The sequence below is a fragment of the Trematomus bernacchii genome, unplaced genomic scaffold (genome assembly GCF_902827165.1).
Source record: "Trematomus bernacchii unplaced genomic scaffold, fTreBer1.1, whole genome shotgun sequence".
NCBI classification, from domain to species: domain Eukaryota; kingdom Metazoa; phylum Chordata; class Actinopteri; order Perciformes; family Nototheniidae; genus Trematomus; species Trematomus bernacchii.
In genome coordinates this window covers 1,932,691-2,004,779 of record NW_022987869.1, presented here as the reverse complement: position 1 = coordinate 2,004,779, position 72,089 = coordinate 1,932,691, and the positions used below count along the sequence as shown (strand labels likewise).

General features: G+C 41.1%; 2 protein-coding genes and 1 long non-coding RNA gene across 3 annotated transcripts; 1 reads left to right on the top strand and 2 right to left on the bottom strand.

Annotated features, from left to right (window-relative positions):
- Positions 1–42,212: 42,212 nt before the first annotated feature.
- On the bottom strand, positions 42,213–60,487 carry lin7b (lin-7 homolog B (C. elegans)). The gene is made up of 6 exons (XM_034113574.1): positions 60,215–60,487; positions 52,862–52,980; positions 51,496–51,567; positions 47,156–47,365; positions 45,973–46,136; positions 42,213–42,758 (listed from the first exon to the last, which is right to left on the bottom strand). Exons 1-6 carry the CDS (start codon positions 60,288–60,290, stop codon positions 42,737–42,739), a joined length of 663 nt encoding a protein of 220 aa, XP_033969465.1. The 5' UTR covers positions 60,291–60,487; the 3' UTR covers positions 42,213–42,736.
- Positions 58,100–58,817, top strand: LOC117469193. Its single transcript, XR_004554569.1, has 2 exons — positions 58,100–58,147; positions 58,534–58,817. It is a non-coding gene; the product is annotated as an uncharacterized LOC117469193 (long non-coding RNA).
- Positions 60,488–60,718: 231 nt separating the features above from the next.
- snrnp70 (small nuclear ribonucleoprotein 70 (U1)) lies at positions 60,719–70,603 on the bottom strand. Its single transcript, XM_034113573.1, has 10 exons — positions 70,388–70,603; positions 69,884–70,037; positions 69,711–69,773; positions 67,733–67,787; positions 67,574–67,638; positions 67,400–67,462; positions 66,009–66,090; positions 62,720–62,821; positions 62,106–62,205; positions 60,719–62,021 (listed from the first exon to the last, which is right to left on the bottom strand). Exons 2-10 carry the CDS (start codon positions 70,028–70,030, stop codon positions 61,289–61,291), a joined length of 1,410 nt encoding a protein of 469 aa, XP_033969464.1. The 5' UTR covers positions 70,031–70,037; positions 70,388–70,603; the 3' UTR covers positions 60,719–61,288.
- Positions 70,604–72,089: the final 1,486 nt, after the last annotated feature.

Sequence of the window (72,089 nt, the reverse complement as noted above, 5' to 3'; positions counted from 1 at the left end):
AAATGATTAGCCAGGAGTCTTTGAAGAACAAGATGAACATGGTTAACATGAGTATTCTCATCTGGAGAAAAGATGAGAATATCATCGAGGTACACAAAACAGAAAACATTCAGGAAATCTCTTAACACATCGTTAATGAGAGCTTGGAAAACAGCAGGTGCATTACAAAGTCCAAAAGGCATCACCAAATATTCGTAATGTCCCGTAGGTGTATTGAAACCTGTTTTCCACTCATCCCCCTCCCGGATGCGCACAAGGTGATAAGCATTCCTTAGGTCAAGCTTGGTAAATATCTTAGCTCCCTGTAATAGTTCAAATGCCGTAGAGATGAGTGGAAGGGGATATCTGTTCTTGACCGTGATCTGATTTAGCGGACTATAATCAATACAGGGCCTCAATGTCCCGTCCTTTTTTCCCACAAAAAAGAAACCTGCCGCTGCTGGGGATGAAGATGTCCGAATCAACCCAGTCTTGAGTGAAGAATCGATATATGCCTTCATGGCCTCCCTTTCTGGCCCAGAAAGAGAGTACAGCCGTCCCTTGGGAATAGTAGAGCCCGACAGAAGTTCTATGGGACAATCGTACGGTCTATGGGGAGGCAATGAAGTAGCTCGTGTTTTGTTAAACACCTCCTTAATGTCTGAATAGCAACCAGGAACTTTAGACAAGTCAGGAAAGTCAGAAGGTTTAGAACAAATGTCACTGCTATTACCTGACCCCTGCTTAAAGTTACTAGGTCTGCTACTCAACCCTGTTTCACTGGTTAAACATGAACGAGAGCACTCAACCCCCCACCCTTTCACCTTTCCTGTCTGCCAGTCAACGTGAGGGTTGTGTTTAACAAGCCATGGGTACCCCAAAATGAGAGGATGTTGAGCAGAGTTAAATAAGTGAAAACTAATTTGCTCTCGATGTTCCTGATCTACGACTAATACCATGGGCTCAGTGCGATGAGTAACTGTACATAAAAGGCGGCCGTCCAAAGCACTAGCCTCTAAGGGCTGATCTAAAAGTACAACCTTTAAATTCAAACTCTTAGCCAGCTCCCAGTCTAACAAACTCTCATCAGCCCCAGAATCGACTAATGCATCCTGAGTCACAGTCTTATCCCCAAGCTTGATTCGTACCTGCATTAATTTTCTGACTGGAGAGTCGAAGGAAGTCACTCGGCTCACCAGCGTCTTCCTTCCTGCTGATGAGCCTGATCTTTTGCCGAACAGGCTGCCGAAACATGACCCTGCTGGCCGCAGTAGAAGCACCGCCGCTCCCGTAGACGGCGCTGACGCTCCTCCGGCGTGAGTTTGGCTCTTCCGAGCTGCATCCGTTCCTCCGCGGCGATAGGAGGCGCTGGTCGCTCTGGAGATGAAGTCTGGGAATTCCTCTGCCAAGTGTAGTATTCCCTCGGTAACTCCCGTCTGAAAGGTGGAGTGGATACTGCATTCCTTCCCTTTTCCCGCTGTCTATCAGCTAGACGTTGATCAACCCGGATAGCCATGGCGATGAGCGAGTCCAAATCTTCAGGCAGCTGTAATGGAGCTAACTGATCCTTTATGGGATCCGCTAACCCATGCAGGAAAGCATCAAAGAGAGCCGCCGAGTTCCACCCACTCTCCGCTGCCAGAGTACGGAAATCAATTGCGTAATCCGCCACTCTCCTCTGCCGCTGTTTAATGTTCACCAGGGCTCTCGCTGACTCTCTCCCGGGTGATATCTGATCAAAGATCTTGCTCATGGTATCCAAGAACAGTTCCAATGACTGACAAACAGGCGAGCACCGGGACCACTCCGCTGTTGCCCAGGCTTCCGCTCTACCCGTCAGATGAGAGACAATAAAAGCTACTTTAGCTTGATCGGTGGGAAATGCTGCGGGCTGGTGTTTGAAGTGGAGATCGCACTGTACCAGGAAGGGACGACAGTTTCCAGAGTCTCCGGAGAATCTCTCCGGCGAAGCGAGACGGATCGTAGGTGACTGCATGGGTACTTGAACGGGGATATCAGCAGACCCGACCCCCGCTGAACCGGAAAACTCTGCCGCAGGAACACCAGGGTTTGCCACGAGGTGAGTCAGTATGTCCCGCATCTTTTCAGCCAGTAGATTTATTTCTGTCGTCACCGTAGCTTGAAAGTTGTCTTGACGAGCATGTAAATCCTGGACCCCTTGGTTGATTGCTGACAGCTGTCCCTCATGTTGATGAAGGCGTGTACCCTGCGCCTGCAGGGCCGTTCTTACTGTAGTGGAATCGGCTGAGTCCATCTTGTTTGGTTGGTTCGTTCTGTCACGTTGGGCTCTTTAAGAACTCAGATGCTCGATTCCGTTGCTTTGTAATATTCTTTATTTATAAAGATCACAAAGCTTTTCAAGTCTTCTAGGATCTACTAGGACATTCCAAAGAATCCTTAGGTTCGACTAGGTATATACAACAGGTCTCTGGTAACAGGCATGGATCTCATGAAGAGACAAGACGAACCAACACAAGACAAAGGGAGAGAAGGACTATATATACACACACACACACATTAGGTAATGAGGCACAGGTGGACACAATCAGGGGCGGGAACAACAATCAGTCTGACCGGTGACACACAAAGACAGGAAGTGCAGACACCTGGAAAGATAGAGCAGAGTCATGTCACAATAAGACAGATAGACAAACACTAAAACCTTACACAGCCTTATTTAACGGCGTGAGTGTGGAGGACATATGCACGGCGGCGTCTTGGTCAACGCTAGGCCCCTTCATAAAGTTTTATCTCTTGGACATGTCTGGCTCCTTTTCATCGTCTGTGCTTGCTGGGGCAACACAGGACTGGTGAGGAGGGAGGGGGGCTGTGGGTCAGTGGGCATCTGACCCCCTCCCCGGACGTGGCGCACACTGGGCCCATAAGGGGCTGGAGGACTCTTTCCCCCTGCTTTAGGGCCATGGGTAGACCAAAACTAAGTCCTCTCTTTTATTTGTAATATATTTCCAATCTTGTCACTCTTGAAGGAGTGTGGCACTCATACAAACGCAACCCTGTTACTCAAATGATGAGACAAAAACTAATTAATTTCAAATGTATCTTTCTTTTGTTAAATATCTAAGTGTGTCCATTCCTTGACAATAGCATTACATTGTGCAGCTAGCATTAATTCCTGAGGTAAAAGCTAAAATTAGCATTGATTTTCAACCCTGTTACTTGCAATTTTGTTACTATAATTAGAGTAACAGGGTTAATTCTTCATTGGAAAATATACATTTGATGCCTTAGCTGGGCAAATCACTTTTTTTTATGGTTTATTATCTGTTTTTCCTAAATACATAACAAAAAATAATCAAATGAAAGGTTCATTTTTCAAAAATGTTGGTGTCTAAATTGTCCTCCAATTCTGGAATGACCCTTTTATCATTCATCAAAGATAGCAAAAAACATGCATTATGTACTATGGAGGGGACTCTGACAGAGGATTACTCACAAAGTACACAGTAAAGTAGGCTACTTCCTTTTATTTCTGGTAGCAGTCAACTAGTACCGAGTCCAACAGTATCAGTTTTATTCAGAACGTATGGTAAAAAATATTTGTATCACTCATTGAATATAGCAGGAAAGAAAATGAAGAGCAGCTGATTGACCGAGTGCAGAATCGCTGTATAGTTTAAATCTCCTTAGTTACAATGTTGTCCATTTTAGAGAAAGGCTTATTATATTTACAGCCCCTAATAACATTTATTTTCTGGGCTCAATATGTGTCTTGGCTGTTTTCGTTGTGATCCTAAATTCACCTTGTTTATAATATTATCACTATAACACTGACCCAGATCGCTGGATCGCGAGAAACACCTGTCAGACTGGCAAGGGCTGTTCCATGCTCTGCTCAACCTCCCGTCTTCCCAATGGACTCAGTAGCGCCCCCTGCTGCCGTGTAGCATGTGTGAGTGAGCATGTGTGACTGTGTATGAGCCAGCAACGGCGGAATATTACTGCCAAAAGTCACGTGACTCACTCACGTGACTTTTGGCAGTAATATTCCGCCGTGAGAAGAAAAAGTTTTGTACTTGTAAAAAAAAGTTTTGTAGTTGTAAAACAAAGTGTTGTAGTTGTAAAACAAATTTGTGCACTTGTAAAAAAAAGTTGTGTACTTGTAAAACCTAAGCTGAATTTGTCTCTGAAACATGATTTATTAGAAAAATGTTATGTGTTTGTTTGATACGTTTTTTCTTTGCAAAACTAAATTCATTAGTTTGTAGATGGTGTTTTGTATTTGCAAACCACATTGTGTTTGTTAGTGAATCATAAGGCATTTGTAAAACCTGTTTAGTTTGTTTGTGGAGTTATGGCAGGAAATTAGCTCCATATACGTCATTGTCCATTTGATTCTTCCATTTCGTTCCGGGTACGGCATGATGTCATGCCGTACCCGGAACGAAATGGACCAATCCGTGGAGCCGTTACATTACGTCCGCGGAGCCGTTACGTTAAGCCCCCGCTGATTGGTTCAAATTGACCAATCCACGGACTTCCTCACACACACACACTCTATGTGCAGGCAGCAGCTCTGCTGATTTCTCCTCCCTGGCTGCAGGCTGATAACAGACAGTTGGGATCGCGGCAAAATTCTCTCTGCAGACCCATTCTCACAGCGTTTATCAACCTTTTTCTTACTCAATATCAAGCCACACTTATTGTTTTTAATCCGGCTGTGAGTTTGTGTGTGCTCAGGATGAGTTTGGCTGTGTTTCGCTGTGTATCCTAAACAAGGAAACAACACCTCCACGGAGCTCCGCGCGATTCACAACGTTCCGACCAATCAGAGCACACTGTGCTCACAGGGAGGGTGGGGGCTAGAGCTATTGGAGCTACAACGAGCCGTTAAAGGCAGAGAGTGAAATTCAGTGAATACACGTAGTTTACAGAGATTCTGTATGAGAAACCAATGTGAGTTTGGAAAATTGCACAATATAAATCTATTCTAGGAGACCTCAACAATGGAATTATGATCATTGGAAATGGCCATGACATGGGCCCTTTAAGACTTGATTTATCACCAGATTTGAAAACCGGAATCACCTTCGCGATTTTCATTTCATTGTGGAAAATACCTTGTTGGAACGATTTATTGCATATATTTACTAGGGGACAGGGGCGGATCTAGACAAATATGCATGGGGTGGCAGGAGATTTTGAGGGGTGGCATCCCCTGGCAGAAGTATATGCTGATTTAATCGCAGTCATATCAATCAATGTTAACTTGGAAATCCACAATATTGATATTTTAATTCGATAACATCAGTGTTAATTTCGTCAACGAAAACTATGACGAAAAATGTTCGTCAACGACCTTTTTTACACGACTAAGACGAGACGATGACGAGCTAAAAATAGATTCTTGATAACGAAAATTTGACGAAATGTATATTTAGTTTTCGTTGACGAGACGAGACGGGACTAAGGTGTTAATGGTGGACTATCGGACATTCAAAATGCAGGGTATTTCCCCACAATTGCCCGTCTTGTCTGTCAAAATGCATCTTACGTTTCTAACTTGCAATATCATTATTTCCGCTCCCTTCACTCCAGAAGAGCGATCTCCCTGTCTCTCTCTGTGTGTGCGGGGGGCGGGGCCTAACAGACACGCTGCAGCGGCACACAGAGATCTGCCGGGGACGGAGCGTTCAGAGAGTATAGAGACACTCTACAAGGCTCGATGTGGAGTGGACAAAGCTCGTTTGCCATGTTTTCGCGTTAGCGCGTTGACACGAGTAGAGTAGTCTGTCCAAACAGCCGGCCAAAAGGCGTCATATTCAATCGGAGAAATGCACAATTTTCGACTTCCTTAACTCGTAGCTCTGTTGCCCCAATTACGAGTAACGTTATCACATCAGGTGTGCAGAGGTGGGAGAAGTAGCCTACTCAGATCTTGTAGCTAAGTAAAAAAAATACCATAGTGTAGAAAGAGTTCCTCAAGTCAAAGTATGATCATCAAAATATAGTTAAAGTAGCGACAGTAAAAGTATTCATTGTGCAGATTGGTCCATTTCAGAATAATATATATAATATGTTTTATAATGATTGATCATTAAAGTGTTCTCAAAGCTGGTAAAGGTGCAGCTAGTTTGAAGGACTTTGTATACTGCAGGGTAGCTTGTGAATTTACTCCAGGTGGAACTAAAGTCTGAGTTAACACTTGATTATATTTCACATCATTCATCCACATCTGTGAAGTAACTAAAGGTATTAAATACATGTAGTGGAGTAGAAGTACACCATTTAACTATGAACTGTAGTGGAGTAGAAGTACACAGTAGCAAAACATTTAAATACTCCAGTAAAGTACAAGTACCTCAACATTTTACTCAAGTACAGTAGCCTACAATATTTTAACATAATTATATATATTTCATTTATTTCACATTTAAATAAAGCAATTAATTCGGTTAACAATTTGTTAGTTTTTTCCTTTAAAAAATAACAAAAAGTAAATACAAGAATACCGTTAAAGTACCGGATCGATAAGCAGTATCGATAAGACTGTAGTACCGTAGAAAACCTTAGCGATACCCATCCCTAGATATTACACAAGTAAAGTGTTAAGAGAGTGAAATGTTGCTTTACGAATTTCAACACTTGATGCTGTCACCTTGATTACAATGTCAGAAACCTGTATTTGCCTAACTGAATTGGTTTAAAGAGAGAAAACATTTTGACTAAAAGTTGACTAAAATGTATTTTTTCATCGACTAAAAGTAGACTAAAACGTTTTGAGTTTTCGTCGACTAAAACTAGACTAAAACGTTTGGAGTTTTCGTCGACTAAATCTAGACTAAAACTATGAAGGATAGAAATGACTAAAATGTGACTAAAACTAATAACCATTTTCGTCTAAAGACTAAGACTAAGACTAAATCAAAAACAGCTGCCAAAATTAACACTGGATAACATTAGGTGACATTATTGTGGCACAACATAATTTAATGAATTTGAAATGAACAATAACTGAATAAGTTTGTTTCACTCGACCAGCAGGGTACCAAATCTATGCAGACTGCTGCAATAAGTACATTAATTAACTGTCTCATCGATGTTTGTCTGAATTAATATGATAATATTAACAATCATATCATTCCTATCAGCTGTCAATCACTTTTATCATTCACATATTCAGCGTTATTATTAAATAAACTATATTTTTTGGAGGAGTTAATGATGAATGTTCCTCAAGATGCTTGCTCACCCTCCTTCAAATTTGAAAGACAAGTAATTACGATCATATATCAAAATTCAAAAGATTCAAAGAAACAGTTCAGCGCCCCACAACTTTACTGCAAACAGTTACAACCTTGACTTTACATCAGAAAGAACACACATTAAAGAAGTGACGAACTGCATCAGTTAGGGTTAAACGTGTATTCAGCTAAAACATATACATCGCTGCAGTTATTATCCAGTGGAAAGTCCTTACCTACTGGCCTAGTTAACCTGTTAAGCACCAAGCCTGTTTTTCATGTTTCAGGCTCGAAAATGACATGCCCAAAACAAATGACTACAACTTAACTTCTAAAAGGGTTATATGAATAATTTCTTTTATCAAAGCAAGGTTACATCTGTGAGTTGGATGTAGAAGTGTCAGAATCAATATAGATGTTTTTTATTTTAAAGAAAATTCAGATTTTACATAGTAAAAAACTGTAAATTATAGTGTCCGTCCAAATATTCTTTTTTACTTATAGTGAAAACTACCCTTGGATGATGGGTTAGTAGACTAAAAGCTTTAGGAAAATAAGTACCCTGTATCAAGATTGATGCAAAACAAGTGACATTTGACCTTTTTAGAGAGGTTTAGCCAAAACCACTCCACCTCTGAGGTGATTTGGGTGAAAATTGTTTTTTTTTCCATATCTCTGGCCCCCCTTGGTCGATTTGGATGGTTGACACCTCTTTCTGACCGTTAGAGCCAATAGAATCGAAGGGGGAGCCCCCCACACACACTCATTGTGAAAACAAACGGTGGGGGCTTCCCGCATGCAGGTTTGCAGCAGAGTGAAGCGATCTCTCGCTCTGACATTTGGAAACGAAAAAGCAGTTTTATTGCTTATGGATTATCAGAAATCATTTCAAAGAGGACACAGACACATTGGATTAACCTATGGATTAACTGCAGCATCGTTTTTTTATCGTTTTAATGCCATTGAAGACCAGTTTTGACCAAGGTAAACCATGTTAGCGTTTCTAGCTACCTAGCTCCACATGTTCTGATGTACGCTTTCGTTTATAGCGTCGCAAATGTTTATCACTGAGTGTTGAGGTGGGCACCCCCAGATTCTGTGTCTCCAGGAGATGCTAATTGATGGGTTGGCTGTGCATCTAGGATAAGTAATAAGGGAGATGAGTGAGTTTAGCTGCAGTGATAGGTTACATTTTTTTGCTCGTGGCTAATTCAGAGGCTGAGTGTTAACATTGTGGGTTTTTTTTTTTTTTAATTTTTAAAAGATCAGTTAGCTGAGTTTCTTCCCGTTACATGGATATAAAACATTCATAGTTTATTAAATATTAAGATTCCTTAGACGTTGTTTCCTGCAAATGATGCGTTTATCCGCCCGGTACCGGGGGGGCGGTGCGTAACAGGTTAAAGGAGAGGTGTCATGCTTTTCCGGTTATTACCCGTCCCCTTGTGTGTTATGAAGGTTTTTATGCATGTAAACGGTGTGCAGAGTCAAAACCCTCAAAGTACACCCTGTAGTGAGTAAAACTCTAACACAGAAAATACCTCCCCAAAACGCCTCGTTGGAGATACGTCACTGTCCATTTGATTCTTCCGGGTATGGCATGATGTCATGCGGTACCCGGAACAAAATGGACCAATCCGGAAGAGCTATGGCCACACCCAGCGGCGCTGGCCGCACCCTCTGCCAGCCTAACATTTACTGTTGGAAGCTCTGGTTCAGTTCACAATCGATCCAGTCATGCCAATGCCAAGGACCTGTTTCCTGAAATGTGAGGAGAAATCTGAGCTGTTTGTCCTACCGACGGAAGAACCACGACGAAGTCAGTGGTTGACATTTCTGTTTAACACTGTTCCTTCAGAGGTTCGAAGAACGTTACTGTGTGCTACTGTGTTACTGTGTGTTACTGTGTTTCACAGACGAAAGCTTCCAAAACATTGCCCAGTTTGAGGCCGGATATGCACAGCATTTGAAACTGAAGGACGATGCTATTCCTAGTTTGTTTGGACCGTTTGGAGCAGGGGAAGATTCGGGTACACAACCTGTGAGTTTGCATTGTTATTTGTGTATTTATCAAACAAGGTATCTACCACGACTGTTTAAATGTGTAAACGTGTGTCGGACTGCTAAGCCATTGACACAGTGCTAACTGTGCTAATTAAGTTGCTAGCGTTTCCATATATCAACTCTAATATCAGCAGATGGCCTTACATACATGTATCTCATAGCAGGAGAATGTCTGCATTCACACACGAAATACTCATAGACAGTATACTCCGGGTGATTTACCGTACGGTCAGTCGGGAAACGTAATTACATTATAGCTGGCGTTCCTAGCGTGTATGCTACCGAGCTAAACAATGGAGCTAGACATGAGTTTGCTCGGGAAAACATTGTTGTTATGCCAGCTAGAATGAATGTAGCAGACTACCCGTATAAGATTGCAATTGTAAACATGTTCTTGATAGCCTAATATGAACCACTATCTGTTGTTCATAGTATAGTATAGTATAGTATAGTATAGTAGCCTATAGCATATTACACTGAACAACTAGCAAACGTAGGTTAGCATATTCGCTGGCAAGCTAACTGTGTTGATTAGATAGATAGATAGATTAGATAGATACACACTCCTACCACCACTACTACTAACGAATCTAAAACAACTAAGTTTCTCTAATATTTTGTGATTTGCATTTGATTTCGTCCAGCCAGATCAGGAAACTCCTGGCGTATCTGGCGGACAACACACACACGGGATGACCCACTCTGATGCCTCGTCCTAGAAAGCCCCGGCAGCCGCTTACAAAGCTGCGATAGGCAAGATGCCGAAAACGCCTATAAGGGGAGGAATGGATGATATACAGTGTATATATGTATATTTACGCATGTTCATTTGGTACATTTCTAAAAATAAAGTTTGATGGAAATACTTAGTAGGCCTATCTTTTCTTCCCTGAATTATTTGCTCCTATAACATATCATTCATATATAGCAAACCATGATTTGATTTCTCATCAAACAGTAGTAGTTTATTACAGGTAAAAATAACTTACTCTTCTATAACAACAGTTGTAGGTACAGTTCGGTTAGTTAGCGTATAAAATATACGGCTGTACCGAGGCCATTATAAGACTGTTGTTCCGCTGAGAGCGAGCCGAAAGAAGCACTGTTAGACATGGGCGGAGCCTCTCTGGTGGTTGACTAATCAGAACAGAGTGGCCGAGCTGACCAATCGGAGCACACTAGGCTCACAGGGAGGGGGGGGGCAAGAGCTCCAACGAGCCGTTTAGTGGAGAGAGTGAATACTGCTGAATACACATACTTTACAGAGATGCTGTATGCGAAACCAATGTGAGTTTGGAAAATTGCACAGTATAAATCTATTTTAGTATACCTTAACAATGTAATTATGATCAGTGGAAATGGCCATGACACCTCTCCTTTAAATCAAAGTGGTTACTTTTTTTTGGCTGGGCAGTGTAGTTCTATTTCGTCCCTACTGACCGCCAGAGGCGGTGCTTTAGCACTGGATATATCCATCGCACGCATGCGCAGTTCGAGTACCTAATAACAACCTGTGACCCACGTGACGACAGCTACATAGGCCGGCGTCATTAGCAGATTAGACTTTCTGGTGACGACAGTGTTCCGGCTTCCTGATACAGCATTCCAACTATATGTTATGCTACGGACAAAATTCTTATTATTATTCCGGCCACTTATTTTGGCCCTCTTCTCCCACATTCAACATCGCAGAAACATCAAAACGTTCAGCTCGGTCGAGAATCGCAGGCTATTACTTTTATCATTCATAACTTTCTTACTTTTAGAGATATTAAACATTGTTCAGACCTTGTGAAAGAGGTTTTCTTCAGATTTTAACATTAACTAGAGTGTGTGATGCCACAGCTAGAGTGTGGGAATTCTTGAAATGTGCCTTCATATATTTTTTTTTCAACTGCCATAATTCCCAAACCCTACATTTTTGAGACATAATTTTTCATGACAAACGTAGGAAAACATCTCGCAGCTTGAAAAATGACAAATAATTAAGCAAAAATAATTAAACACAATGCCTCTTGAGGGCATGAAGTGACAAAAACGTTCAACATGTCTCCATTAAAGCCCATTATTGTAATTTCAGGCAGATATTTCCTCACAGCAGCAGCCGCACACCTTTAGTTAAACTGCCAAAAAGGCCACATTATTAACCCGAAAGTACACAAAAATTACACTTCAGATACTCAACTTCCTTGACATGCTTCACGTTTTGAAGTTTCACAGATATCTGTTATCGTTCTTCCACAAAACGTTCACATGTAAGAGGTTTATCTCTCATTCAGAACAATGCAAACTTTTGATCTCTACAGAGCTCGTTAGCTCAACTATAAACACCTGTGTAATGGAACACGATGATGTCATCACTCCAACTGACAGCAGTCAGTTCTAACTGTTCATTCACATGTAAGAGGTTCATCTCTCATTCAGATCAATGCAAACCTTTGATCTCTACAGAGCTCGTTAGCTCAACTATAAACACCTGTGTAATGGAACACGATGATGTCATCACTCCAACTGACAGCAGTCAGTTCTAAGGTTGCGGTCGAATAGTCCATTTAGCTTAGGAACCTTCCTAACGGAGTGAAATGACCCGGAAGTCCCTCAGTGGCAGCCATGATAAGTGCCGTTCGAATTCTCTAATGAAAGGAAAGGAGGTTTCAAACTTCCTTTATAACCTCCTTTAGCTTAGGAACCACTGGACCTCCCTAACCGAAAGGAGAGGAGAAAATGCTGCCCCACAATGCCTTGCAGCCGCAGCATTTGCCGTCACACAACATTCGGCCGTTCGCGGAAACAACCGATTATGAACGAGAAATGATATCATGAAAGTTACGGTGCTTATTAAGCATTTTAAAACATATGTGGTAAGTTGCCAAAGTGCTTTGTTTTGAACGTTCATCAGTATTATAATCAAAAAGAGAAATATGAACGTTAGTTTTTACTGAAATTATCAAATAAAGTCAACATTTCACAGTCTTTACTGAGCTGTGTGGGGTTTGTTCAACTTTTAAAATATGTTTGAATGGTGATATACACAGTGATAGATGTTAAGGACTAACGTTTATAATAAATACATTTGTATTAATTTTAAGATCTTTTCATACAATCATACGTATTGGGATTTGTATTAATGTGGACCGGAGGGAGAGGGTGACGAGCATAAGTTTCACTTTCCTTTTTTATTTCAATTCCAACTTTGGTCATGAAGAATATGTTTCTCTGTTGTCCACGTTCATAAAGCATTAAGCAACAGCATCAGAGCACGGTGCAAAGTCTCTAGATGAGTTTACAGTAGTCCCTCGTTCTTATTAAACATCCATGTTGTAGTCCACTGTATAGAAAACTGTAGTTTCCATAGTTTCCCCACAGCAGCAGGCGCACATTTATGACTACCGCTGGCGCATAATAAACACGTCGGATAGTGAAAGTGCAGTCGGATTCTCTAAAGTACCGCAGTCTCTTCTCCTAAATCCTTTTGAATTCTCCTATCCACTATCCCTTAACCCTATGACGTTTCACTCAGAGGTCAAGGAATAGACGATAGGGTTAGAATTTAGGAGCTGATTTTTGGACTATTCGACCGCAACCTAACTGTTCATTTCTCTCTTTTTTCTCTCTCGCTCTCGCTCTCTCTCTCTCTCTCTCACACACACACACAATGTTCCAAACGGCCCAAAACTTCACAGGTTTGGTAACGATGCAGCCATCAACGCATCTAAGCGTAGTATGGGGTGTCATCAAATGCCGTTGCCATGGTGACAGACCACTCGCCATGAAACACGATGTCGCTGTAAGTCCAATGGACACGGTCCAATCGTCCCCCAATCTTCACTTGTATATCACCGGTCCATTCCTCAACAGCTCTACGCCAAATCTGAAATCTCACCATATGCTGTTTCCATGGAAACGCATCCCTCGCCATAAAACACGATGTGCCTTTAACTCCTATGAAAATGTTCAAAAAGTGCTCAAAATTCACATGTGTGCTAACAGTCCAGCCGTGAAGAAATCTACGAGACAGTTTTGAGATTTCTTCAAATGCCGTTGCCATGGCAACACAATGCTCGCCATGAAACACGGTTTTCTCATAACTTCAGTGAAAATGCTTCAAACTGCCCAAAACTTCACAGGTTTGGTAACGATGCAGCCATCAACGCATCTAACCGTATTATGGCGACAGACCACTCGCCATGAAGCACGATGTCGCTGTAAGTCCAATAGACATGGCATGTGTGTGAAGAAGCAGGAAATAAAAAGGAACTCACCTTGTAGTATAACCGGCAAGAGAGAAAGCCTTTGAGCTCCATACTGTTTCAGAAATAATCCTTGATAATCCATGATATGGCGTTTCATCACGGCAGTATTTAGTTTAGACAGTAGCTGCCGGGTCCCGCATGAGCTCAGCCCCCTCTTTTCTTTTTTTTTAAACTTTATACCCAAAATCAGCACTTTTGAAACAGGAAGTGAAATAGAGGGATATGAGGCATGGCTAGAATGGGTGATCTGTTTGGTATTTTGAGCAAAACACTTCATAGACATGTTTTTTATATATTTTTATATATCTGAGACCTATGCTATTGCCTAAAAATAGCATGATAGGTTTTAACATGTAACTCAATGGGAGGAACCTTCAAATCCTCTTTTAGCTACAGCGTGCGCCAAATGCTACTCCTTCCACATACTTTCAGCTTGAGACTTCATTCCAACTTTAAAAGACATTCAGCTATTAAACTTGTTATTCCGTTTTTTATATTTTTTACACTTTTTGAGATATTTAACTTAGTTTGGAGCTTGGTAAAGAGGCCTTCTTCAGATTTTAACATTAGTGTGTATTGCGCAGCTCGTTAAAGGAGAGGTGTCATGCTTTTCCGGTTATTACCCGTCCCCTTGTGTGTTATGAAGGTTTTTATGCATGTAAACGGTGTGCAGAGTCAAAACCCTCAAAGTACACCCTGTAGCGAGTAAAACTCTAACACAGAAAATACCTCCCCAAAACGCCTCGTTGGAGATACGTCATTGTCCATTTGATTCTTCCGGGTACGGCATGATGTCAACCCGTACCCGGAACGAAATGGACCAATCCGTGGAGCCGTTACGTTACGTCCGCGGAGCCGTTACGTTAAGCCCCCGCTGATTGGTCCAAATTGACCAATCCACGGACTTCCTCACACACACATCTGTGTGCAGGGAGCAGGCAGCTCAGCTGATTTCTGCAGGCTGATAACAGACAGTTGGGATTGCGGCGAAATTCTCTCTGCAGACCCATTCTCACAGCGTTTATCAACCTTTTTCTTACTCAATATCAAGCCACACTTATTGTTTTTACTTCGGCTGTGACTTTGTGTGTGCTCAGGATGAGTTTGGCTGTGTTTCGCTATGTATCCTAAACAAGGAAACAACACCTCCACGGAGCTCAGCGCGATTCACAACGTCCCGACCAATCAGAGCACACTGTGCTCACAGGGAGGGTGGGGGCTGGAGCTTTTGGAGCTACAACGAGCTGTTAAAGGCAGAGAGTGAAATTCAGTGAATACAAGTAGTTTACAGAGATGCTGTATGAGAAACCAATGTGAGTTTGGAAAAATGCACAGTATAAATCTATTTTAGTATACCTCAACAATGTAATTATGATCAGTGGAAATGGCCATGACACCTCTCCTTTAAGGCTGAGAGTGCGTGACGTCACAGCTAGAGTGGAGGAGAGCTTGAAATTTGCCTTAAATTCCTTTTTAAAACTGCCATAATTCCCAAACCCTACACTCCTGGGACGTAATTGTATGCTTGAACTGTAGGAAAACCTCTCTTAGGTTGAAAAATAAAAACATTTTAACCTCTTAAGCACGGCGGTCCCCCCATTGGACCCCTCCCATCGTTTTGTTTTCGAGATAATGTCTCAGGGCTTCTTAACATTTATGAAACTATTAATGTGTAGCACCAGATTAACGGGAAGAATCTCAGCTAACTGAAGATATGAACCATTTTTACCAAAACAAAACACAAGTCTCATAAGAACGGTCTAAATGACCCCTGAGCACTGCGGCACACAATTCAAGATAAAGATACCCTTATTACTTATCGTAGCTGCACATACAATATAGCCTATTAAAGCTGAGACTCCACTGATTATTTAGGTATAGTATCATCACTGAGCGATCCGAACTTGCGACAGGGGAAGCAAACACAGACATCACAACACGTACCTTTACGGAGCTTTTACGGCAGATCGTCTCACCGTAGCTATCAATTAGGTCAAAAGACGTGTTCAATGGCATTAAAACGAAAAAAAAAAAATCTACAACTGTTGATCCATAGGTTGATAATGTACCTGTGCCTTTTAAAAAATTATTTATAATCCATAATTCCATTTTTTATGTAAAAATCGGAGTGGAAAAGTTAGCTGCTAATGGTAGCCACCAGAGTGTATGCAGCTTCCGGTTTTGGTAACGCGTCACTCTCACTCCTTATTTGTTAACGTGTTGATGTGTATATAACTTTCCCTCGATTCCATTGGCTCTAGCGGTTATAAAGAGATTTCATTCATCAAAATCGAGCAAGGGGGGCCAGAGATAGGTCAAATCCACCCAAATGACCCCAGAAGTGGTTTTTTTTGGCTAAATCTCTCTAAAAAGGTCAAATTTCACTTGTTTTGCATCAATCTTGATACAGGGTACTTATTCTATGTTGTACTTTGGATTCCTAAAGCTTTTAGTCTACTAACCCATCATCCAAGGGTAGTTTTCACTATCTGTAAAAAAGAATTTTTGGACGGACACTATAATTTACAGTTTTTTACTATGTAAAATCTGAAATGTCTTTAAAATAAATAACATCTATATTGATTCTGACTTTTCTACATCCAACTCACAGGTTTATCATTACTTTGAGAATAAAGATTATTAATTTAACCCTTTTAGAAGGGAAGATATGGTCATTTGTTCTGGGAATGTCATTTTCGAGCCTGAGACCTGAAAAACAGGCTCAGGGCTTAAGAGGTTAAGCAAAGAACCTTTAGAAAATGCCTCTTGAGGACATGAAGTAACAAACACTTTCAACATGTCTCCATTAAGGCCCATTGTAAATTCAGCCTGATCTTTCCTCAGAGCAGCAGCTGCACACCTTTAGTAAATCTGCCAAAAATACCACATTATTGACCCGAAAGTACACAAAAAACAGACTGAGACGCTCTTCAGGGTCCTGACATCCTCCGGGCGTTGACATTTTACTGATAGTAGCAACCTTTTTTAACTATAGTTAGAAATGTAATGGGTTAATTTCTCATTCAGAACAATGGACAATCTCTGGGCTCACACACACAGGTGTTTGATAACGTTGTCACCATGGTAACCTTTGATCTCTGGGCTCACACACAGGTGTTTGATAACTTCAAACACACAGACTGGAGTTTAACAGACTGTCTCAGCCTAATCTTTTCTTTCTGATGGAGACTTCATACTGACTTCAACATGTTCCACATATTTTATACATTATTGGTGACGTATGGTTTTATAGTTCAAAAGTTTGCAGTTAAAATATTCTGCTGCTTTTCTCTTCTTAATACACATTCATTCACTGCTACTTACATTTAATATCTAACTCCTTCAGCCTACTTTCAGCTACAGAAACCATTCAACTATTACATTATTCATCTATTTCAGGACATTGAGGCTATACATTTTGTTGTTTATACCTTGTTTAAATATTTTCTTTTAAATATTAAGCTTCTTCACTATTTTTCCTACTCTTCCAGTTTAACATTTCACTTTCAAGTTTTCAACAAAGTCATTGCAATGCATTTGAGCTGAAACAATTTTGATTAAAATCATTTCACTTTTCTGCATTTCTCCGCTAAGTTCAGCAACACACTTACTTGGTTTTTGTAGCTAAAAGCAGCTACAGAGACCATTCAACTAATAAAATATTCAGCTTGTTCTGCATTTTCAGCTAAATTCAGCACCAAATGTACACAGTTTACAGCATTCGCATGCATTTTCATCTTAATTTGTATATGGAAAACATTCATTCATGTTTTGCATGAAAATCCTTACAAACTCATTATAGGATTTGTTTACATCTTGAATCTCAAATACTTCTTGAAATTATTCATTTTTAAAGTTCATATTTAATTTCCGCTTAGTTATGTATGTCTTTTGTTCTTTGTTATTTACAGGTTATTTTCCGCAAATTGAGAATATTGGTGATCACTGACATCAGTGATGAGGGCCCCACTATGATGTTCCGTTTCAAGGACGTTAGTGAAAATGTTATCAATTAAGTAGGGCTGTCAAGTTAACGTGTTAATAACGCAAAGACATTTTAACGCCACTAATTATTTTAACGCGATTAACGCATGTGTATTTTTTGTCCTCGGCCACCCCGTAATTTCAGAGCGCATCGAGTTTAAAATACCATCTACAAGCTGATGCTGACAGCCCCGCTCCTACCGCCCGCTTGCAGCAGACCACACTTCCACGCTCACCGGAGACTATTGGACTTCACTCAGTAATGACAGTTACCTCGGGGTCACAGCGCATTATTTTGACCCACAGTGGGAACTTCAGTTTCATGCTTTGACAGTTATGAAAACAGAGGAGCGGCATTTCGCCGACAACTGCACCGAGCACTTTATGCAGGTAGCCAGACAGTGGGACATTGTACGAAAAGTCAGCACACTCACCACGGATAGTGCGCTCAACATGATTGCAGCGTCCAGGCAGCATATGCCTTGAGCTGCACATAGCTCCAACGATCCATCACAGTGTCTCCACACACACACACACACACACACACACACACACACACACACACACACACACACACACACACACACACACACACACACACACACACACACACACACACACACACACACACACACACACACACACACACACACACACACACACACACACACACACACACACACACACACAGTATTTTATTATTGTATTGTATGAGAGAGGTTCCAGGTTGAATTGAGGCGAATATTTGTAATGTTCAGAGGTTGTTGTGTTTAATATTCATGAGAATATTTGTCATTGTTCAAATGATAATAAACAAACATATAAAGCATATTTGTCCACTCATATGTTTATAAAAGTATTACAAACTTGAAAAATATCCCTCTAAGGTACATTTAGAACAGATAAAAAATGTGCGATTAATTTGCGATTAAATATTTTAATTGACTGACAGCCCTACAACTAAAGTTTCAGTAGCGCTAGTTAACCTGGTTGGTTTGGTTATAAGAGGAAGAAGCCCGAGTGAAAAAAACATATCCATGAAGTGTCTCGCCTGTTGGTGCGAGTTGTATTTTAATAAATTAACGTTGAAATCTCCACAGACATAAAGGTTTTTATTTCTATGAGGTCTGAGCATTTTTTCTACTTGCTCTTTAAATTCCTCAGGATTACTTCCTGGCTTTCTATCATGAGACGAATATATGTTTTTTCTGTTTTAGCTCAATTTCTACGGTGACATTCAAATAGGTTGTTACAGCAGATGGAGAGACTTTCTAACAATCTGGCAGAAAGTGTGTTTTTAACAAACAGTGTAACCCCTCCACCTCTTTGGAGTTTGCGATTCATATGAAAAGCCACATAATCGGGTAAAAAATGTTCAACAGTGTTTGAGTCAGTTTGCCAGGTCTCAGAGATTGCAATGATGTCAAATGATCTATTTATGAGTTGAAGATATAGTTTGATTTTTTCACTATTTGCATTACGGCTACGGACATTAAAGTGTATTAACCTGTTAAGCCCTGAGCCTGTTTTTTAGGTCTCAGGCTCGAAAATGACATTCCCAGAACAAATGACTATAACTTCACTTCTAAAAGGGGTAAATTAATCATCTTTTTTCTCAAAGCAATGATAAACCTGTGAGTTGGATGTAGAAAAGTCAGAATCAATATAAATGTTTTTATTTTTAAAGTAAATTCAGATTGAACATAGTAAAAAAATGTAAATTCTAGTGTCCGTCCAAAACAAAAACATTACTTATAGTGAAAACCACCCTTGAATGATGGGATAGTAGACTAAAAGCTTTAGGAATCCAAACTATAACATCTAATAAGTACCCTGTATCAAGAGTGATGCAAAACAAGTGAAATTTGACCTTTTTAGAGAGATTTAGAAAAAGAAAAACCCACCTTTGGGGTCATTTGGGTGGATTTGCCGTTTCTCTGGAACCCATTGGTCGATTTTGGTGATTGACAAACTCTTTTGAACCGTTAGAGCCAATAGAATCGAAGGGAAGGTTCCACATACACACACACGTTACCATTGAGGAGTGAGTGTGACACGCACGCAGTCGAAAGCTATGTCACGCTCTGAAAACTGAAACCTAGGCGGAAACTAGTAAATATGAAGATGGATTATCAGTAATAATTTCAAAGTGACACAGACACATTGGATTAACCATTGGATTAACCTCCAGCAGCGTTGTTATCGTTTTGATGCCATTGAACACAACTTTTGATCAGAACAACAGCAAAGGTAAGACTATTCGCGTTTTTGCTTCGTAAAGCTCCGTGTTTTGATGTCTGTGTTTGCTTCCGCTGTCGCGAGTTCTGATCGCTCAGTGATGATACTTATATTTCTGGAATCTGTGGAATCTCATCTTGCTAATCGATATCTTGTTTGTTCAGATCCGATATGTAATAAGGGTATTTATACCTAGAGTTCTGTGCTAAGTGCGTTAGCATTTTTTCGCTCAGGGCTCATTTAGACGCTTTTTGTGAGACTTGTGTTTTGTTTCGGTAAAAATGGTTCGTATCGTCAGTTAGCTGAGTTTCTTCCCGTTAAGTGAGTATGACACATTAATAGGTTTTTAAATGTTAAGAAGCCCTGAGACACACTTTTGTGAAGAAAAAACATGCAGCCCGCAGCCCGGAGGCGGGGGCCTCCGGTTGAACAGGTTAATGAAAAGCCATTAATAGCTTTGAGTTCTATGTTAAAAAGTGTTTCGCTGTAGTAGCAGCAGTTGTTTGTAAGATCTCTGAAGAAATTAGAGTCTGGGTCAATGTGAGAGTCGAAACAGTTATGTTTTATTAGATTTTAATCTAAGAGATTTAAATCCTTAGAGTTTACTCCGGTCACTGTCGTCACTGGGACTGGGTGATTTGAGTTCATGGTACATACACGGAGGTAAATTCATGACTGATCATAACACGTAGGGGGGGGGGATAAATGGCCTAAAAATTAAAAAATTGGAAAATGATTACGCCCACTTCAGGGATGGTGCATTGGGTCATTTGGGAGATATTTGTATTGGGAGTTGGTACCTATCATGAAATAAAACCCCCCACCCCACCCAAAAAACTAAATCGGACATGTTTTTTTTCCCCCCTTTTATCATTAAAATAAAATAAAATCTTAAGAGAACACTTTGGTTCACCTGTCAGATGTTGCAAAGTTCTAATGTAACAAAGTACATTTACATAATGCATTGTGGCTCCTGGTTGACTGCAAGCAAACCGTTGAAATCCCCAAGCAGACGATCATATTCAACACACCATCTGACAAGCAGTTAAACAGAGTTGTCGCAGGTATGTTTTTTCCTTTTTAACAAAATTATTATATTATATTATTTTATAATTATATTATTATATGATATTATATGATAATTTAGCTTCGTTTGTGTCAGGTTCCATCCAATATTAGTCATACTTTTAGCTTTCTAGCTGTTAAGAACGTAGCTCAAACTAGCTAGCTAGCTTAGTGCAACAGTTGATTTGACATGTTTTTGCTCAAATTAGCCAGCTAGCTTTATTATACAGTAATTACTTAACAGAGTTGTCACAGGTATGTTTTTTCTTTTTTAACAAAAATATATGATAATTTAGCTTGGTTTGTGTCAGGTTCCATCCAATATTAGGCATACTTTTAGCTTTCTAGCTGTTAAGAACGTAGCTCAAACTAGCTAGCTAGCTTAGTGCAACAGTTGATTTGACATGTTTTTGCTCAAATTAGCCAGCTAACTTTATTATACAGTAATTACTTAGCTAACTGTTACATTAGGCTAAATTAGTAGACAGCACTGAAGTAATTAACACTCTCCTAGACCTAGTGCTTGTAACTTAATATAATTTAGAATATTCATCTTTTTCAGAGAAGTCACATCAGTCTGATGACATACATCATCAAGCATGGCAGAGCCCAGACACATGTCCAAAACTAGATCTACCGGAAACATTTATAATGCAGATACCGACTTTCCTCCCTCCAAGAACTTCCAACCACCCACAAAACTCCCCACACTGCAGAGTGTCATAAGCATGATACGGTACCACCTGGAGATGGGCAATGGGAGAGTGACTACAAACATGGCAGCACGGGAAGTGGCAAAACAGGTCTACGCCAAGTACTACCACGACACTGTGTTTTGTGTTTCCTTGAGCACCATCCAGAGGAAGGTAGAAAGGATCTGGAAACAGTTCAGTGAGGTCAGAAAGAGGTATGGACAGACAGGGAAAGAAGACTCACTGGCTGTCCAACAATACAAAGAGTTATTTCATACAAAGTCTGAGCTCTTTGATGTATTTGCCCATGACCCTATACAGCGGCAATCACTGGAGAAAGAGTGGTGTGTAAGCATGAGTGAGATGGAGCACAAATACTATGAAGACCAGAAGACAGAGCGAAGGATGTTCTGTTCCAAAGGTGTGGACCCTGTCTGGTACCATAGCATGATGCGAACCAAAAGGTTGAGGGAGAGGAGCGAAGAGTACCAGAGGAAGAGAGACCAGCAGTTCTCATATCAAACTCTGGACCATATCACAGATATCTTGATTGAAACTGGTGAGATATCCAGCTGCAGCAGCGATGAAGAGAAAGAGGACACACCCCCAAAGCGACTGAGACAGATGTCTGAGACTGACACACAGCTTCAAAAGGAGGGTCAAGAGAGTGAGGTGCGAGCAGAACCCAAAGGAAGGAAAAATATCTTCACAGATGTTGCTGAACTAGACTTGGATGAAGATTTACTACCACAAGAGTTTCAACACATACGATTGTCCGAGAGAAAAGTCCGGGATGAGTTCTATACAACTATAGCCAATCTCTCAGGAAAGGGACTTTCTATCAGTGAGGCGAGCTCAGCTGTGATTGAAGTAGGCAACACTATGTTTGGACGAAGCTGGAAAAGTGCTGGGGAATGTGATGAGATCTTTGACAAGGATACAGTTTGTTTGTTTATTTGTAGCCTTTATTTAACCAGGTTAAAAAATCCCATTGAGATCAACGATCTCTTTTTCAAGGGAGACCTGCGGTACATTAGTTACACATATAAAAACAAACAGAAAACAAAAGGACATCACAACATAATTACAGGGGTATACATTAGCAACCTATTTACATTTACAGGTATCCAATAACATTTCATCCAGCCGTGCTTTAAAACGATGCAAGGGAATCAAAATGCTCAGTTTCAATATTTTTTGCATGGTGTTCCAAGCCAGAGGAGCAGCGCACATAAAAGCTTTAGTACCTAAAACAGTCCTAGCACTTGGCACATGTAACAAAAACACATCCTGGGATCTCAGGCAATAGCTACTTGCCACTCTCCGTGAGATCAAAGAGCATATATAAGTCGGTAGTTTACCCAGCATGGCTTTATATATGAATATGTACCAATGACTGAGTGCCAAGTACTAGAAGCATAAGGGCAGCTCTGCAGCAAATTGAGGCCCAAAGTCTGTGTCTAGTTGTGGAAAAGCTTGAGGAGGAGAAGGAGAAGGGTAAAATGATCACACATGCATCGGACAGCACCACAAAGAAAGGTGTAGGCCAGTTCATGGTACAAGGGCTGCATGTGGGTCAAGACAGCCCATTTCCTCTGCCTATCCTACCAATCCATCGAGAGACCACTGTGGACATAGCAATGCAAGTGGATATGGGGTTCGAAATACTGGCGTCGGTCAGAGGAGTCAGTGTGGAGGATGTGTATAAACTTGTAGATGCACATATGACTGACAGCACAAAGCACAACAAAGGGTTTTCAAAGCTGTTGGCAGAGATGTACAACTTGGAAACACCAGCAGGGCAGATCTTTTGTGGCACCCACACTACACTGGGCTTCAGCAGTGCCATGAATAAAGTGATGTGGTTGGTGGACGCTGATATGAAGATGGAGCAAGTGCTACAGAGTTTCATGGTGGATCTGGATGTAGACAGCAAGAATGCCAGTGTGGCTGGACAGGCACTGGACATGTGCCTCAAGTTGGTAGCTCCTGAGTATGCCCACAAACCCTGGAACCGCTACAGGGAATTCCTCCTCTTCCTTGAGCAAAGGCAGGTATCCAGTGTGCTGTTTTCCTACAAAGACAGCAGGTTTGGGTGTCTCTCCAGGGCAGCAGCAGTCCTAATATACCACTTTGGCCATCTGACAGAGTTCCTGAGCCAGAACCCTCACATAAACAACCGCCTGGCCTGCCTCGTCAGAGAAGTGATGGAGCTTCCCTACCTCAAGGTGGTCCTCGTGGTGTTTGCCTGCCTGGGTGTGCACTTGGTGGAGCCCTTCTATGCCAGAACCATAGAGAAAGATGCTACCCATACTCAGCTCAGGGAGTTCTACAAGGGACTGCATACAGGCTTGGGCGAGCCAATCAGCGACAACTACACTACGTTCACAACACCTGAGTATCCTGTAGTGTCTGACAAGCTTTTCAGTAGCGTAAAGAAGACCTACACAGAGGAGGTTCTGAACTCAGTGTCAGACGTGGCTGCTGAACACTTGGATGAAGTGAAGAAGCTGACAGATCTCATGCAGCCCCACCTGCAGACTGTCCTGGCCAGGCAGAGGAGGGACTATGGGATTGATGAGGAGACCTTCCCAATGGACTACCCTGTCAGTGAACAGGCTAGTAACATTGATGACACCCCTGTGCACAACATTGGGATGGAGAGACAATGTGGCAAGGTGGACTACAGACTGAAGAAGCTAGGCACACTGAACGCAGTCAGTAGGTCAATCATTTTACAGAAGAGCCAGGAGCTTAGGGATGGACAGATTCCGTCCTTCAGAGGTTTCAAGGCAGCAGCCCAAGCAAAACGAGAGGTTGAACTCAACTGGAGTAAACTCATGAAGGCGAAATTCGAGAGTGGGGCAGACCAGAAACAGGAGATGGCTCAAAGAAAGGAGAGGAAGAGACTAGACATGCTGGACACACTGACATCTAGAGGTGGCCCCTTCACTGACAGTGGGGAAGTTGAGAAGTTCCTTGTGGATGAAAGTCTGAACAACAACGCAAAGCTGCAGAGGATGAAGCTTGAGGTTCAGTTTGCCAGAGAAAGTACCACGCTTCTTTATTTAATTAAGATCCGGGTATACAACCTGTAAGTTTGCATTGTTATTTGTGTATTTATCAAACAAGACTGTTTAAATGTGTAAACTGTGTTGGACTGCTAAGCCATTGACACAGTGCTAACTGTGCTAACTAAGTTGCTAGAGTTTCCATATATCAACTCTAATATCAGCAGATGGCCTTGCATACATGTATCTCATAGCAGGAGAATGTCTGCATTCACACACAAAATACCTATTGACAGTATACTCCGGGTGATTTGCCGTGCGGTCAGTCGCGAAACGTAATTACATTATAGCTGGCGTAGCGTGTATGCAACCGATCTAACACACGGAGCTAAGCTAGGTTTGGTCGGAAAAACATTTTTGTGATGCTACGTTGCTAGCGTTTAAATATATCAACTACAATGTCAGCAGATGGCCTTACATGTTTGTCATGGCAGGAGAATGTCTGCAGTCACACACACGGAATACTCATACAGTATACATTATACAGTACATATACTGCATGTAGCTAACAAGGCTAGCTGTATGCTAGCACAAAACAATGTATTCATGCAAGTTACATTGTATGGTAGCAGAATACCCGTATACGATTGCAATTATAAACACGTTATTGCTAGCCTATATGAACCACTAGCTTTTGTTCATAGTAGTTTTATTACACTGCATTATAGTTGCCTTTCCTCCAAGCTAACGTTCATATCGTGTTAGCTACCAAGGTAAACAAAGCTAGGTTAGCATATTAGCAGGCAAGCTGTTCATTACACAACTACTACTACTAACGAATCTAAAACAACTAAGTTTCTCTAATATTTTGTGATTTGCATTTGATTTCGTTCCAGCCAGATCCTGGCGGACAATCCATGACGGGGACGGGACTTCTACTACTACTGAGGGCCTCGTGCTAAAAGGCACCGCACCGGCTGTGCGCAGGCAAGATGCGAGGAGGAATGGATGATATACCGTGTGTATATATGTATATTTATGTTCATTTGTACATTTCTAAAAATAAAGTTTAATGGAAATACTAGTAGGCCTATCCTTTCTTCCCTGAATTCATATATAGCAAACCATGATTTGATTTCTCATCAAACAGTAGTAGTTATTACAGGTAAAAATAACTTACTCTTTGTTATGACCGGCTCGTAGGCCACAACGGAAAGGCAAGGAGACATACACGAGTTTACAAAACCACGGCACATTTATTGTGGTAAATGCAGAGATAGGTGGTCGAGGGGAGAGGGGTCGCTCAGTTCGTCCTTCTGCAGCCGCTTTGGAGAGAGACTCCGGGCCGCTGGGATTAATAGCACCGGCTACGGAGGTGTCCGTGATCGCGCTGATTACCCTCTTCAGCTCCACCCCACCGTAAGCCCTGCCAACACACCTGCACAAAGGCCCTGGGGCCGTCACACTCTTCTATAACAACAGTTGTAGGTTCAGTTCGGTTAGTTGGTGTATAAAATATACGGCTGTACCGACGCCATGATAAGACTGATGTTCGGCTGAGAGCAGCCGTTTAGACATGGGCGCAGCCTCTCTGGTGGTTGACTAATCAGAACAGAGTGGCCGAGCTGACCAATCGGAGCACACTAGGCTCACAGGGAGGGGGGGGGCAAGAGCTCCAACGAGTCGTTTAGTGGAGAAAGTGAATACTGCTGAATACACATGCTTGACAGAGATGCTGTATGCGAAACCAATGTGAGTTTGGAAAATTGCACAGTATAAATCTATTTTAGTATACCTCAACAATGTAATTATGATCAGTGGAAATGGCCATGACATGGGCCCTTTAATGGAGACATGTTGAAAGTTTTTGTCACTTCATGCCCTCAAGAGGCATTTTGTTTAATTATTTTTTGCTTAATTATTTGTCCTTTTTCAAGCTACGAGGTGTTTTCCTACGTTTGTCATGAAAAGTTATGTCTCAGGAATGTAAGGTTTGGGAATTATGGCAGTTTTAAAAAGAAATATGAAGACAAATTTCAAGATTTCCTACCCTCTAGCTGTGACATCACGCACTCTAGTTAATGTTACAATCTGAAGAAAACCTCTTTAACAAGGTCTGAACAATGTTTAATATCTCTAAAAGTAAGAATCAGATTTAAAAGTTGTGTTACGTGAATAATGTCAGAAAGATGTGTAACATTTTAAAGTTGGAATGAGGTTTCTGAGTGAAAGTATGAATGAACAGTTAGCAGTTGAAGTCGCATGAAGATTGTTGAAGTCTTGAAGAATTTCTCCATTGACTTCCATGTTAAAAATGGGATGTATTATGGGATGTATCTCTGGAATTATGAAAGCTATGAATGATAAAAGTAATAGCCATCGATTCCCGACCGAGCTGAACGTTTTGATGTTTGAACGGAGTTTCTGCGATGTTCAATGCAGGAGGACAAGAGGTGCAAAATTACGGCGGAATAATAAAAAATGTGTCCGTAGAATAACATATAGTGGGAATGCTCGGAACCGAGTTTTGCTTCCCAACCCTGCCACTGTGCTTGCTACACGTCCCGCCCTGCCCCGTTCTAATATTACAGAAAGCGGCAAAATGCATTTCCTTAGGAATCGATAAGCAGTACCGAACCGGAACCGGATTCCAGTACCCAACCCTAGCTGTGAGTAACGTTATTAGTAACGTGCTGTGAGCCTGTCCTCTGCCGCTCAAGGGACGATGACAGGGATGTGACAGTTTCAGGGGATGACAAAATATTCCTTAAAACCCCTATTGCTTGCTCCATTACATGCGACTCATTTCCCTCTATCATGTTGATCTGGATCCGAAGTTCTGAACATGAGCCCGCTCGACCTTCTGACTCTGAAGTTCTGAGCCAATCACAGCGCGATAATGACCTGGCTTTCGTTTCTACTATACTCATTCCGTTTCCACTATACTTTCTCTCACACATACATACATTCTTCTCTTGCAAACATATATTGTCTTCAGACATGGATATATTATTTATAATATTAAATGTAAACATTGAATGAATGTGCATGAGAGCAAAATGTATAAATATGTGCTTTAAAATATATGAATATGAGAGCAAAATGTATGAATGTGTGAGTGAAAAATGTATAAATATGAGGTGACAAGTATGAATGTGTGTATTGTGAAATATGATAATATGAGAGCAAAATGTTACTATGAATGTGTGAGTGTAAATATATATGTATATGTGTAAAGTCAAACAGAGCCTAAGGCTTTAATAAATATAAAATAAAAAACAGATTACAAGTAGTCGAAAAATAATATATATGGATACATATCAATAATAAAAATTGCTTGATCTTAATTAGAAATTAAATCATTAGAGCTACAAATATGTTTCATTTAAATACAAATCACCAATTAATAGGGATAGACAACAGGTGTGTAATGATCGCAGGCAGTCCTGCCTCCTCTGGCAAGCTGGGTGTAATCACCTAATCCAGGGCTGCCAACATTTGAGTTCAGCTTGGAGTGAGATCTTTTTTTTTGGTGAACCGAAAAAAGAAACGTCCATGTGTACAGTGTTACAAATGTATTGAACAAGTACAAACTAGGGTTTCCCATTAATGTACCGGGCGCTACAGTGGAATACGCACATACACAGTGTACCCGCGACTCTTACAATGAAGGCTCGATAATCAGCTCACAGCATATAAAATGGCATATAGGTGTAAGCAGAGGTAAAATGCTATTTTATAAGTGGGGGTGGTCCTCACCTCCTCTAGGGGGGTCCGGGGGCATGCTCCCCCGGGAAGATTTTTTATGCATCAATCTGGTGCATTTTGAGAGCAAAATGAATTTAAGGATACATCTCTCAACACCCATATGAAACAGAACTTTAAACAGATTTTCTTTTTCTTTATGGATATTTTACAAATCACTCACCTTTTAAACTGTATTCTTGTTTTACTGTAATATAGTATTTCATAACTGTTTTTCATTTATTCTCATAAATGGTGACCAAACCGTTTGAGACCCACTGAGATAACTAGACTAAAGTTAACTAAACACTAATCTAAACACTCAAGAGTCCCTTACCTCACTGAGCTGTAGTTATCTCTCAGTCTGACAGGACAGAGCTCTCCCTCTCCTTGTTTTAGAAACAGCTTCTAATATCTGTTAGCGCAGCTAGCTAACCAGATGCTAACAACAACAATGCAAATAGTGAGTTTGGTAGAAATATACTGTATAATAGTAAAGTTATTGAAGATGATGCCATATTTGAAGATTTACATTATAAATATTCCCCAAAATTATTCAAAAGCATATTCTTCCAAAACTCCTTGCTGTAGTATGACACACAGGAGACTATTGATGTGTGTGGTGAGTTTGGTAGTAATATACTGTATAATAGTGAATATTATTGTATTCTCTTTTTTCGGAGTTGCACTTTGCAGACTGTCCCTGAGCACTCGTTTCTTCTCCGGCTGCGGATAGAGACCAATGTAAAGGCCCTGACACACCAGGCCGATATCGGCCGTCTTCGGTTGTCTGGCGACAACGCGTTCCTTGTCACCCAAAGTAAATTTGGTGTGTCCCGAACCCTCGGCCGTGACACGCCTTATTTGGCCTTTCACGGTCGACACATTTGTCGGACACAAGCTATCGGGCCAAGAAACCACTCTGATCAGCTGTTCAGCTAGCAAATGAGAAGCGAAACGGAAGTGAGAGACGTAAACAAACGATTTAGGAAGGCACAGGACAGCAGCTAAACCCCAGCAGGTGATAATTAAAGACATCAAACATAGCCCTTAAATGTCCTCTCTTACCTCCCACACATAGCAGGGACATCTCTGATATCGGCGGGAGCGTCCCCGGCTATCCTCTGCTGAGAGCTCCGTGATTTGTGTGGTCAAGTCCGGTTTTTCATCTCATCGGTTTATTTGTCAGTATAAAGTTGCAGGATTAGTCTCAAGTACCTCAACATTGTCCTTAAGTACAGTGTCTAAGTAAATGAGATACTGTCTACTGCTGTTCATTTACTTATTGTGAGTCGCCTCGGATAAAAGCATCACATGGAAATGTAAATTTAGCAAGAAGTGGCCATTATTACATTACTACATTGCTGACTCAATAAACTACACACCCGCCAGAACACTGCGATCATCAGATGCAGGTCTATTAACTGTGATTTTATAGTATGTCTGCACTTCATGTGCTCATTTCATCATTCATGTATTTTTATATTCTAAAACATGTTTTCGATGGACGAGAGTGAAAATGGAACGCACACGCTATTTGCTGTTTGTTTGAGAAGGGTCCAGCTGCAGCCGCGGCAAGTACACGACACTACACGACACGCCCCCTACACGACACGCCCACCTGACACGACACTACGGTGGCTGAGAGAATTTACCGTACATGGCAGATTAAAAACGAATTGCAAATGTTATTGTAGCATTTTAAGCAACTATTAGGCAAATAAATTAATAACCTAGTCTATCCGTTTGAGACATGAAGTAAGAAGATATGATTCTACACTGTATTGAAGTAAACATGTATTGTTTGAACTGTTTTATGTAATCACAACGGTTTGGGTAATTATATATAGAATAGGAATGTTATTCTCACTTTTAAATTCACTGGCTCAGAGATTCTGTGTTTCAACACACCAACATCCTTATCATCCCTAAAAGCCAGATGCGGTCATTAAGTCGTTAAAAGACATCGTAAAATAAGTGGAGAAGAGTTTAAATGTCTGTGGGAGAATGGTTTAGGTGAAAATATCCCCTGGGAAGGAATGTAGAGTAAGATAAGGTAAAGATAAACATTGACTTTTGACCTAGTGTGGTTTGGGGTCTCACTCTGTTCGAAACTCTGATTGACCTCGGCCAGAAGCGAATCCAGCCAATCAGGACACTTGGAGGAGGTGGTCAGTTTAAACAGCTCCTCCCCAGGGGCTCTCTGATTCGCTTGGGAGAAAAGTGGGAAGGAAGAATCGACAAATCTCCGCCCCAAAGACAGATAGAAATACTGATGTTTGTGTGTGTAAAATTGCTTTTGGGTTTGGTGAGTTTGTTGGTCCTGATATCTGTGTCCGAATCGCATCACAGACCTGAAGTCCAATTTCTTTTTGGTTTGATGAGTTGGTTTGATCCCGATGCATTTATCCGAATCGCATCACAAATCTAAAAGCCCGGAGTACCCGGAGTACTCTGTATAACTTGTATATGTGTTTGGTTTCCTACTAGAAGTAAACTCAGATAATTTGTTATAACTTTGATTCCGGTGTTTTCAATTCCTTTCTTAATTTAATAGAGATCCAGCCTCATCCAACGAACGGCGCGTAGCAGAGGTATTCTACTCCAACAAGTGGTGACTCCCGACGTTTGTGAGCTGATCTCTAGAAAGGGACACCGACAGCCAGGGGACAGAATCCAGTCCAGGGGGAGGACACAGAGATACTGGTGACAACTAAGACCATGGCAATATACAAGAGGTGAGCAGACACCTGTTTTAACTATCAAATATCTGTGATTGATTATACCAAAAAATTTAGAGTTGTCAGCAGCGTTCTCAGTGTTCTTAGTCACGGTGGGAAATACAATACATATTACAGGTTGGGGATATTGGGGAAGTGCTTAGAGAAGGGTATTCAGTCCTGGACCTAAGGCACAATAGTGTTTGAGAGAGGCCGGTTGATCAGTCCCGGCCCTTCACTCACTAAATACGAAGGCTGCAAGGCTAGAAAAAGAGGGTTAAATTCCCCGCAGATCATGATAAGATTGATTAATGCGGTTACCTTGCAGCGCTTTAATTAAAGACTACGAAGGTGTCAAAATAGGGTTAAATTCCCCGTAGGTCAATATAACATTGATGAATACGGTTACCTTGCAGTGCTTTCATTAAAGACTGTAAGGCTGTAAAAGAAGGGTTACATTCCCCGCAGATCATGATAAGATTGATTAATGCGGTTACCTTTCGTGGTGCTTTAAATGTATAAAATGTCTGTAATTGTTATATGGTGGGTGATAGAGGAGGAGAGAGACGCGACCTCCAACTAATTATTTGGAACGACCGTATCTCATCACAAAACTGTTGTGGGGATAATCAGGCTCATTAAACGTGACGATAAAGAGATTTTGTTGACTGAGTTTTTAACTCTTGACCTGAAGTCGCAATCACCGTGAGGAGATTGTAGAAGCCTACTTCTGGAAGTCACGCTATCTGTTGAAATAAACATCGCACAATAAAAATGTGCCTGACTGTGATATGATAAGGTATGAGAAGCTCTGTGTGATTTTTTTTAAGTCAAATCTGTGTAATACTTGAGAGACAGAGAGCAACAAGAAGGTGGTATAATGTCTGAGACCCTACCTCCACCCTACGGAGATAAGGGCTCACATATGCCACTTATGAGTATCCCATCTAATACTCCTAAAGGAAAACACATTGTTAGACCTGATATTCAGGGAAAAGGAATGTTGGAAATAGTAATGGAAGATATTGAAAATCTTAAACTGGATCAACCAACCATGTTAGTGAACCCTGCTAATATGGAGCTAATACATGTAGAAATAATAGCAGCAGCTCTGGCAAAGACAATAGGTCCTAGCATGAAAGTACAGAGCGATAATATGATAAGGGCTATTAAACTGACCCTTTTTGGGAATGGGATTTTCCGTTACACAACAGAAGACTCAATTCAGGCCTTAAAGAACGCTTTACAAACAAGTCAGGGAGTTTAATGTGTTGCTATGTTGCTCGTGTGGGGGCTTACACTTTTGGGAAGAGATCTCCACTTTCTCTGCTCCTGAGGTGCTGCTGGCTCAAAGCAGCATACAGGGTCAAAGACAGGCGTGACCTCTGGAGAGGAAGAAAATCTAAATCTGAACAGACCACAGAGCCCATTAAAAGGTTTTATGGCCTCTACACTGAGAGGAAGATCTGGAGATTGTAAGGAACTCTCCCTAACTACCCACCCCCACCCAATCACGAGGGCAAGAGTGTGCCTCTCACCAATAAACGAATCATCTCTTAACCAAGTCAGATTTCAAAATAGCCATACCTCAAGTTGTTAAGAAAAGAGGGAGATTCAAAAGTTATCAATAATTGCCCAGTATATTAAATAAATACAAACGGACACGTATCATTATAAGTCAGATAATGTAGACGAGGTCAATCATGGAAGAAGGCTGACATTTAATGCCTGATATATAAGTAATAGTAATAATAAATATATAGCTGATATTAAATAACTGATGTATAAGGCTCGATATTTCTGAAAATGGGAACACCGTTAACGGCGTTCTATTTCAGTAAAAGGGGGAAAAGGATAGGATATACATCAGACAATATGTATGTGAGATTATTACGTTTTTAGGAGAAATTTATCAATTTAAAATACTAGTTATGGTATTTTTTGTTTTGTTTTATTTGTTGCTTTTAAGAGAAATTGATACATTTAAAATAATCTAGCTTTGGTTATTTTTTGTTTTGTTAGTTTGTTCCTTTTTTTTGTTTTATTTTTATTTTTGTTCTATTTTTTAATTTTTAATTTTTAATTTTTAATTTTAATTTTTAATTTTTAATTTTAATTTTTTATTTTTGTTTATTATTTTCTGCATAGTCTCTTGTCCACACTCCAGTCTAGTTGGTGCCGCCAATAAACACTAAAGAAGTAGAAAAGATGATTTCAAAACCATATTTCCAGCAACTTAAGGGCTTGGTATGAGACTTCTCCACACAGGCTGCTGACGTCAAAAGGGGGACCCGAGAAACACAAGGCCAACACAGCAGATTACGTCTGGTTGGAGGGGACCTCCCATGCCGTTCGCCTAGATGGAAAGGGAGACAACTGGTACCGCTGGAGCCAGTGTGCGGTCGGGAAAAACACCTGCGAGGACCCTGGACGACATCAGGACAGAGTTGGCCCTCGTCGCGAGGACCCTGGACGACATCAGAACAGATCTGGCTCTCGTCAAGGCAGTCGACCCAGGAGGCGCCATCAGCAGTCCGGAGGAGGAGGATCGGGAGGACATCTCTCCAACAGTCGACCCGGAAGCCGCCATCAGCGGGCCGGGGGAGAACAATCAGGCCACATCTCTCTAGCAAGCACCCCAGAAGCCGCCGTCAGCGGGCTGGGGGGACGAAGACATGGCAAACCAAGACGGCACAGGGAACTCCATTTCCCGCTGAAACAGGTTGATATAGCCGGTGTGGAACTTTGTCTGAACAATCCATTTTTTTTGAGGAACTTTCAACTTTATTTTTATATCCCACAATATAAGGGATTGGTATTTTTTATTCTACAGAACTATGTGTTACCAAAAGAGGGAAAAGTATGATAATGTCTTTTCTAATTTCTGTGGCTACTTTTATTGCCATTTTAGTGACATGTGGTTGTTGTTGTTGTGTGCCTTGTATCTGCTCATTGTGTGTTAAGACTCATCAGTTCCACCATTGAGGGAAGAGTAAAGATGACTCAGCTGACAAGGACTTTGCCTTTTAGACATATTTTATTCTCCCTCCACTGTCATAATAAGTTGTTGTTGTGGACTGTTCCTAAAGGTTTAAAGTGCTCTATATCCCAACTTCTGATGGGTTTATATAAATGTTGGGACAGACACAGTAAGAAGAAAATTGACAGTGGTAATGTTTCAAATGCTATATGTTGATCTCGTGAGGTGAGATCAAAAGGGGGATTGAAGTAAGAAGATATGATTCTACACTGTATTGAAGTAAACATGTATTGTTTGAACTGTTTTATGTAATCACAACGGTTTGGGTAATTATATATAGAATAGGAATGTTATTCTCACTTTTAAATTCACTGGCTCAGAGATTCTGTGTTTCAACACACCAACATCCTTATCATCCCTAAAAGCCAGATGCGGTCATTAAGTCGTTAAAAGACATCGTAAAATAAGTGGAGAAGAGTTTAAATGTCTGTGGGAGAATGGTTTAGGTGAAAATATCCCCTGGGAAGGAATGTAGAGTAAGATAAGGTAAAGATAAACATTGACTTTTGACCTAGTGTGGTTTGGGGTCTCACTCTGTTCGAAACTCTGATTGACCTCGGCCAGAAGCGAATCCAGCCAATCAGGACACTTGGAGGAGGTGGTCAGTTTAAACAGCTCCTCCCCAGGGGCTCTCTGATTCGCTTGGGAGAAAAGTGGGAAGGAAGAATCGACAAATCTCCGCCCCAAAGACAGATAGAAATACTGATGTTTGTGTGTGTAAAATTGCTTTTGGGTTTGGTGAGTTGGTTTGATCCCGATATCTGTGTCCGAATCGCATCACAGACCTGAAGTCCAATTTCTTTTTGGTTTGATGAGTTGGTTTGATCCCGATGCATTTATCCGAATCGCATCACAAATCTAAAAGCCCGGAGTACCCAGAGTACTCTGTATAACTTGTATATGTGTTTGGTTTCCTACTAGAAGTAAACTCAGATAATTTGTTATAACTTTGATTCCGGTGTTTTCAATTCCTTTCTTAATTTAATAGAGATCCAGCCTCATCCAACGAACGGCACGTAGCAGAGGTATTCTACTCCAACAGACACAACAGTATAACTTTCAACCCAAATCATTTTGTCAACAAACGGTGGTTTAGTAAACTTTTTTTTAATATATAAAATAGGTATTAATGAGATAATCTATTAATTATGTTTGTCTAACTGCTACACATGTATTTATACATAAATGTAGATATTTGTGAACATCTAAATATAGTTGTTAAAGGTTTTAAGATATACATAATCACATCGTGGGGTCATTAAGGACCAAATTAGGAGGGCCAGTCAGGCCACTAATGAGCTCAATCATTCACATGTATTATTATTACTTTATAAATTAAAAGTACTAGGGGTCTATTACAAAACCTTTGAAGGAATCGTCATGCATTCTGAATGTTTCTGTACTTTAAAAACATCATGGCTCAAGATCCTGTTCTTGTTCAAGATTATTCATACTCATTTGTGAATTTAACATCCATATTCACTCAAAACTGAAACAACACCAACATTTTTTTTTAAAGCATTGCAGGCCTAAAGCTCCACGTCAGTGACCTATATTTTAATTTCTTCCATCAAACTTTAAAAATGGCAAACCGCATGTTTTTAAAGATTTAATCTTTTAAGAAACAAAATATCAAATTTGAACAGAAGGGTTTAAAAACACGTTTTTAATGCAAATAAACTTGAAACATAAACCTATTTGTCATTTCAAAATTCACTTGTATTGTCTGCGTGAAAGGCACAGTAGGCTATGAGCGAATACATATCAACATTACAAAAATGACAAAGTCGTACAATATATACCATGTGCTACTGTCTAGGATTAAGTATGATGAGACTTTTTTTAAGGAGGGACCCCAGAGCCAAGGGCAGGCCGAGCAGACCGCCTTCTCCCGCCGCAGGCTTCCCCGGTGATGGGCTCCGTGTAACAAGTCCCCTCAGTCTGTGCGGGGAGCTGCACCACGGTGATGCTGCTGTCATCGCTCGCCTCTCCTCCGGTGGTGCCCTCGGCTCCCTCCGCCGCCACACTGCCCAGCACACTGGAGATCACTAATGTCTCTCAGCCACCGTAGTGTCGTGTCAGGTGGGCGTGTCGTGTAGGGGGCGTGTCGTGTAGTGCCGTGTACTTGCCGCGGCCGCAGCTAGACCATATTGGTTTGTTTATATCAGTCTGTTCTTCTTCTCTTTCTTCCGGTTGTTGCCTATTTTGAATGACGAATACACACTACCACCGCCTGCTGGTAAGGAGAGTTATTGCCACTCACGCATGCGCAGTTCGTACGTGCTCGGCTGAAGTCTTTGCGGTGTGTTCCAGTGCGACACATGGCCAAGACGCAGGTAAACTCGTCGATGGAACTGTCGGTGTTGGCGAGTTCTCTGGTGACGGCCTGGTGTGTCAGGGCCTTAATATGTCCAGCTCGGAGGACGGCGCGTATTGGCTTTTTTTTATCAAAATGTGATTGTAGTTCGTTGTCAACAGGGGCGGACTGGGACTACAAATCAGCCCGGGACTCTCGACCGGCCCACTTCGGTACCGCCGGCCCACCTCGGTGCCACAAGTAAGTTATCAATGGGTGGGGGGGGTGCTAGTGAGAAATCCGAGCGGCCCATCGGGATTCGTCCCGAACGTCCCGATGGCCAGTCCGCCCCTGGTTGTCAACCTTACCACGGTACTTAGGAGACGTCATTTGTGTCTGAATAACGATTTGTTCATGAGTTATTGATCCGTGAAATCAGAATCTCCCAATATCGTTCCAACTTGACTGAACTAAGCCAGAAGACTGTCTCATTTCGTAGACGGCTCGGTTTGCTGTTTCTTCACTTTATTTTTATATACATTTATTTTGGACGAAAACTTAGCGTGAGGAAAGGCAAGTGTGGCGTGAGTGCGTAAGATATGGGTTAATTGCGTGACTCTCACGCTCAATGCGTGAGTGTTGGCAGCCCTGCCTAATCACAGAGCCCAGTGCTGCATCCTGGAGAAGGAGTTAAATAGTTGCTGTGTGCGATCCTGGTAGACTGAAGCGTGTAGACGGGAGGCATTTCTACAAAGTCAGGACAGGCAGCCGGTAAGATCAGATCCATAATGTTGTGTGAGAGCTCCGCAGAGCCGCTAATGTTTATGTTCTGTTAGATTGTTTGCGTGTGTGCCACGTGTCTTGTTAGAACTGCAGCATTGTTTATAGATATAGGTTACAGGGGTCGGCAACCCCTGGCACGCGTGCCAATGGCACCGTAACCAGTGCCACACTAGGAATAAGTGGAATAAGTGTGCAAAATATTACAATTTTATTTTCGGATCCTGAACGAGACCGCCGCCAGAGTGCGTCTCCCCGTTACCTGCAGAAGGAAGCCATGCACGCAACGCAGCCCCGCTCTCTTTAACTCCAGTCGACTTTCTGCTGCTTTCCTCCGTGGTGAAACGATCAGGGGTGAAGTGCTGCCGGAGCGCGCCTGCACTTCACACATTGCAGCAGGCTACCCATAAGGAGCTGTACGAATGCCGCAGTTTTTGCGTGGCTGTGTCTTTAGTTTAAGCCCAGTGGCGATCTGCTCATCTCTCATCGAAGATAATATGCTACACAGGGGCGGACTGGCCAACTGTGTGTTCTGGAGAATCACAGAACGGATGGCCGTCATTATTATAATGCCGTTTAAACCAATTATTTAAATTTGTTGAAACGGCATCATGTAAGTTGCGCTGACAGGTGAAAGAGATCAACACACTGCTTCCCCGCAGCGAGGCCTCCTGTTGACAGTTCACGATCGTCGGCACACTGATCCAATTTTTTTTTTTAAATGGCACTTCATATCAAAAAGGTTGCCGACCCCTGGGTTACAATGTGGTGCGCTAATTGTGCGTAACATTCTGAGCTTAGACGCTCTGTCATTTATCGTCAGAAGGATAGGTAAAAGAAGGAAAATATTTATTCTTGAATTTTTGATTTACTAAAAACCTTTCTAATAAAATCCTGTTAATTTAATCTACTGAAGATTCCTGCTAAAAGGGGAGAAAATAATCTTTCTTGTTATAAAGAATTCATTTAATTTATTAGAAGCATTTCTAGTAAAGTCCAGTTAATTAAATCTGCTGAGATTTTAAAATGTAATTTTTGTGTACTTTCGGGTTAATAATGTGGCCTTTTTGGCAGTTTAACTAAAGGTGTGCGGCTGCTGCTGTGAGGAAATATCAGCCTGAAATTACAATGGGTTTTAATGGAGACATGTTGAACGTTTTTGTCACTTCATGCCCTCAAGAGCAGGGGCGGCGGGTACTGTAGGCTAGGGAAGTGTAGGCCTTCCCAAATATTTGTGTCACTGCATCCTGGTAAAATAAAAATATAATGTATAATGTTTGTGTCTTTGACATTAGCGCTGCTATGCAGCCACCTGTGCCCTGTACTACGAAGCCAGTTCAACATACCCTGGATATGTTTAGTTATCTTAACTAACCCTAACAAACGAGATCTCGCTAAGCGGTCCTACGACACTGGTTATCAACTCGGTAAATCAAGCCAGGGTTTCTCTCTCCAGCTGAGAGCGCGTTCACGTGAAAGGGGCGGGGTTAGCAACATTTGACCAATCACAAACAGGGACAAGTGTACTGACAGCGCAGCGTCATACTTCATTAATGAAAAGTAAACTAATATTAGACAAATATGAACTTTAAACATCCATGACTTAAACACATAATCCAGGATACAAGCCACATAGTTGCACCTGCAAGGTGAATACAGAACAACTCTAAGACACGAGTGGATCTCACTTTAATTATATTTGAGTTGAGTGTTTCGTCAACTTAATGTGTTGCTTAAAATAATACATCTGCATACAGTATGTGACACTGTAAGTGTTGCACGGCCAGATACGGCTCAAGAAGCTGACTCAGATAAGGAGATATATGATACATTATGATATTATATGATCGATGATCTGATATGAATGATAAGTGCATGTCGGCGTCTTCTCTGCATACGGCAGTTTAAACTGTATTTCCTTTATCCTGTAATATGACTTAATAGATTTAAACTCCGCACACTGAGCTCTGATTGGTCAGCAGGCGGTGCTTTCACTGAGTTGATCTCTTTTCTATAGATGCCGGAGGCGGGCAGCGACAGGTAAAAAAAGTTATTTAGCCTTCCCAAACCTGAGCCTCACACACGCCGCCTATGCTCAAGACAAGAGGCATTTTGTTTAATTATTTTTTGCTTAATTATTTGTCATTTATCAAGCTACGAGATGTTTTCCTACGTTTGTCATGAAAAATGATGTCTCCGGAATGTAGGGTTTGGGAATTATGGCAGTTAAAAAAAAAAATATGAAGGCAAATTTCAAGATTTCCTACCCTCTAGCTGTGACATCACACACTCTAGTTAATGTTAAAATCTGAAGAAAGCCTCTTTAACAAGGTCTGAACAATGTTTAATATCTCTAAAAGTAAGAATCAGATTTAAAAGTTGTGTTACACGAATAATGTCAGAAAGATGTGTAACATTTTAAAGTTGGAATGAGGTTTCTGAGTGAAAGTATGAATGAACAGTTACAGGCCGTCTCCACGGCAGCGTTAAAAAAATCTTGGAGGTGGGCGTATCTGAAGCTTGAGGATTTTTTGCGAGCAACCAATCACATGAATCTCCCGCCCGCGACATACGAAGCAAAAAAGCCCGAAGTAAACTGGATATAAACTCCCCAAAACAGGCGAAAACCTACCACTGTCTCTGCCACCTCCCTCCATGCCTGGCTCCTCCGGTTTATATCCCGGTAGGTCTGGTCATAAAGCACCGGGTGATTGATTCGCTACCGCTAATTTCTCCTCCATTTTTTGGAATATGAGGAAATGACCTGCGGTATTTCTCTCCCAGCATACACGCCGTTTGATTGGCTGGAGCTTGAACTGTCAGATTTGCGTACACGGGATTTGATTGGCTGACGCTTCCACCTCAGCCTCAAAAGTTGAACATTGTTCAACTTTGGATCTTGAAAATCCTGAGAATCTCCGCTCGCCTGCCCACAATGCATTTCGGCGAAAGCGAAAAAAAGTGACGTCACCCCATTCAAAGTGAATGGGCAGAAGCGTTTCAAGATTTTTTAACGCTGCCGTGGAGACGGCCCGTTAGCAGTTGAAGTCGCATGAAGATTGTTCAAGTCTGAAGATTTTTTCCATTGACTTCAATGGTTAAAAATGTGATGAATTATGGGATGTATCTCTGGAATTATGAAAGTTATGAATAATCCAAATGATAGCCATCGATTCCCGACCGAGCTGAACGTTTTGATGTTTGAACGGAATTTCTGCGATGTTGAATGCAGGAGGAGAAGAGGTACAAAATTCCGGCGGAATAATAATAATTTTGTCCGTAGAATAACATTTAGTGGGAATGCTGTATCAGCATTCCCACTAAATTAAGGCAGCAGTTGCCAAACAAATGTATTGTTTACATGCTTTATTTACATGTTTACATGCTTTATTTATTTTGATAACTAAAATGCATCTTTCTTGTTTTCAAAGGGTTTTCACCTGCATAAAGTGACCCAGTCAGCAAAGACATTTAAGTGAACTGCTAAATAAAAAGTCTGAAAATAAAAGCTGTGTCATTGGAGTGGAATCCTGTTCTCAAAGTCCAGTAGATGCCTCAAGTCCCTTTCAAGTGGGGAATCTGCACAAAAACAGAGGAAACTTGACAATATGAAAATGCATGAATGTGTGAGTCAAAATATATAACTATTAGAGTGAAAATGTATGTAGGTGAGAGTGAAAATAAATGTATGTGAAAGGAGAATGTATGTGTGTGGGGGGACCAGTATGTACGGCCCCTCATAAAAAGGCTTTATAACACACATACAAATACTAAGCACCCCAGTGTATATATACATACTGTATATCATTTAGCATTCACTTATGATTAATCTTTGATTTATCCAATCTAATAATTGAAAATGTTATTTAAATCATGTTAAATTGTTGCCAAGAAACCTGTTAGCTCATGGCATCACAGTATCTGTGTTATTCAAGGTTATGTAAAATACAAACAAACAATGTATTTAGAATGAAAAAGTTTGATATAATTATAGTCATTATTACATATAATATGTTGTTATATAATATTATTGGATCTCTTAATCTATGCTTTGTGTCCTTCCCTTCACACGGGTACACCCATTCTGGCGGCCTTTAGGCTGCAGGTTAGCTGTTAGAGGCTGGTGACAGCAGAGAGTGAAGTGAATAGTCAAGAAAACTATTTGTATGCGAAGATAACAGTTTCATTTTTGGGTGATTAGCCTCCTTAGTTAAAAAATGACAGAAAAGTATAAACAAAACTTTTGCATTTAAAATGTGGTATTCCATTTCTGCCTGGGATTCATGTGTTTAAGTTTTAATATTACAAAAATGGTGACAGTTATTGATATCATATTTGCTTAATTATATGCTCTGCCTCGTGTCCAAATTTGGTGACATTCTGATCATTATTTCCAGAAAAAAATGGGATAAGGCCAACACGGCCTCATTCAGAGGAGCCTACATTTTCACTATTTTCAGTTATGGGAAAGTCCCAAACATTAACAAAAAAAAATACTTTTGCAGTAAAATAATTGTCTACAACCATCCGTTTCATAATCTAGACATGGAAAAACATGGTTGTGCTTTGTTCTACCTCGAGTAAGGGTATCTGGAAAACTAAAGCCTTTTCGGGGGATTTGTTCCTCTACTAATTGGGTTTATATGTTAGGAAATCTGGCTCTGAACCTAGGTCTAGGACGATTCACCTATGTTCTCCTGGTGTTGTTTATAAGTGCAGCTGTATGGGCTCTGGGGGAGGGATTGGGCTGTTATGGAAGAGGGAGGGAAAGAAAAGGAGGAGTTAGCAGCCATGCTGTTGGCATAGGGTGGAAGGAAATTCATTATTGACTTTCAAATAGGGGGGGGGGGGGGTATATTTCGAAATTAAGCAAGATTTGGACAATTCTGTGATTGGTCAAATGAAGGTGAAAACTCAAAATTAAGGATTTAAAAAAAATAATGTTTACACCGTTGTGTATATGTTACAACAATAAACCTTTGAATCTTCAATCTTGGAGTCTTAGAGAACAATAAAACAGAGTTATTATTACTTATAACCCTTATTACTGTGAGAGCCAACTTTGTGTACTGGAAGAGCATTTTAGAACATTATGGATATGCAGTAGCAAAAAAATGACAGCATTTACTTTACACAGACTTTATTTAATCGATAATTATGAAAATCAATGAATACACAAATACATTATTATTTAAAAATTCCCAAAACTTTGACTAGGTGACACTTGCCAGTGATTCCAGGGTTGTTCTTCATAATTATTATGGGACATGATAAATAGCATTGAAGGCTGTGTGTCAGCTTCCATCTTTTTTCTGCTACAGAGCTCTAATTGCACACCGCTAAGAGTGCTGGACTTTTGTATTGTACATGACAATACAAAATAAAGGGAATTGAGAACACAAGGTTGTTGGAAGTAATATCATGCTGTGGTAATTTTACACTGGAAAAATACAATTCTAGGCATGGGTTGATAACAAGCTCATTCAGCATTTCTCTAAGGAGTAGGGAGAGAAAGAGGGAAGAAAATCCTAAACTGCAGCGTTGGCTTCATGAAGACAAGGTGTTAGTAGGCTACTTTGGTTTTTTGATTCTCCCACTAGAACAGAAGTCAGGGGGGTAGGACGATGAAGTCGACAGAGGACTTGAGCTAACCCCTGGACTCCAGAGATCTGCAGGGAGATAGAGAATAACACTGCATATTGGTAAACTACACACCAAAAAATTATAGAAATATGGCCACAACAAAATTCATTTTTCTGTGAATAAAAAATGTAAATGTATTGCCTGCTTGGAAATGAGTCTGCTATTGACTCTTGCATGATAATAGGTACCAGGTTATTTTTCAATGGAATCGCGCACTGATTGACGCGGACTCGAACTTGGACTTGTGAATTCTCGCGCACGATGACTCGGACTCGACTTGTACATTGGCGCTCCGACTCGGATTCGAGCAAGTCTTGTCTCGAGTCTGATGTACTCTGTCCTGGCGTGTGCACCTGCGCGGCGAGTTCACGTACTGGGCGCGGCCCCGCTGTTCCAGTAGAGAGAGAGAGAGAGAGAGAGAGAGAGAGAGAGAGAGAGAGAGAGAGAGAGAGAGAGAGAGAGAGAGAGAGAGAGAGAGAGAGAGAGAGAGAGAGAGATAGAGAGAGAGAGATGAGAGAGAGAGAGAGAGAGAGAGAGAGAGAGAGGTTTGCATTGTTCTGAATGAGAGATAAACCTCTTACATGTGAACGTTTTGTGGAAGAACGATAACAGATATCTGTGAAATTTCAAAACGTGAAGCATGTCAAGGAAGTTGAGTATCTGATGTGTAATTTTTGTGTACTTTCTGGTTAATAATGTGGCCTTTTTGGCAGTTTAACTAAAGGTGTGCGGCTGCTGCTGTGAGGAAATATCTGCCTGAAATTACAATGGGTTTTAATGGAGACATGTTGAACGTTTTTGTCACTTCATGCCCTCAAGAGGCATTTTGTTTAATTATTTTTTGCTTAATTATTTGTCATTTTTCAAGCTACGAGATGTTTTCCTACGTTTGTCATGAAAAATGATGTCTCAGGAATGTAGGGTTTGGGAATTATGGCAGTTTTAAAAAAATATATGAAGGCAAATTTCAAGATTTGCTCCACTCTAGCTGTGACATCACGCACTCTAGTTAATGTTAAAATCTGAAGTAAACCTCTTTACCAAGGTCTGAACAATGTTTAATATCTCTAAAAGTAAGAATCAGATTTAAAAGTTGTGTTACATGAATAATGTCAGAAAGATGTGTAACATTTTAAAGTTGGAATGAGGTTTCTGAGTGAAAGTATGAATGAACAGTTAGCAGTTGAAGTAGCATGAAGATTTGTTGAAGTCTGAAGAATATCTCCATTGACTTCAATGGTTAAAGATGTGATGAATTATGGGATGTATCTCTGGAATTATGAAAGTTATGAATGATAGTGAAGTAATAGCCTGCGATTCCCGACCGAGCTGAACGTTTTGATGTTTGAACGGAGTTTCTGCGATGTTGAATGTGGGAGGAGAAGAGGGCCAAAATAAGTCGGCGGAATAATAATAATAATTTGTGTCCGTAGTATAACATATAGTTGGAATGCTGTATCAGCATTCCCACTATATGGCGGCCCTCAGATTAATTTATAAACAACGTAATTAATAAAAGAAAATTAAAAATATTTTTTATTATTTACTTGTAGTACTGATACCGTCCACTAGACTCCTAGTTACGTCGCGAGCTGCGTACATGATTTCGTTCGACAGCCAAATACCGCGAAATAATCTGTGACGCGTTTGTGTGTATTGTGTTTGTTTCCCGGGAAACACTCACAAGAAACACCGGCTGTTGTTATGCCTGCTGTGACGTTAAGTTACCGCTTGTAATTATGCCTTTACAAGCTTCAAAGTTGCATTTATCATCTGAATTTGGCGAAAACAAGTTTAATATTCTAAAAACCAAGACTTTGTTAATTTGAAATCAGATGAAAACAAACTGTCACGGACCCTGCCGTGTTATCTATGATTACTATACGCTTTTCATTCATAATTTCAGCGGGAGGGAGGGGGAGCGGCGCTGAGGAACAGCAGAGTGTGCGGGTTGACAGGTGTTTGTGTTGACATTCCCCTTATTGTGCGTCAGCAGAGACAGGCTACAAGTGTCTTAGGTTCAAGTTAGACAACTAATGTCTGGGTTAGTGTTCATGACTTCATGTTTATGTCATCTTAATGGTTAATTTTAATGCACACACATTTTCCGTGCTTTCCAATAGTTTAAAATAGTTTTATTCCACTGTTAAATAACCTGTTCAATACAAACATGCCACTTGTAAAAATTAAATAACATTTCTGTGAACTGATATTTGTTTAGTGAGTTTATTAGAGAATGTTCCCTGAAAGATTGTAAAATGTCAATGAAGATGTCAGACTTAAAGGTGGGGTAGGTAAGTTTGAGAAACCGGCTCGAGATACACTTTTTGTTATATTCCATGGAATGCTCTTAACATCCCGATAGCGATGAATATCTTAAGTGCTTTGACAAAAAATCCATAACAAAATTTCATCTGTGGAAGCCGTAGTACTGTAAAAAGCACGGCTAAAATAACTGGATGGCCTACCTGCCTGTCAGCCTTCCATCTGTGCACAAACTTATCTCGTGCCCTCATTGGTCATGTGCGCGTTCGTGTGTGTTGGAGGAGGGGCTCTGTAAGGAAGTTGCCGTTTTTTTTACCGGCTGTGTATTTTCAAATTCTAGCGCACTCGAGCTGGTTTCTCCAAAATTACCTACCCCACCTTTAATTTGTTAATAATTACATACAATACATGGAATTTGTGTGTGTGTGTGTTCCAAGTGAATCTGCGGCCCCCTGGTGGCCAGTACATAAATTATGTGGCCCCCACCACCACCATCCAAGTTGCCCATCCCTGGTCTATATGAATAAACTTCACTTGCTTTTCAATCTACTTAGGGCCCACACAACAGTGTTGGAGTGCTTTGATATAAGTGGCAAATTATTTACACTGACATTGGTGGCCACTGACGTTTTAAAAGCAAAACCAATAATAAGACAGCAGTATGTGATGTACCCACAATTAGTTATTACGGATCCGACTTGGATGGTTACTTAAATCCTCGATCAGCGCTGCCCTCATTTAGAGTTAAATCGCTGAAGTTGGTCATTTTTTTCTTACCGTAATCACAACAATCCTTTTCAAATCAATCAAATATTCTTTTAATTAATAATGTTAATAATCTAGTCGTTGATGAATTTAGCAACTAGCTGTGTATGACACGGTATAATTAGCAGGAAGCTGGTCATTAATTAGAGACAAACCTCAACCTGCATGTGTGCATGTGCCCCCTGTTTGTGCATGTGTGAACAGCCTCACGAGTAGCTAGTGTGTTGCTGTCGTCTGCGGGCACTTCTCATCTTCTCAAAGCGAGCCTCCATTTCCTCCAGGACCTTGGGGGTATAGCGGACCACCAGCTTCACTGAGCCCTGCGCCGCCTTCAGCAGCTCCACAGCCTTCTCATGGTGCTCCCCTTCAACACTCTGCATACAGGAAATTGTGTCAGTGACCTCAGCTTTAGCAGACTCTTACAAGCACAGATCTACGTATTTTGTTAGAAGCCTTGTAAACTGAACTATGGTCCAATGTTTTTATTTTGAGAACTGTTTATGAGGGGTTGTGGCTCCAGAAAAACACCTTTTACAGACCAAGCCTTGGCCTAATTTAATAAGAGGAAGAGTGATAACTTATTTGAAATACATTTTAGCACTGGCCACGAAGGACATTTTGAAATTTGGACAGGTAGGAACCCCCAGCCCTATGATAATGCCAAAGCTAAAAAGAGCCCTGTAACAGTGGGGTCTATTTCTTACACTCCCAACCTGGTGATGTACAACTCAGATTTATTGATCAGAATTAAAGGTGGTTTTCAAGAAGTTCACAGTGGGCCTGAGCTTCTGTATGTCTATTTTACTTCTGGGGTCTACACAGTCCAACAAACATTTACACACTATCCACATAAATACAACAAACATAAACACACAAAACAACTCATCTAATTTAATTAACTATCAAGTACAGAAGTGAAAACAAAATAATTATCCTTTTAACCGTCATTAGGCCAAACAGACACAGTTTAATTGTCATTTTCTGAAATATAGATATTGCTTTAACAAAAGTTTGAACTGATTTTGTGTTGCTTTGAATAATGTTCACCAGCATTGAATTCAAATGGCCATGGCTCTGTACATAACTGTTCTCTGTATCATATTCGTTTTTGCTTTAGGTAACATGAACCTTGTTTTTGTTGCAGATTGTGTTTGAACTTTTGTATATCTTTCATTGAAGCACTGTACAGAATTACAAAACAGAAATCAAGCTCAGACAGAACAAATGCATTAAAAACATTTCTAGGGACATCTGGTGGTGTAACTTCTTCAACTCCTCATGCAACCAACACCGCCTTCCTTGTTTTTCTCATGTTATCAATTAGTTTGGACCGTGTTTATTTATGATGAAAGTTATACCTCGCAGTTTTGCCTCTTTTACTTGTTGTTCTTACCACTCCATTGACGGACAGTAGCTGGTCTCCTCTCTTAAGCCCTCCCTGGCGATCGGCCACCCCCCCAGGGATCACTCTGGAGATGTAGATGGGGGAGTTCTGCTCTTTGCCCCCCATGATGTTAAAGCCAAGACCTTCTTCTGTCTTGGGCAGCTCCACTACCCTTGGGTGGGCGTGGCCCTCGCTGGCTGCAAAGGCTGCCACTGTGGCCTGGTCAGGAAAGCAACAATATGATAAGCAGGGTGATTTAGCCTAATGTGGGATTTTTTTTGTTGGGGTGCTTCCTGTTTGAAGGTTGCTCCACCCTCATCTGTGATTGGACATTTGAGAAGTCATGTGATTTTGATCACATGACATCACAGTTTCATTAGGCTTGTTTGAGATGAGCGAGACCGACGCAGACCTGCGCAATTGCGACCGCCGTCTTGCTAGTGCGTTGCATGATGGTTAGTCATTGTGTCCGACTTGCTCTGGAGGCTCGACTACATGAGACGTTGAAATCTCGCGGGACAAAGACGCCGGTAGCCTTGAGAGCGAGGCGGAGCAGTTTCTCTCCACGAGCTGCAGAAGCTAAATGCTTGATGGGAAACGACTTGCTGGTATCTCCAGCTGAGCGCTCATTGGTGGGTTTTACCCCGTGCTGGGGATGAAACTCTCCATTGGCTCGGCAAAAGTTTGTTGTTGTTTTGTGTCAGTTTTACGTCGCCACTTCCATTCACATTTTTCATCATTGTTCCACAATGTTTATCATCATGAAATTAATATCTATATATTGTATACTATACTTGCACTGCTTACCGTTTTCATACTTTATATATCTTAGCATATTCATACACACTGTTCATACTGTTCATACTGCTCACAGGCTGCTGTGTATATCTAGTGTATTCATACCCCTCACTGTTTTTTCATCATTCAATTCATTCTATATTTTATTCTGTAGATTGTGTACATTACTTTTCACTTTACTGCTTTATGCACTCCTGGTTAGAAGCTAAACTGCATTTCGTTGTCTCAGTACCTGTAATCTGTGCAATAACAATAAAGTTGAATCTAATCTTGAGCAGGAACAAATGTATTTACTTACATATCTGACATTAACGATTAAACACATTTGTGCATTCTTTATAAATGCAAACTGGTGAAGACCACTGACGGAAGTAGTTTTGAAAAGTAATAAGTGGTTCTGTCTTTTACATGTAGGATTCAACCCCCCTTGTATTGATTTGTTTTCAAATGAACAGACACTTGAGTCATTCATTTGTAGTGATATAATAATTGTGGGATTTCTATTGCATCCACTTCATCTGCAACGAAGAACGCCAACGCAATTTCCGCCTTTGCAAACCGAGTCAAGCCGACTCCGAGCTGTCTGACTTCAGGCGAGCTTTTTGAGACCTCCCCCGGCTGCAATCGGCTATTCTCGTCTACTTTCGAGGCGAGACGCAGCTCATCTCAAACAAGCCTAATGACTCTCATTTGTTTGAGGAAGACCTACACCCACTGGAGCTTAGGTGTCCCACATTAGGGAGTGTCCCACATTAAGGCAATTCACCCCATATCAAATATCTGTTTCATATTATAAAAAATAAAATACTGTGACACAATTTGCAACATAATCTCCAGTTATGTTGCAGAATGTGTCACACAAAGCTGTGTTGAATGAATATAAAGATTATCAGCAGCACTCTGATTGGTATTTTCCTAATCTTAAATTCAGTTTGCAGTATTTTGGTGTGCAGAGGGCATGGTGCATAGTTTGGCGGTTCAGTCAAATGAGGCGCTGCAAAGTGAGTTCTTGGTTCTACACTGAACAAAAATATAAACGCAACACTTGTTTTTGCTCCCATTTTTCATGGGCTGAAATCAAAGATCTAAGACTTTTCTATGTAAACAAAAGGCCTATTTCTCTCAAATATTGTTCACAAATGTGTCTAAATCTGTGTTAGTGAGCACTCTTTCTTTGCCGAGATAATCCATCCACCTCACAGGTGTGGCATATCAAGATGCTGATTAGAAAGCATGATTATTGCACAGGTGTGCCCTAGGCTGGTCACAATGTGAGCCACTCTAAAATGTGCACTTTTATCTTGAAAAGAGACATTTATTACTGTAGGAACGGCGGGGTCAGAAATCCAGTCAGTGTGACCACCATTAGCCTCACGCAGTGCAACACATCTCCTTGGCAGAGAATTGATCAGGTTATTGGTTGTGGCCTGTGGAATGTTGGTCCACTCCTCTTCAATGGCTGTGCGAAGTTGCTGGATGTTGGCAGGAACTGGAACACGCTGTCGTATACTCCGATCCAGAGCATCCCAACCATGCTCAATAGGTGACATGTGTACAGATCCTTGCAACATGGGGCCGTGCATTATCATGCTGCAACATGAGGTGATGGTGGTGGATGAATGGCACAACAATGGGCCTCAGGATCTCCTCACGGTATCCCTGTGCATTCAAAATGCCATCGATAAAATGCACCCGTGTTCGCTGTCCATAACATACGCCTGCCCATACCATAACCCCACCGCCACCATGGGCAACTCGATTCACAACGTTGACATCAGCAAACCGCTCACCCACATGAGTCAATATTAAGTTTATGTGTGAAGATCCGTGGTGCTGCTTTCCTGTTCTGCCTATCCCTTAACCCCGTGACGTTTCACTATCAAGGGATAGACGTTAAGAGCTGATTTTTGGACTATTCGACTGCAACCCAGTTTTGGATAGTCTGCCGTGGTTTCATTCCATTTCATAGAGCTGTTTGACGCTCGGCGTAACCTTGGCACACTGCCACTCCAACATCCAATCACAGAGCTTGAAGATTAATCACGGGGTTTGTCAAGCAAAGGGACTGTAGTCCCAAACGATAGCTGAGGATTATGGGTAGTGTAGTGTCTTCGGTCATCCTAAACTCCGAAAAAACGATTTGTTTCTCCGAATCGAAGGGGGAAAACACAAAAGCATTGTACACAATTTAAACCAATCAATGTTGTGTAATTAACAAGGATAAACTGATGTTTTTAGTTGATGAGTACTGCAGGTTACTATGCAAACTTCGAGACCGAAACTACTGTTTTCACCCCACGCTGTTGCCTGGCAACGCAATTCTGTTGATAGTTAGTTCATATCGCATTAACACCATATCCCAACGTGCATTGCGGCTAAAACATCCAATTACCGAGCTTCAACCATAGCTGAGGATCTTGGGTAATCAGTTCAGTGGGTGTGTATTGCCTACGTCTGTTTCCGGTGACTTTATTTTGAAATTCAGTTCCTGACGGACGGCAAAAAAGCCAGATATTATAGAATTAAACAAATAAATAAAAACAAGGATAATTGTGTGTTATTGTTGAGTAAATAACAGTGTGTTATTTAGAAAGGAATAACAAATTAGAAGGAAAAAAGATTAAAAAAAAATATATTTCAGTATTCTGAGCCCCATTGATTTTCTTCACGGACGACAAAAAAATTCCGACATTATACGATTTAAAATAAAAACAATAATCGTGGCTTGATATTGAGTAAGAAAAAGGTTTTATGAACCACACAGCTTCTGGTCTTCCAAGAGCCGACTGGACAAAAAGACGTGGTGCAGGCACGAAACATACTACCAATAGAAATACATTGCTTTTAAAATCGTTCTGTGTGACACGGAAAAAAGGGGAAAATCGTGTTGGTGAACACGAATCACTAGATTACATTTCGTGACTATAACACGAAATGCAGTGAGACTGGGTTGTTCCTGAAGAGGAGGTCGAATTAGCAGTTCCCTCGGTAAAACTGCACATCCACCTTTGCTGTAAGATCTGGAAGGACCCAAGCTCGGCTCTCCTCCAGACAACAGCCAGAAATCATCAATCTGCTAATCGCCACAGACGTGCTGCTCCCCAGTACACCCCGGGTCAGCCAGTTTGGTTATCTTCAAGCTCCCTAGGACCATGAGAATCCTCCACACCTCCATGTTTCCCAAATCAAGCCAGTTTACACAAGCGATCTGTTAACTTTTTTCCAAGTTCCAAGTCCCAAGTCTCAGTGTTTGCATTGTTGGTTCAGTCCTGCCGCTCCCTGTGAGCATTACAATACAGTATGAGACTATTTTAATCCCAAAAGCTGCAGTTGGTTTGGTTCTGAATTAAAAACATATGAACAAGAGGAATGATAACAGCAAGCAACCTGAGAGGATTTAATCACATGCATATGAAGATAGAAAAACCACACACCTCCTATATATAGTATGTATATTTATAAAAAAATAAGGCCTTATGTCTCTATGACATTTCGTTTGTGCAATAGTGAAGTTATTCATAACTAAAAGGTTATTAGTTTGCATGTAATACCTTGGCAGTTGCCTGTGCTCGCACCTCTGGTCCTCCAACAATGTCCAGAGTGTCATAGAGCTGCTCATATACCTGAGGGGCCACGAGCAGATTACAGAGGAATCAGACCAACATATGAATGTAGTTAAGAGAAATACACTGGATAAACAGGTGAAAAACATCTGAGACCAAAAAGTTGACCCATTTCCCACAATTCCTTAAATGCATCCCAAGGAGCAAATAAAGCAAGTTTTTATGTGAGTGCTCTGATTATTAAATGTATTGTTTGATTCTGAAACGGTTTACTTATGTTGTTATTTAGCACGTCAACAGCCAGGATTTCCCACTCAGTCACATCAACCTGCGCCTGGCTGCTTCTGTAGACTGTAGATTGTCACATTAAGCCAATTTGTGAATTTAATTCAAAGTAAATATATAAATTGCCATAAACACTGTTATGCTCTGGCAGAGATAATAAAATACAGCTGTATAACAAAACCAAGACAGTTGATGCTGATGCCACTGTGCCTCCTGTCATATTTAATTGATGTCACTTTAAAAATGACCGCTCAGAGGAAACATTTCATTAAATGCATGTTGCCTTGACTCTTCTCCCCTTAAGTCACTTCCTCGCCTCTTCTGCTCACATCTCTCTTTAGCTGGACACAGAGCTGAGGGTTGCTGTTGAATAGTGAAAAGAACCAAACTTATGTATTTTCCTATAAAATGTTCCTTAAAGGTGGGGTAGGTAAATTTGAGAAACCAGCTCAAGATCGCTAGAATTTGAAAATACACAGCCGGAAAAAATCTGCCACTTCCTTACAGAGCCCCTCCTCCAACACACACGAACGCGCACATGACCAATGAGGGCACGAGATAAGTTTGTGCACAGATGGAAGGCTGACAGGCAAGTAGGCCATCCAGTTATTTTAGCCGGGCCGGCTAAAATGATTGGTCGTGCTTTTTACAGTATTACGGCTTCCACAGATGATATTTTTGTATGGATTTTTTGTCAAAGCTCTTAAGATATTCATTGCTATCGGGATGTTAAGAGCATTCCATGGAATATAACAAAAAGTGTATCTCGAGCCGGTTTCTCAAACTTACCTTACTTACTAAACTTCCACCTTTAACTTCACTGAAGCACATAATGGGGTTCACAAAAGATTTGAACGATTCATCGGGACTAAGGAAAACACAACCGTGGTGCTAAGAATCCGACTGTACCTACACTGGGCCACGTGATGATACAATGTAGATATGCCTATTGCCTATTGTCAATTCATCAGGAAGGAAACACTATGTGTAAGATGTGTAAAGAAATGGGCTGGAGCACTCCAGTATTTTGCCCCCAGAATTCCCCTCACCCACCGCTGTATATCCATACCTCTCTGATGGCAGCACAGAATTTGCTCTGCAGGACTCTCTGGAGGGCCTGCAGTTTTGGAGGAGGCAGTTCCCCACTCCGCTGCAGACGGTCCAGCAGCTCGATCACCCTGCACACATCTTACAGACAAAACACACAAGCTTATATTACCCACACCTGCAGCGATTTTCGTGGGTAAGTTTTGCTGAAGCTATTAGCTCTCTCTGCTCAGTATATGTCATCAAACAGTGTGAACCGCTATCAATGCTGTGTTTAAAGTGTCTTAAAGGAACATGTGAGAGAGAGAGAGCGGACAGCAGACCCAGTGAGGAAGAAAGCCTGTGTTGTGTGGAGTTACAGAGTTTAGCTGGATTATTTCAGGTATGGTAACAATGCAGCTGATTAACGTAAGTAACCAAAGTTATAACAGAAGTATACTGATTACTGTCAAGTTAGCAACATGTTGGAACAGTCTTTATTATTTATGAAAGCGGATCTTATTTACAACAGCTGAATAATTTAAGTACCAGCTGCTGGTAGACTGTCTCTATGTTTCACAGACTCTTAGATCTTTTACTTTCACAGTTATCGCCAAATTTGTACTGTATATTTTTTGTCCAAGCTGCATATGATCTGTTTGAAAGCCTATTGAAATGCTTTAAACAGCATTGTATAAGTCATGCTGTAACCTGTCAACACTGTAATCATGTTTGACTGTGGACCAGATAAATGTGTTGTGCTTACATTAGTATTTACTACCTGTAATTAGGGAATACAATTAGTACATTCAGTCAGGATGTTAAACAGAACAGGACATTTTTAATCCAAAAAATGACAAAACCCTCCTTCAAAATAAAACAGTTTATTCAAAGACAATATTTTTAAATATAAATTGGGTAAATGCATGATTCTGAAGTGGTGTCAGCTGGTTGTCTGACAGTGATGCTGCTTCTCTTCTGAGGGTCTGTGTGATGTGAGTCTGGAAACTTCCAACAGGAGCTTCAGGTCACTCACCTGTAAAACAGCAGATTCACTGTTACATTATACTATCCTCAATAACATCAAATTGTATGACAGGAGGAAAAGGTAACGTTTACTGCAAAATATAGTACATGTGAAGTTATGTCAACAGTGTTAAACATGATAGGAATAAGAGGAATAAGAAACATTGTAAACGTATTGAGAGGTTCAAATAATGACCAAGTGTGCCCAGAGAGACCTGGAGGGGTTATGTTACACTGGAAATGCAATGCAACTGGCTAAATAACATTGTCACTATTGGATCATTCGAGAATTGGAGAATTTAGACAGCAAAACTACTGAAAGAAACTTTTAAACTCTTTATTTTATAATTTTCTGGATTTTCCTTTTCAGGAAATGCAACCCTGTAACTGAACTGTAACCAAGTTATAGTAACAGGTTTGCAAATCAATGCTCAAAGCTTTTACCTCAGGAATTATTGCTAGCTGCAGAATGTTTACTACTACTACTTTCAAGACAAGGACAAACAAAAGAAAGATAACTTTGAAACAAACTTATCTTATTCTGATAATAGGAGGAACAGGGTTGCATTTGTTTGACTGCCACACTCGTTATAGACTGAGAGAATAGAAAAATATGTAAATAAAAGAGAGGACTTACATATAGTCTACCCATGGCAGTAGCCATCAATTCAATTACTGTTGTTTAAAATATGTTTATGATTTATTTTACCATTACAAGAGACATATACTGTATCAACAAAATAATAGCAAAGAAAACAAATAAAAGCCTGTTTTAAAAGTTGTTCACCAAGAAGGAGGGACAAGAAAAAAAGGACTCTTTTTAGGTGGTACACGAGAGCCATTTCAGAAATTCCAAATAATTCAAATAATATTTTTAAACCCTGCAACTTGAATTACACATTGTCAAAGGGAAAGTATATTTAACAAAACAAGTGCATGTTTTAACATTTGGGCATGGATATTTGGAATTGCATAGGTGGTACAGAACATTTCCTCAAATTCTGGAATAACCCTAATATTTCAGTAAGTCCATCTGAATCCTGACAGCACAGTAGCTCTCAACTTAAAGGTCACCTATTATACAAAATTCACTTTTTGATGTCTTTTATACATAAATGTGTCCCTGGTGTGTAAGGAGACTCACAAAGTATCCGAAAATAAAACCCTATTTCTTTTCCTCCGTACCCAAATCTCTAGAAACGGGGGAACAACGGAGCTGATCCAGATTTGCTGCTGAAATGACAACATTACTCAAATGTGGGCTGGCTTTACGCCCACGGCCCCATCAGAAACGTCGCTGTATCAGAAACAATGCTCGACGTCTTAGTCCTTTAGATATGTTTTTTATAGATATGGCCAGTGGCGACTGGTCATTAGGGGCACAGCCCCACCTAGTGTCAGCAGAAAGTATTAAAATAATAATTACCAAAAAAATACATCTTAAAATATATTTTACGATCATGTTTAATCATCTGATTCGTCTGTACATTGCTGTTTTAGTCTGTGTTCTTCTAATTAGTGTCTACAGTGTGCCTATTGAGCCGTTTTGAGCGACGTGGGTCAAGCCCCGATCAAGCTCTGTCTCTCACTGTCTAAGTGAATGGTGACTGTAAAAACGACACTGCGCATGCAGAGTATTTTTCTATTCAATGTGTGCGGCAAAAAAATAATCACCATAGGGGCACTGTGCTGACATACCCACCAAACGTCATCTCACATAATTCAGAACTGATTGGCTGTAAGTACGTGTGCCGCGAAAAGTGTAGTGTGTGAAGAGGAGACGAGAGAGGTGCAGTGACGCGTCCTAAAACCAGGAAGTAAGCTGCGCATGGCTTCCCTCGACGAAAAAGCAATGAGATTTCTCCATAGGATTTTAGAAAATAGCTCGAAATAAGATCTGTGGGAAACGTACCTGTTAGATAAATGCACGTTTTGTTCAGCCGGATAATATCCACATGTCTACCCTACTTTTATAATTTTCTTATCATAAATCTATCGATCATAATAAATCTATCGATTAGATTTATGATTCGACTTTTGAACCTACAAGAAGATAAGGAGGACTTTTACAAAAAAGTAAGAGATTTTTGTCCAGAAGGATAGGCAAATGGACTTCATCTTCAAGTCAAGGTAAGACCACAATTTTATTGAAAATGGGATCTTACTAAGAGAGAAAAATCCAATATTTAAATAATAAGATTACATTTTTTGGGTATCCTTTTGTTGAACTGTCTGTTTAAAATTAATCGAAGTATCAGACAAAAAAAGCTTTTGAAAATAATAGAATATTTTGATTTAGGTCAAAATATAATATTTGTAAACCTGAAGAGTCAGTGCCAGTGCCTCACCAGCCATGAACCTCACTGAACGTCACTGCAGAAGCTTATATATAAACTAGGGCTGTCAGTCGATTAAAATATTTAATCGCGATTAATCGCATGATTGTCCATAGTTAATCGCGATTAATCGCACATTTTTCATCTGTTCTAAATGTACCTTAGAGGGATATCTTTCAAGTTTTTAATACTCTTATCAACATATGAGTGGAACATTACAAATATTCGCCTCAATTCAACCTGGAACCTCTCTCATACAATAATACAAAGTGTGTGTGTGTGTGTGTGTGTGTGTGTGTGTGTGTGTGTGTGTGTGTGTGTGTGAATGTGGAGACACTGTGATGGATCGTTGGAGCTATGTGCAGCTCAAGGCATATATGCTCGAACGGGAGCTGCCTGGACGCTGCAATCATGTTGCGCGCACTATCCGTGCTGAGTGTGCTGACTTTTCGTACAATGTCCCACTGTCTGGCTACCTGCATAAAGTCAAGTGCTCGGCGCAGTTGTCGGCGAAATGTCGCTCCTCTGTTTTCATTGAAACAGCTCCTTATATCCGTTAGCGCAGCTAGCTAGCACCAGATGCTAACAACAACAACAACACGTAAGGTGTGCCTCGCTCGAGTCGCGCCACACATACACACACCCTCCCGGTCCTCCCGATGGCCAGTCCGGGCCTGCCGGTGAGCGTGGAAGTGTGGTCTGCCACTTGTGGGCGGCAGGAGCGGGGCTGTCAGCATCAGCTTGTAGATGGTATTTTAAACTCGATGCGCTCTGAAACTACGGGGCGGCCGAGGACAAAAAATACACATGCGTTAATCGCGTTAAAATAATTAGTGGCGTTAATTATTTTTGCGTTAACGCGTTATTAGCGCGTTAACTTGACAGCCCTAATATAAACATCTACGTTTTTTGTGCCCCACCACTTTTGTATATATAAAAACGCCACTGGATATGGCCCTATAATATATTGTTAAAATATAGAATAATAGGTGAGCTTTAACGAAGTCAGCTAAATGAACAGTAAAACAGTAAAACTCGTACAGTAATGGCAAAACTTACAGCTTTGAAGTTGGTTGTGTAGTCACGGAGAGTTGGTATGGACCCATTCTTTGTCTCAGTTAAAACGGATATCCAGCTGTGCAGGGTTGAGCTGCCCATTTTGTGACACAATCGCCGATGGTCCTGGATATCATATGGTGTATGCCTGATGTTCATTGGTAAGTTTGGCAGGGGTTACCATGATCACTGTATGGCTTGCTCCGACCGACCAACACATTATTATTGACGTCAAAGAGTATAAATCGTATCCGCTCTATTTTGAGACTGGTTTTCAAATAGGGGGAAACATTTGAAGTTTGTTTATCCTTACACCTTGGGAGTCTCTTCACACCGGTACAAACATATGTAGGTGTAGCAGCAAGAGCATTTGGCATCCTCTGTGACCTTGAACGTTCAAAAAACATTGACTTTAGAGAGAAGGAACCACAAATGTTAAAATGCTAAGGATTTATTCCTTCACCACTCTTATTATCAACAGAGTGCGAATAGACACTGGTTCTCGTTATGATTTAAATAACGCATTTGTAATCACAGTGGCGGAAATGCGCCTGAATGACAGCCATTCAAATGTAATGTTGATGAGACTGTGGCCGTTTCTCAATTGCGAGGATGCTGGCTTGGTAGCACAGCCGAGCCGAGCATCTTGCTTCAGAAGCAAGGCAAGAATACTTCCTGGCATTCGGAAAACAAAGAGTGGAACAGGCTAGCAAGTGTGCGTCATATGAGAGGCCCCGCCTTACATCTTCCGCCACAGATTTCAATAGTATGAAGCTGCAGCCTCGGAGGAGGATGCACTCTCAGGACCGCATGCACTCTCAGGACCGCATGCACTCTCAGGACCCTAGTTGTTTTGCAACATCGCCACCTAGTGAGCAGGAGACATGAATATGAACGACAACGCAGAGAGTGTGAGTAGTGTGAAGTGCTTTTAAAGTTTTATTTGTTTAACATTAATAACAATTCCGGTGTCTTGAAATGAAGTGTGATTAGCTAACATTAACTATGATAGTCTTAAGGCAATACAAACAAACATCTGTTAGCTTATGATAGCTTCTAACAGTATTAAAGGCACTAAAAACAATTATTTGTTAGCTATAGCTTTCGGCAAAAGCTAATTCCAAAAGGAAGCCCACTTCAACTGGCTTGACAGTAAGTTTATAAAGTGTCTTTACTTCTGCCTTCTCCTATCCTAGTATTATGAAGTTGATTGACTAAGAGTAAGGTCAGCTAAATTAAGGAAGGTTTTGTTGTTTTTCTGTCTGAATTGTAATTTTCTTATGACATTCTACTTCAGGTGTCGTCAACTGGAATGTCTTCTCAGAGGGACACAAAAGGGAATTTCGGAAGGAATACCAAATTTCCAGGTGCTTTTACTGCGACAACCTTTATAAGGACGTTGGCACAGGCTACCGGGGAAGTGGACGGCGAGGAGTGTTGCAGGGTTTTTACTCAGAAGAGGGCTTCCCGGGGTACTGCAGCTGTTGCTGTTGTCTGGTGGTTGAGGGAACAGCAGACCCCGCCTCACCCCAGTGAAGAATCCACAGTGCCCAATAAATAAAAATGTATTCTGCACTGAAATTCCTCTCGTCAAATTGCATGTTTATCTTTTGCAGCCTGGTGCATAAACACACTAACAGTTGTTTTTGAGTAATCTAGCACCTCTTCAAAGACACATTTGATTTGATTTATTTCGAACGTGTAATACAATAAAATATATATATATATAATAATGAAATGAAACAAGAGAATTATGATACTGTAGAAACATAAGCAGTATCAAATTGATTCAAAGGAGTTTACACTTATTTAACCCCACCCCTTCTCCCAAAAACTAAATTAACAGTTTTCTTTTAACAAAATATACATCTAAATGTATGTCTACATACAATATACATTTACAATTATAAATAGATTATATCATTATTACTACAATATATATATATATATATATATATTTATGTTGTATGTCAAATTTGATAAAGACAAATATAAAAGACTATCTTTTTACATCTGACATACAAAATACATTTGTTATTAAAAATCAAAAACATATTAACAACTTGTTAATAATAATAATGTAATTTCAGTAAGAAAAACATATTTTCATGCATTTTTAGATGGTTAATAACAAGCATTACAATGTCTAAAGAGACTCGCAGTGTATGAGACTCAATACTCGCTGGTTGTACTTTTGCGGTCATCCAATCCGCTAGGTGGCGATGTTGCAAAACAACTAGGGTCCTGAGAGTGCATGCGGTCCTGAGAGTGCATCCTCCTCCGAGGCTGCAGCTTCATACTACTCACAGATTTGGGGAAATTGGTCCATGCGCAAAGCATTGTGGGGATTTTAAGGACGCGAAGTCTACCCATGCGCAGCCTCGAAATTTCCCCCAAACCAAGGACGCGGCCTCGGTGGAATTCCAAGTATGCTGGAGATTGGAACAGTCCTTCGGCGGCACTCGATGACGTAGCATCCTTGAAATATTGGCTTGGAAGCCAATATCCTCGCGATTGAGAAACGGCCTGTTTTAGGCTTGACCGCACCTAAACTGGCTGCATCCGCGTCATAGCTTTAACCAGAGGTGCACGCGCTGCACCGCGCGAACTACTCTCAGAAATAAGCACGATCAGACTTAGTCATTCGATGTTTATATAGCAAACTGGGCAATGAAGCACGTTTGCACTAAAGGTTGTCCTTTATCCACTGGCATTGTGTGAACGGATATTGCAGTTAATGAAAAGAAAGAAACGTGCGAGTGCCCGAGTTATTGCTCGTGCTTCAAACATGTGTAGGAATAAACGCGGCATATACACTAATGTGAATTACTTGATAACCAAGAAATAACGCCTTCATGTGTACTATTGTCATTTTAGTCAAAGAACCAACTGTGCATCGCTGCCATCTTTAGAAAAGGCTGCGGTGTTTTTTTTAATCTACAGTTCTGTTAGCCAGCCCAATGCAGAGTGGACGTTACCTCTCTCCAGGCAGAGCGGCTCTGTCATGGCCGCCATGTCTGCTTCCTTGGCAGGGTGATAGTAAGAGGACATCATTCTGGTCTCCTCCGGTCCAGGCTGCCCGTCTAACACTCCGTAATTGAGCAGAAACTGGTTCACAGATATGCGTGTTCCATCTTCGATGAAAGCATGTGAGGGTCGGTAGCAGGGTGAGGCTGGTGGTGCTGGGTGAGGCTCAGCGTCCTGTGCTCACTGCGGGCTGTATAATGAGCAGCTCAGCATCTTCTGGAAGAACCAGGAGCGCGCTTCAACTGCGCGCATTTAAAGCTGAGCCAAATAACTACATGTCATATTCTAATACAAATGTCCACACCAGTTGTTCCACACAACATTATTGATGCTGTTCAAATCAATTGTGAACATATTGTTACATGTTCAAGTACCTATGGCCAGCTTACTTTTATACTGCATTTAGATGATTGGAAGAAAAAAAAGATTGAAAAAAGCAGTTAAGTCACAATAAGAAGGAGCTCTGGCTTTAAGCCACACCTTTATTAAAATGACTATGCAAATCTAACATACAAGCAGCAGACATAATTTAAAAAAAAACTTTATTCCAGAATGAATAAACAGAACAGCCCTCAATTGTCACAGAGTACTACATTTCCTTCAATATCACAAACATTGGAGAGATTTGTCACTTAGTTTCAAATGAGCATACAATCTAACTGCTTAATGATTCAGAAATAAAAGACAACACAATCTACCCATCTAAAAAGTATAGCTTGTGTTTCTACACTTCATCCCAAGCCAAGTGAAAAGAAAAAACCTACCAGTTTGCACCCAAGGCAATCTGATAACATTAAGTGGCACGGATTAGTTGGGCAAAGCAGGAGAGCTGCAACTATAGTGAGATCAATTAGTTAAGTGATTTAACTGTGCGTGCAACAATAGGAACATTTCAACAGATTCTGAAAGATGGGAGGGTGGCTAGATGCCTTGAACTGAAGTAGCCCTGACATCCTTTAGGGTTAGGGCCAATTCAGAGTATAGTATGAGAAAATGTATGAGCGGGAGCCTGCTGGAAGAAGATCTCAGTACTCCTCTCCTGGGGCCTCCATCTTGTAGCCATTTTCACTGGAACCATAGCCATCAGCGGATGGCACAGACTGCTGGTCGATCATCCCGTCCTGACTGTACTCATCCATGTGTGGAGGCGCTCCCCCCTCATCCTCATTGCCCATCTCATCTTGGGGTAGCGCATCATCTCGTAGGGAGCCGTGGCGCTCCTCTCTGCGTTCCCCCCTGTCTCTCTCCCCCCGCTCCCTCTTGTGCTCCCTGTCTTTGTCACGGTCTCCCCTGCGTCTGTCTCTGTCTCTGTGGCTGCGCCTGCGGTCTCTTTCCTTTTCTTTACGCTCTTCCATGCCCTCACCCACTTCACCCTCATGTTCCTCCAGCACCCGCTCCCCACCCTCCGCAGCCCCGTCTGCTTGACTGACCTCCTCCCCTTCCAGACCTTTGCCCCTCTCCCTGTCTTTCTTACGATCTCTGCTCCTGCTCCTTCTCTTCCGTTCTCGACTCCTCTCCCTACTCCTGTCGTCTTCTCCCCCTGCTCCGCCACGTTCCTTCTCTCGCTCTCGACGCCGGGTACTACCAATGCTATCCTCCACTGCTCCAACCGGTCTTTCTCTCTCCCTCTCTCGAGAACGGGTACGCCTACGACGTTCGCGGGAACGGGACCTTCGGCGTTCTCTGTCCTTGTCCTTGTCTCTGTCACGCTCCCGGCTGCGCTCCCTCCGCTCCCCTCGCTCCCCACGCTCCCGATCACTAAGAGCAGGTCAAATTAAAGATCGTTTTACAAAAAAGCGATACATTTTATACTAAAAACAGATCTTTCCTGAAAGTACTTACCCGCCAATAGGCCGATCGTCATAACGTGATGCATCATCTCGGCCTGAGTGCTTGATGTTGACATCGGCTCCCCCTCTCCTAGTGCCACCCAATCCACCACCTAGTTAAAGGAAGAAAAGGAAAAAGATAAATACGTGTCAACTTGTGACCATAGCATCAATCATCACACTTGGCTTTGTCGGCAAACACCCAATGTGTGCCATACAACATTTGAGTCATCCTAGTGGAGATGCTGACTTGTAATTAGCTTTGACAAACCTAAGTCTCAAAATGTCCGAACTAATACAAATTAGCATGTTTATGAAGGGGGTTGGAAAGAGCAACAGGACAGGAAGCAGTGATGGTGAGAGGTTGATGTTACGCTGCTGCTCCGCAGTTTCTGAGAGTGACAAGAGCCTGTGAATAATATCTATGCGGTAGGTGTCTTGAGGTTAATAAGAGGTAATCATTGAGACATAATTAGTAACTTCAGTTACACATAGACATAGAGTATGTATGTAAACAAATAACAGATTTAAGAATGAACCACAACACATCCGACACCCTGAGTTTTTCTTTACAGGAGTTCACCATTTGTACAAACACATTTGAGCTGTAAATGAGAAACAGCTGACCTAGCCGACGAGGGTGCCATCCTTTGACAGTGCGTCCTCGTTCCACATCCACCAACACTCTCCTACCGTCGATTTTCTTCCCATCTGCGTGTTTGTAGGCGGCTGGAGAAGAAAAATGGAGAAAGGGAAAGGCAGACGTGAGATATTTATATGACCATCAATGTGGCCAAGGAAACAAACAGTGCATTATTATACTGACCAGGAGCAGGCGAGGCCGAGATGGCTGCTCTCTGGGTAAAAGCCGAAGGAAATGGGAGCAGACTTCCTTCCACCCGATGAGTGACTTCTATGTTACACTTTTTACTGCATCTTTTAAATACCCAGCTCTATTTTTTAGCAATGATAGTAGTAATCCTATATATTTCTTAAAGTACTGTTATCATTGCAACTTAATATATCGGGTACCAATATGTGACTTTTCTGTTTTTTTACAGGTTGAATTTCTAAAATTTCTATCATATTAGTAAAACATGGTTTGAGGTTTTTGTACAAAGTTTAGACACTATTTGGCCATGACAAAAGCTTGGCAGATAACCCGATAACAGCATGTCACTAGTCAGGGAAATCGAATGCATCTTAAACTTTTAGCTGTAGGATTTTTCTCATTGAATACATTGGCATGGTAGTAGAATGTTCTGTGATAGCAGCTTTGATCTCTGGAGATATTTTACAAGCTTTATGGGAGATCAACATTGATAAAAAAAGGGGGCTCCGACATTTGGCAGATTTCAAACCTCGTATCTATTTAGACCTAGTACCACACCTCGTTCCATTATACCACACAATAGTCTCTGATCCATCTGTGAAAAATGAAAGTTGACATCTGGCTCATCCTGGCTGCTACACTGGTCTGTAGTAGTGACGATCCCTGAGGAGAAAACTGAACATCCAAAAGCAGGGCCTTACCAAAACCCATCAGTAATCACAGTCCGAGGGCCTTACCAAATCCTCAAATACACATTCTGAGGGCCTTACCAAACTCCCTCACTCATACTATACAGAGGTCTTACCATGCTCTCTCACTAAAGGGCCTTTTAAAGTCTCTGCCCCATTCTTAGGGCCTTACCAAACTCCCCCAGCACCAGAATACACATACCATTACCAGACCTCTATCAGGGGCCTTACCAGCACCCCCCCCACCCCCCTTTATGAGTTCACTTAGGATGACATCATTCATCCAATGATAGGGCCTTACCAAACCCCCACCAGTCCTAGCAAAACTGAAAAAACAACATTGTCTTTTGTAAACCTACAAATTCAATGAAGTCTTGTTCACTGACATGTTGTTGATCTTAAGTGTTGTGAAATATCAGTAATCCAATGTCTCAACCTATTTACTGACATGAAACTGTAGAAACAATTTCTTTAACATTTTTGACTTTACTATTGTTATGAGTTCATGTGTAAGGCTACAAAAACTAGTGTCTACCTTTGTTATGTAGTGAAGACATGTATGGAAAGCCCATTTAGCAGTTACAAAAATAACTCCCCTCATCGACCATTTCTATTAAAGCCAGCTCAGTCCCCTTAGTTTGGACAGTATTGTACATCAACCCCAGCTGGATTTAATATTTTATAAATGAAAAGGGGTCGTGGCTAATTAGCACCTACAACCTGCCGGACAGAGAACATTTTGCTCCAAAATAATTGGCAGATTAAGGAATAAAGTCACAGAAAGGTTTATATGTATAAATTGTGACACAAAAGTATGGATTGACATGCACAGGATAATAAAATAAACTGTTTGGTTAAGATAAATGTGCCTGTACACAGTGCCAAACTGACATGAAGATTTAATATACTTTTTCAAAATTATTAGTCGACAGTCAATGCAGGTTACATTTTCTGTACAGCCTACATAGTTACAGAATACTAAGGAACCTACCACATATGTTTCTGTATTTAAAGGAATAAACTCATGAGAATCATTTTACTGATGTGGCTTCCCTGCTGGATTAAATTACAATTAACTCCACAAAAATGTGCAAGGATTTACAGCTGTGTAACATTTCACTTGGATTTCACCCTCCCTTTGCCCTTGCATACAGCTAAATTATTGCTATTGAGAAGCATACGCCCTACTGAGGTGGCTTCAACAAAAAAGGCAAAATCATTGGGTAACATTTAAAAAGCTAGTGGTCAGGGGTGCGTTCAATGGTCAAAGCCTAACATCCAAGTAGTAGTTACTGCAGTAAAAGCCCTTTAAGGCTTGCAAAGTAATACACTTTACCCATTGAACGTAGCTCCTCTTTCCTATGTAGGAGATGGAGGGTGGAAAGAAATCTTACCCATCATACAAACCCATTATACCAACCATATACTGAGCTGTGGTAGTAGGGTGTAGATGTATCATAACCATCATCATCTGCCAGCCAGCTCTGGCCAATAGCCATCACAGATTGGCGGCTGCAGTGGCAATGAGAACAACACACAGTTAATATACTGTTTAGCCCCACATCCCCCTCAGTTCACCCCCTGATGTGACGACATGATGCTGTGGTCTTGACGAGGCAATTTTATATCTTAGAATGGTGTTATTGGGCTAGATTGCACCATTCACTCGTCTAATGACAGTACTCCCTATTCACTATGGCATCACCATCAGTTTAAAATCTACTCTAACTCAGTAAATTGAACCAATCTCACATTGACCAGGTTTGAAGACTACCAATAAACACGTTTGCCAAAACAAGCTAGGTTTCCAACAGTCCGTAAAACATTTTTGGCCAACAAGCTATTGATGCTTGGTGACCAATATGACCATTGTGCTTACCATCACAGTCCCACCAGGAAAGATGATCTTCCACAGAGCTACCACGCTTAACAGTTTAAGACAGTGTGCCCTTTGAAAGGCCAGAGGTTGAGGTTCACAGGTGAAAGACAGTTCTACCTCTTGATCCTCCCTCTTTTCCCAGAATGCCCCACTGAATGAAGTGGTTCCCCTCCTCAACCAGACTATTAGTCAACCAATGACACGCATCAAACACAGACACACACATCACACAACCACCAGACTCTGGTTTCAACATGCAATTGGAAAAACATAAATCTGGTAAAGTACTCTGATTCTTTGGATTCAATAAACCATATATTTGGTTTGATTAGATGGTAGTCACCCTTGTAAGGGAGAATGTTGACAACCCAGGATCATTCCCTAAAATATCAATATAGTAAAAAGGAGAGGGGGTTCAACTGAAGAGCCCGCCTGCATGTCAGACATCAGTCTTCATAAACCTGTGATCATACATCATCATGGTTTTGGCTGAGAGCTCTTAATATTGGTACTCACAGTGCATGTCTCGTTCATGCTCATACTCAATGAATGCATAGCCCCTAGGCTTTCCCGTCCTCTTGTTGTAGACTATGTAAATCTGAAACAAACAGGAATGGAGGCATTAGTTGGCTGTGGAATTCATCTTTACCCAAACAGATCTACCACACCCATTAGATATACAGGCCACAAACTTTAGTTGAATCCAAACCAGCTGAAACTTAACAATAATAAAATATAGACTTGTTTAATATGCCATCTAAAAACATCTTTCTGTAAATACTTTTGTGACCTTGAACTGTTTATTTTCGAATGGTGATTAAGCGATTAAAGCGATGCGAAGATTTGCAGCACTTCAATTGCTCAAGTTTGACCGCAGCTGTCAGCTGTTTTTACTTGTGTTATTTAACCAAGACGCGCTGGCTAGGAGGCAGGGCTTATGTCCATGTAGATACCAACAAAAGTAGACTAAACGGCAGATAAATTGTGGCGCAGTTGCGCTTCAGATGAGGCCCCCTCATAACGGCAGATAAACTGTGGCGCAGTTGCGCTTCAGATGAGGAGGTGAGGCCCCCTCATAACGGCAGATAAACTGTGGCGCAGTTGCGCTTCAGATGAGGAGGTGAGGCCCCCTCATAACTGCATGAACCCGTATGGCACAATACAACTCAGACTGGCTTACCTGTACGTCAATCAAGTGGCAAATGCCATAGTAAGGATGGATGATAGGCTAACTTAAAAAAAAAAAAGTCTTTCAATGCCATGCGATCTACCCACACTACCTTTGCGAACGACCAGTCGATCGACGTATTGGGCACCCCTGCCTTAGACAGTCTGTAGTTTGTACATTCAGAACTTTTCTCCAGTTTCTGAACAGATATGAGGAGCTGTGAGCTCTGTGTGCTAACAGCTAATGTTTTGGTTTTCTGATTCAACGCCAGGCAATCACGCCACAAGTGTGAATTTGCGACTATGCCTTGACATGTAATCGGGCACCCTAAACAAAAATAGCATCACGTCCGGTGTGAATGTACCTTCAGACTTGCAGTTTTATTAACAACAGTGTTCAAATGTGATTTAAATCACTATTTCGAATTTTCTGCTAAACTGACGATGCACAACTGAATCTATTTAAGAAAGCATATTCAAACCAATTGGGAATTGTACACAATGTATGTTTCCTATCTTTGCTGCTTAGGTTTTTTTTTTTTTAAACACAACAATGACAGACTAAGGAAAAACATTTATATTAATGGATTTAATGTCTTGGCTTGCCGGCAGTACAGTACAGTACTTGCAGGAAGATGTTATGGCTACTAATTGAGGAATTAAGAGTATATAATCAGTTGGTGTAATTAAAGTTACGTTTGTACAGGTCTCAAGATGTGAGAAACAGAAACTGAACATACCCGCTTGATGGGACCATAGACCTCAAACTCACGGCGAAGCTTGGACTCTGTAGTATCATAGTTCTACAGTAGAAACAGAATAACATTAGACATAAACCAAAAATATTAAATCACATTACCTTTGTCTACAGACCACATTTCAAAACACAAATTCATTTGTTTCAACATACTCACCACTCGTGCAACAAACAAAGTCTTGAAGGCATCCCCTTGTGCATTGGGATCATTATGGGGGTCCCCTGACATAATGCAAATGGTAAAATGAAATTAGTTCACGACAAGTAACCATATACAGTGAAAAAGCATAAATTGTACGGCACTAGAAAAACGTACAAAGCTTGAGCTCCGTCTCCACCACTGCTTGTCTCCTCTCAATCTTCTCTCGCCTCTGCAAAACAAAACATTTGCAGGAAATGGTCAATCTTCCACAACTGTACAGACACCCATGTTTCAGAAAGAATCGTATCAAAAGCAGCTGTAAACTGAACATTTGTGGTAGAATCATGCATGAATCAGGTCAAGTAAGTCAGTAGAAAAATAAATAATACAATATTTGTAATTCTATATTGACATATGTAAGTGGGACACTGTCTGTATTACAATTGGACAATGCTAGTCTTTGCTAAAAAAAAAAATCCCCCTGTTGGGATTGAAGGATCATTTTGCCCACTGGCATCAGCTTTAATGATAATAAAAAAAAGTGTATACAGCAACCCAATGAGAAGAACAGACAGGTAAATATATGATATGGATGTTAGCCATTGGTATCAGAGGAGTCGGTGCATTCAGGCTCTATTTATTAGAACGAATATTGGGAGAAAATATATAAGATTATAACAAATAAAGGTTTAAATGTGTTTGGATATCCCTGTTTGAACTGTTGGATTAATAGTGGAAGGTGCATTACACCACCTAACACCACCTAAACAAGACCATCCCTCGACTGGCTCTGGAACTGCTTTGGTAGGAAAGGGGTATGAGGGAGTTAGAGTTCAGTGGCTGAGCGGGGTGAAGGTGCCAGAGCTATGCATAACACTGGCCTATATAGGAGGGTGGCTAGAAAGACGCCATTATTCAACTATAGTGATATCAAAGCATGTCTGGAGTTTGCCAGAAAGGATTAGAGTGACCCTTTTAAGATTTGGGAGAGGGTTTTAGGTCTGATGAGACAGAGATGCAGATGTTTTTTCTCAAAATTCAAAGCCCTAGGTTTGGCACAAATCCGCAAATTTGCCCATGCCTCGAGGAATACCTCTCATGTTGCTTGATACTTTTCATCAGCAGGGACTGGGCATCTTGGATGGAGCAAAATACATGGAGAAAAATACGGTGGGCCGGTTTAGCACGTTTGCCCCTGTCGGCCACCTGGAAATTGCTTTAGTGTGCTACAAAAAAACAACTTTGGAGAAACGAAACCCTTCAGCAGGACAAGGATCCAAAGGACAAGACCAAAATAACACAGCAGTGGTAAAACAATAGAAAGGTTAATGTCTTAAAGTGGTCAAGTCAAAGTCCAGATCTCAACCCCATCAAAACACTGTTTGAAAACTGCGGTTCACAGGCATCATCCAACCAACCCGAACAACCTGGAGCCAATCTGCCAAGAAGAACGGGCAAAATTCCCTCCAGAACACTGTGCAGAGCTGGTAATTCGGTTATCTTAGAAGACTTCAGGCTGTTATTGCAACAAAGGGTGGCTCTAACAAATACCAATGTGTAGGGGTTGTGATGCATATCCCTCATCCCCATAAGTGAATGTGTTTCAGTCTGAATTGACGCCGTTTGGCATCACAACGCCGTTATTAAAGTTGTTCTGGTATCAGACAGGTTATGGCACCTCTCCAGCTACCAGTATCTGCTCTGATGGGGACTCGAACCGGTGACCCATCTCTTTCCTAGTCCCTACAGATTGAGCTACTGCTTTGATCCCAAAAGGTGATGCCAGAACCCATTTTAAACTATTGTTTTAAAAATGTATAATATTCAAGGCACTTGCTTAAAGTATCCCCAACAAGGAGTTTGTCAGCCATGATCAAACCCACTATCTATGCTTTCACTGTCAATTACTTTGACTATGCTACAGCATCACATACGAGAATATTTTACAGGCTGGTTTGTACTGTATCGATGTCCAAAAAAAAAAGTACTGATGTTCCATCATCAGATTATAGCAGCATCTATGCAGGGTTTTAGACAGCCTTAGTTTTAGTGTCTCATACACACGGCTGTTACATCCTGAGCCTGAACTAGCACATCTACATAAGTGTGGGGGGGGGGGGGATCATGTCAAGGTCATCATTTCATAGCTCACCTTTCTCTCCAGCCGCTCATCACGGGTCTCTGCCCTTGTGGGTGGGGGGGCATCTCTAGGATCCTGATCACATAGGGATTTAAAAAATAATAATTAGAATGGGAACGTTCGCTAGAAAAAGAAAGGTAACAAAAATCAACACATAAAGATATAACAAAAGAATAGCTACTGACCTCGAAATGCCTGATGAATGGTGCGATGCCGCTGTACGGCTGGTTGTGATGCTTCTCATGGGGTAGCTTCTCCAACTGAGACAGGAAAGGGATCGGGTCCCGTGGGGCAAAGAGAGCCAGCAGATTCGGGGGTAAAAACTGCGTCATCTTTCACCTAATAATAACAACAGTTAATACCATACAATTACCAAACACGAACTTCAACATAAAAATACCAGTAAATCGCAGGCCCACACCAAGAACGGAAGCTCGCAGACAGCACACACATGTGCCGATTGTTGTTTACGACTTCCATCAGATACCCAGTGTGTACGTTTTATCACAAAACCAAACATCATTGTTTATACACAAACATTGTGTTAATTCTAGATAGAACTGACGCAACAATAGTTTACCTCCGGTCATCATCGCTACAGCACTGGGACCGTAGTGAAGGTATTCAACCGAGCATTCAAGCTAAGCATGCTATCAATGCTAACAAGGAGCCTCGAGCTTATTTCTTACCCTCTCTCCTCCAATATCTTCAGAGATCACACCATGAACCAGGAGGACCAGCGAACGGTGCAAGCAGGCCTACCGAGCCACGTTACTTTAGCAAATCGATGGACCAACAATAAGTTAAAGGTGGTCCGCTGAACGTGGACAGGCCGTTCGGCGACAGATAGTTGAACGTGTGCGTTGTTTAGTTGTGGCGGTGGTGCGGTTGGCTGTATGTTGAAAATAAAATGGCGGGATGCCGTAAATCGACGAGAACTGACGTAAACCGCACATGCCGTGATTCACAATCCCAATCCAACACGTCCCACATACACCCCCATCTAGGATAAATTCAAAACCAAATGTATCACACCTTTACCTAGAATTAAAGCATATGGCATCACCATTACAAACTTAAAGAGGCAACCAAAACCAAATATATAATTAATATAATAAAAAATAAATATTTCCTTTTGTATTTTATTTACCTTTTCTTTATCTTTCTTCTTTTTGTAACCCCTTATGTATGTGTAGGCCTACCTGTATTCCCCAAATGTCAAAGTTGTATGTATGTTGTGTGTATGATGTTCATATATTTTTTTGAATAAATATGATTTGAAAAAAAATAAAATTATCATTCTTAAATGTAAAATATGTTAACATGTTTTTAGTAGCAGTTACTTGTAGAATGTTTTCCATTGAAATATTTTGGACTAATCAATTGTTTCAAGATATCAAAATGTTAATTTCATCTTCCCAGAAGGAGCTGACTGTTCTGTCAACTTAAACTATGCATCATTTAATTTTAATTGTATCTAACTAAGTGTCATAGTTAGTGTAAGCAACAGGAACGCCCTGTTTCTACACTTTGGAATACTCTTCTCTTTCATTTAAAAGAGCAGAGTATTTTTTCCAGCAGTGCCTTTATAAAAGCAGCATCTGAAAGTGTGGCTGATTAGTCAAGGAGTTGAACGATGGGCTCCTTCAACCTGACCTACTGAAACAAGTGGAGAAATAAGCCTGAAGAAAGTTTTGCATTACAAATCACCACCACCTACCCTAATTTGGTTCAAAAAATGTTTAGGTTTGTACGCTGTTACCAGTAAAACATTTGAAAGTTTATTACAATAGTGAAATGGTGCAGGAGTTATTTAATGGTTGACTCCCATGTTCCTGTTGAAGTACAAAATCCAATACTTTTTTCAATGCACACGTATATTGCTTTAAATTCAATATTCTTTGCCAAAATAATCCTTTCACCTGACAGGTGTTGCTGATTAAACAGCATGATTTCTACATGTGTGCCTTGGGCTGGTCAAAATAAAATGCCACTCTAAAAAGTCCAGTTTTTTCACTCTGAATTAGGCTAGTACATGGGGTGTCAAACCTGTGTGCCTGGTGTGTTAAGTGCTCAAAGAACATAATATTTGGCACCACTAATGGCGCATTTCCACTACACGGTCGGCCTCGGCCACACTCGGTACGGCTCGGTACGGCTCGGTACGGCTTGGCCGCGTTGGGCCTTAACAGGGCCGACTCACTTCATGCTGCGCTTCCATTAAAGTTTAGGAACTGGGGTAGTTACTATAGTAACGCAGTGTAGGCGGAGCCGTGACGTCATCTTCAATGAGAACTCTCTCTCTAGTTTAGCATACTCAGCCCGACTCAGCCCTGTTTGTTGGCCCCGATAGAACCACAATTTTGTCGGGCCAGAAAAGAGGTGAAAAAG

Bases quoted from the DNA above. Each gene is read 5' to 3' on its own strand.
- lin7b (XM_034113574.1), bottom strand. From the start codon at position 60,290: ATGATGTCCTCTTACTATCACCCTGCCAAGGAAGCAGACATGGCGGCC. The intron at 47,366-51,495 runs GTATTACATGCA...TTTCCTGACCAG, and splicing joins GAGCACAGGCAACTGCCAAG to GCCACAGTGGCAGCCTTTGC. The intron at 42,759-45,972 runs GTGAGGCTGTTC...ATCTCCCTGCAG, and splicing joins CAGCAACACACTAGCTACTC to ATCTCTGGAGTCCAGGGGTT.
- snrnp70 (XM_034113573.1), bottom strand. From the start codon at position 70,030: ATGACGCAGTTTTTACCCCCGAATCTGCTGGCTCTCTTTGCCCCACGG. The intron at 67,639-67,732 runs GTACGTTTTTCT...GCATTATGTCAG, and splicing joins GGAGACGGAGCTCAAGCTTT to GGGACCCCCATAATGATCCC. The intron at 67,463-67,573 runs GTGAGTATGTTG...TTTCTACTGTAG, and splicing joins CTTTGTTTGTTGCACGAGTG to AACTATGATACTACAGAGTC.